Genomic DNA, 72,089 nt, shown 5'->3' with positions numbered 1-72,089 from the left:
TGGTAGTTGGTGCTTTTGGAGGAATTTGTCACTTTCATCTAAGTAGTAAAATTTCTGTGTGTACAGTTTCAATATTTCTCTTATTATTTTGATGTCTGCAGGTTTTGAAACTCTGTCTCCTGTTTCACTCTTGATAAATGTCTTCTTTTTGTTTTGTCATTCTTGCTAGAGGTTTGTCAATATTATCAAACTTTTCAAAGAACCAGCTATTTGTTTGATTTTCTCTATTGTTTTTGTTTTCAACTTAAATAATTACTTGTCTTATTCTTATATTTCCTTCATGACATAAAAAGAGAACCCAAGGAACTCACCATGATGTCATTCCTTGGGTCCTGAGGTCTTAGTCAGTCTCTCTTCTCCTTTCCACCTTTCAGACTCTTCTTAAGTTTGTATTGTATATAATGTCCTTAATTTTTAGTTGAATTTAGGGAGAGGAATAAAGAACAGTACTTGTACTCCATCTCTCCAGAGGCAGAAGTTTGTATGATATTTTAATTTGCACACTTGGGACATTTTGTTGGTAGAAGTCAATGAGATGAGTAAACCAGCACTTCTCTGTCAATATACTGTTCCTCAATTTGTCTGTGGACTTAGAGGTCTTCTTCTTTATGGATTGAGTTACTTTTCTATCACAGTGAATGGGTATTTTTATTTCCATCAAGTTATCATTATTTCTAACTGCACGAATGATGTGAATTATTTTGTAGGAAAACTATGAAATACAGGAAAGGAAAACAAAATCTACCTGAATCCTACCAACATTGCTATCATGTTTGTATATATGTGAATTCAAAGCAGAAAATAGGAAGGGCCAAGCTAGTCACACACTCCTGTCCGATACTGAGATTGTGTGAAGGGACAGAGGAGGTGTGAAAAGGCCCATCAAAAAGTAAAGCCAGAATGCTTATTCTTAACTCATGTGTTTTTAAGCAATTTACTCTAGTAATTTTTTGTCTACTTATAAGCTGCATAGACATTTTATTTAAAAATTTTATTGAAATACAGTTGATTTACAATATTATATTAGTTTCAGGTGTAAAACATAGTGATTCCATATTTTTATAGATTATACTCCATTTAACGCTATTATAAAATATTGTCTATATTCCCTGTACTGTACGTTACAAACTTGTATCTTATTTATTATATACCTAGTAGTTTTTACCTCTTAATTCCCTTCACTTATCTTTCCACTTCCCTCACTCTTCTCCCCACTGGTAACCACTAGTTTGTTCTCAGTATCTGTGAGTCTGTTACTGTTGTGTTATATTCACTCATTGGTTTTGTTTTTTAGATTCCATATGTAAATGACAGCAGAGTATCTGTCTTTCTCTGTCTGACTTATTTCACTAAGCATAATACCTTCAAGGTACATCTATGTTGTTGCAAGTGGCAGAATTTCATTCCTTGTGTGACTGAGTAATATTCCATTGTGTATATATATATATATATATATATATATATATATATATATATATGCATACCACATCTTCTTTATCTATTCCTCTGTCGATGGACATTCCTTGTCTTGGCTATTGTAAACAGTGCTGCTATGAACATTGGGGTGCATGTATCTTTTCAAATTCGAGTTTTCTCTGAATATATGCCCAGGAGTGGGATTGCTGGATCATATGGCAGCTCTATTTTTAGTTTTTTAAGGAACATCCATACTGTTTTCCATAGTGGCTGCACCAATTTACATTCCCACCAACAGTGTAGGAGGGTTCCCTTTTCTCCACACCTTCTCCAGCATTTGTTATTTGTAGAGTTTTTAATTATGGCCATTCTGACTGATGTGAGGTGATATCTCATTGTAGTTTTGATTTACATTTCTCTAATAATTTTAACTTTTTATAATAGATATTTGTATATGTATGGTAGTTAATATAAAATAGTATCTACATATATTTTATGCATTCATGACATACCAAACTTTTTCTTAATTTATTTATTGATATTTCTAGGATACACAATTCATCTTCTAGTGCTTTCAAATTGTCACAAATCTCCTAAATATTTTCCAATGTATTTATTGAAAAACAACTGCATATAGGTGGGCCTGTGTTGTTCAAGAGTCAACTGTACTTTGGGCCATAAAAATTAGAAGGTGCTTTTGTGGAATCTGCTTTTATGTGCTGTTATGCTTGGGCTATGCAGGTGGATCCTGGCAAGCCCCTTCCATCTAGAAGTAAAGGCCATGCTCCTGAGACTTTGATATTGCTGAGGAGAGGAACAGTTGGGGTTCAGAGAAGCCAGCTGTAATCAGGGCAGGTGGGATTGAGATCACAGACATGGTGTCTAGAAGACATGGAGTGTTGAGCTCTAGTTTTGGACAGAAGCTGTCACCCTCTTCTCTTCTGTGCTCTCTTCTGGGCATAGCAAGTCTTCTGGGTGTGCCCCTGGCAAAGGTGGGATCCATATCTTGGCACCTTCCAGATTAAGACAAGGATGGAGGTTTAGGTCTAAAATGTCAAGTAAATGTCATTCAAGTGCCAGCTTCAATTGTTGGCAGCAACTGCCTTTGACACTGTATTTCAAATAATTCAAGATTTTATCTGGAAACGATGGGCAACAGTGCTGGGATCAATTAGCAATGCCTGCCTTGGGTATAGAAGATGAGAGAATAGTGCATATTCCTAATATTTGCTGAGACTGGGTCTGTCTTTCCCAAGTCTTATTCCAAAGAGAGGGGAAGTCAAGTGGCCACCCCAACAAGTGCAAATAGATTTATTTCCATCTGAGGCTAAATGAAATATTAGCTAAGCAAATAGTACTCTTTATGAAGGGTCTGTTCTCCTAAGCCTCTTCTCTTAGTCTGAATTATCAACAATGGGTATTTACTGCTTATTTAATTCCATCCATCAAAAACAGGCATGACACTATTGATGGTATAAGGCAGATTCCCAGGTATCAGTTATTCTTGAACACCTTCACATAATCATACACCAGTACCACATAATCATACACCATCAGTTGTATTGCTTTGCTAATATTTTCCATAAATTGCTTCACTTTATAGAACTTTTTCCTGAGTATATTATATACACAGAAAGGTACATACATCTTAAGTGTGCAGCTTAAATAATTTTCATAAAATGAACACACTGTGTAACCAGCATCCACTTAAAGAAACAACATTCCCAGCCGCCTCTCACCTGCCACCCCCAGGTGTCTGGAGGTGATGCTGGAACTTCTCCTCTTTCTTGTTTCCAGACTGCAGGTGGAGTCAACACTTAAGACAGCAGATCAAAGAAGTGGACAAAATCTGGGCCTTTGATTATATCACTGACCTAATGACTCAACCAACCCAGAAGCCCACTGTACTTCTGGCCTTCCTTGTATAGGAAGGAGGTATATGGGAGGCATTTGGGAGTTTTTACCCTGGGGTATAATGAATAATACTCTGTAGACATTCTTTAAAGAAAAAGTAAAGCCAGAAAATATAGACTTGAAAATGGCCAGAACTTTGAATGTGTTCCTCTACTCACACATAGATACAATGACGGGGGTCAGAAACCTTACTGGCTTGAGATATTTGAGCACAAACTGTATCCAATCTTGTTTGACCATTAAGCTACAGAGACCAGGGGCTACTCCTACATAGCTCACCTTATAAATAGAAACAAATGTGTGTATACACACACACAAACACACACACGTACAAATACACAATTGAACAAAGACATCAGTTGCCAAATATCACAGCTGAGACAGTTTTAGCCTGGGCTTGTTACTAAACAATGAAAATAACAACTACTAGAGTTGAAAATATATTATCGAAAATTTCCAGTTTTCAACAAAATATTACAAGACATGCAAAGAAACAAGAATTTGTGACACATTTTCATGGGAAAAAAAGCCAAAAGAAACTGTCTTTGAGGGTCCCCAGATATTGGATTTAGCAGATAAACACTTCAAAGCAGTGATTAAAAATATGTTCAAAGAGCTAAAGAAAGCACTTAAAAATAATTATACAAAAGTGTGGCAACAATCAATCAACAAATAGAGATCCCCAATAAAGAGAAAGAAATAAAATAACCAAATTTCCATTTGGTTCTTTGAAGTTGTAAAGTATAATAAATGAAATGAAATTTCACTAGAAGCTCAATAGCATATTTGAAATGGCAAAAACAATAATCATAACACCAAAAAGGGGTGACATCATGAGAAATTATCCACTCCAAAGAACAGAGAGAAAAAGAATGATAAAAAATTAATAGTTTCAGAGAACTGAAGAACATCATGAAGTTTAACAAGCAATAGGAGTTGCAATAGGGGAGAGCGGGGGGGAGAAACATATTTGAAGTAATAATGCCTGAAAACTTCCCAAATTTTGATGACAAACATTACAGTAACAAGAGGCTCAACCAACCCCAAGTAGAATAATTACTAAAAGATCTACAATGAGACACATCATAGTTAAACTATTGAAAACCAATGACAGAGAAAACTTTGAAAACAGCAAAAGAAAAATAACTCAGCACATACAGAGGATCAACAATATGATTAGTACTCAACTTCTTATTGGAAGTAATGTGGTCAGAGGCAATGGTGGTAGAAAAAAATCCTGTCAACCAAGATTTCTATATCCAGCAAAATTATCCTTTAAAAGCTAAGGTTAAATAAAGACATTTTCAGAAAAAGATGAGAGAATTTGCTGTGCATACCTATATTACAAGAAATGCTACAGGAAGTCCTATAGGCTGAAAGGAAATGACACAAGACTGTAGCTTGAATCCTCAGGAAGAAATGAATAGCAACAGAAATGGTAACTATATGGGCTAATTTAAGAGAACTTATCAATGTATTGTCTCATTTATTCTCTTAAATTCTTTAAAAGGCATAAGATGCTACAAAGCAATAATTATAACTCTGTATTGTTGAATTTATAACATATATAGATGTAACATATATGACAATAATAGTATAACAGGGAAAGACTCTGACACCATAATGTATCTATCTCTTCTGCTGCTTTAACCTCTGAGTCATAATCCTCTGCTTAGCCCTGCACATAGACATATTAGTCACTAAAGGAATTTTGCCCAAAGCTTCGGGTGTACATGATAGCCTCATTTCAAAGAAACTCTACCTCCCGCGTGGTGATAAGGAAACAGGAGCAAGAAAAACTAACATTTGTCTATCTAGTTCTGCAGGAACATCAGACCAGGTTAATGTCAATCAGAGTCAACTGACCAAGAAAAAAGAAGTTTTGTAACCTCCCTCAGACCACCACCAGTGCCCAGCTGCTTGAGGCTATTCCTCACCACCTGACCTTACCTCCTCCTGCTTCTCCCTTCACTAGCATAAAAGAAGCATGAATTATACCCCAAATTAATATGGTTCTTTAGGCCATGAGTCCGCCACCTTCTTGGTCTGCTGGCTTTCCAAATAAAGTCAAGATTCCTTGTCTCAACACCTTGTCTCACAATTTTTGGCCTGTTGTGCAGTAAGTAGTATGAACTTGGACTTGGTAACAATAGCACAGAGGAGGGAGGGATGGAATGCACTTTCATTTGAGCAAATTATTTTTATTAGTTTCGAATTGAATTAGTATTACTCTGCAATAGATTATGATAAATTAAGATGCATGTTGTAATCCCTAGAGCAACCTCTAACAAAAAAAAAATCTCAAAAACTATTGTAAAAACATAAAACCAACAAAAGAATTTAAATGGATACCAAAAATAATTTTAACCTAAAGAAAGGAATCCAGTAAGAATAGATGAACAGAAATGGTAAGAGACATATAGAAAACAAATACAAAAATGAGAAATGAAAATCTAAGCACATCAATAATTACATTAATCAAAAGGAAACAAATGACAAACTCAATAACAAAGCAAGACTCAACTATATGCTGTCTTAAAGAGACACACCTTAGATTCAAAGACACAAATGGTTTGAAAGTAAAAGATTCTTAAAAGATATGTCTTGCAAACAGTGACTACAAGAGTATTGGAATGAATTCATTAATATTAGAAAAAATAGACTTTAAAATAAGAAATATCATTAGGATATTAGGAAATATTTCATAATGATAAAAGGGCCGATATCTCAGGAACATAAAACAATTATAAATGTATGTGTACTAAAAGCTGAGCCCCAAAATACGTGAAACAAAAACTGACAATTGAAAGAAGGAATAGTTGGAAACTTCAAAACTCTATCGTAATTGGTAGAGCAACTAGATAGAAAATTAACAAGGATATAGAAGACTTGAACAGAATTATCAACAAGTATTACAGGTGTGCATGTGCCTGTATATATAAAATGCTTCACTCCACATAGGCAGAATACACAATCTTTTCAAATGGAGATGGAACATTCTCTAAGGTCGACAATACACTAAGCAGTAAGACAAGTCTCAATAACTTTAAAATGATGAAAATCATGCCATATATTTTCTCTAACCACAAGAGAATTAATTTAAGTATCAAGAGAGAAACAAATTTTTGAAATCCCAAAACATTCAGAAATTAACACACTTCTTAGTAACACATGGGTGAAAGCAAAAAAGGAAGTTAGAAAATATTTTGAAATGAATGCTCAATCATAGCATATCAAAGTTTTGGAATACAACTAAGCCAATGCTCCGAGATAAATTTATACCTTCAAACACCTATATCAGAAAAGAAGAGTCTCAAACCAATAACCTAAACTTCCATCTTAAAAAACTATATACAAGAAGAGCAAACTAAGCCCAATGCAGCACAAAAAAGAATAGAGCAGAAATCAATGAAATGGACATTAGAAAAAGAATAGAAAAAAATCAATAAAATCAAAAGTTGGTATTTTGAAAATGTATGCCAAAGTGCCAAACTATTAGCTAGACTGACCATGGAAAAAATGGCAAAAGTAAGTAATGAAAGGGGCACATCACTACCAACTCCACAGAAAGTAAAACGATTTTAAAGGAATACTATGAACAACTTTATGCCAACAAATTTGATAACCTAGGTGAAATGGACAAATTCCTAGAAAAGACATAAATTATTAAAACTAGCTCAATAAGAAATAGATCTGTATAGACCAACAACAGGTAGTGAAAATTAATTAGTAATTACAAATACTCCAACAAAAGAAAGTCCAGGCCTAGATGGCTTCACCAGAGAACTCCACCAATATTTAAAGAAAAAAAAATCCTTAACAAACTGTTTTGGAAAATGATAGCAGTATTATCTTGATATAAAAGCTGAACCAAGGTGGCGAAAGAAAATTAATCTACAAACTAATATCCCACATGAACAAAGACATTAAATTTCTTAATAAAATATTAGCAAATTGAATCCAGCAACATATCCCAGGAAGGCAAGATTTGATTAACATCTAAAAATTAATTGATATAATACATTTTATTAATACAATAAAAGAAGAAACACATGATCATCTCAACAGATGCAGAAAAAGCATTTGACAACAACCAACAACCTTACATGGTAAAAAAAATTCTCAGAAAACTAGGAATAGAGGTGAACTTCCCAAACATGATTTAAAAAAAGGCATTTGTTGTAGGTGCAACCTGGTGGAGAGTTTCTTAACATTGCTTCCTTACCTTAGGGCCTACCATACTCCAGCATGGCTCCATCTTGATTTAACTAATTACATCTGCAATGACCCTATTTCCAAACAAGTTCACATTCTGAGGTATGTTGTCATTAGGGTTTCAACATATCATTTTGGGGTACACAATTCAACCCTTAACAATCCCCTTGGACACTCAGGTACTTTGGCCTCAATACTCTAGTTTTCCCTTTAAAAATCTCTATTATAACGCAAGCTTTCCAAATGTTCCAAACTGTGCTAACACCTCCAGTTACATTTTGTCAGATCCACTCCCTACGCATTAAAATGCTTCTGTTCCAAGGTCAAAGGACTCAGGGAAGCCCAGGACTCATCCCCTGCATTTTCACTAATCCCTACCTTCAGTAAGTTGGAAATGAGATTAATTAAGAGGCAAAAGAAAGGGGCATTATGGGCCCACCTGATAAGCCACTGAAGCTCTGCAAAAATAATCCAAAGTGATAGAGCTAACTATCTATGAGGGAACATGTGCAGATAACATAATTGAAATCCAGAAACAGTCCATCACATCCCAGGGGAAATCCTGTGTAGAGATTCTACTGAACACAGTTAAATAAATCAGGTAGTGTGGAGAGCAGTAAAATGTACATTTAAATGTGTCAAGCCCATGTGTCTACAACAGCACAGTTGCCCAAGCATAAGCGAGGGGTGTTTTGTCAACAAATGCATCTCTGTTTAGGGAGGTGGTTGGTCAGAGCTTAATTCTGCAGAAATGATCAAATGGGAAGCAAAGCCATGAAGGGGCAGAGGGAGCAGAGGGAAATGTAGTTGTCAGCACACTCTCATAGACACACACACACACACGCACACACACACACACACACACACACACACACACTCACACTCACATACTCATCAGGCTCTCTTATAACAATGCTAGAATTTGCCCAAGATAGTTTGCTGAGGTTAAAGAGGACAAGTTCAGCCCTCCAGTGCAAATAGTTACCTGAAAGTGGCTTGAATTTTAGCCTTTACCAGTGTACAGACAGTGAAAACATGCCATCCACATAAAGCTGATAACAGGTAATATCAGAAACATTCTGAATTCCAAATAACATGAAGTTGTGAGAATTGATTATGCCACATCAAGGTAAGGATTAAAAGTGAGTTATAATGGAAACAAATGATGAGAGATGATTAACTGTCTATTAGATTAGCAATGATTCAAAGTATCACCAACATGCGAAAAATAAGCACTGTAATACCTAATTGTAAAGGATATAAATTAGTAATAGAATTTTGAATGTAACGTGTTTTTTTCATTTTTTATTAGTTATCTATTTTATACATATTAGTGTATATATGTCAATCCCAATCTCCCAATTCATCCCACCAATGCCCCCCTGTAACGTGTTAATATAAAAGTTTTCAAATTGTATAGTTTTGGAAGAAAAACTTCAGGAACTTACAAAGAAATGCGTACAAAGATATCTGCATATGTATGAGCAAGAGTGTAAAGTATACTATTGTCAGAATAGAAAATATGCTAAGGGAAATAAACTTTCATCACTAGGATACAGATGAAATAAATTTTGGAGCATCCATATGATGAAATGCCTGGTCAATGTAAAAAAAACCTGAAATTATGTTGTAAAATAACTTAAAATATTATGATATAAAAATATTTGCATGGAAAGATGGTCATAATAAGTGCAAACATGGCTCACAAAGATCATTAATGGAATCGTAAACTTCAACCATCTGGGGAAGGCAAAAATCCCATCCACCGCAACTATCAGTTCGAAAGTAAAGTTGTACCGCATAATATCAGGATGTTATTTAAGAGTGCTCTTAAAAGAACACATGGTGTGTGGCTAACAGGGTCTTGGTGCCCTGGCTGGGTGTCAGGCCTATGCCTCTGAAGTGGGAGAGCCTAGTTCAGGACACTGGTCCACCAGAGACCTCACAGCTTCACATAATATCAAACGGCAAAAGGTCTCCCAGAGATCTCCATCTCAACACTAAGACCCAGCTCCACTCAATGACCAGCAAGCTACAGTGCTGGACACGCTATGCCAAACAAATAGTAAGACAGGAACACAACCACATCCATTAGCAGAGAGGCTGCCTAAAATCATAATAAGGTCACAGACACCCCAAAACACACCACCGGGCGTGGGCCCACCCACCAGAAAGGCAAGATCCAGACTCATCCACCAGAACACTGGCACTAGTCCCCTCCACCAGGAAGCCTACACAACCCACTGAACCAACATAAGTCACTGGGGGCAGACACCAAGAAAAATGCAAACTATGAACCTGGAGCCTGTAAAAAGGAGACCCCAAACACAGTAAGTTAAGCACAATGAAAGAACAGAGAAACACACAGCAGATGAAGGAGCAAGGCAAAAACCCACCAGACCTGAAAAATAAAGAGGAAATAGGCAGTCTACCTGAAAAGGCACTCAGAATAATGATAGTAAAGAAGATCTAAAATCCTGGAAATAGAATGAAGAAAATACAAGAAATGTTGAACAAGGACCTAAAGAACTAAAGAGCAAAGAAACAGAGATGAACAATACAATAAATGAAATTTTAAAATTTCTAGAAGGGACCAATACCAGAAAAACTGAGGCAGAAGAACAGATAAGTGACCTGGAAGATAAAATAGTGGAAATAACTACTGCAGAGCACAATAAAGAATAAAGAATGAAAAGAACTGAGGACAGTCTCAGAGACCTCTGGGACAACATTAAACCCACCAACATTCGAATTATAGGAGTCCCAGAAGAAGAAGAGAAGAAGAAAGGGACTGAGAAAATATTTGAAGAGATTATAGTTGAAAACTTCCCTCATATGGGAAAGGAAATAGTTAATCAAGTCCAGGAGCACAGAGAGTCCCATACAGTATAAATCCAAGGAGAAACACACCAAGACACATCTTAATCAAACTGTCATAAATTAAACACAAAGAACAAAAATTAAAAGCAGCAAGGGAAAAAACAAGTAACATATAAGGGAATCCCCATAAGGTTAACAGCTGATCTTTCAGCAGAAACTCTGCAAGCCAGAAGCGGGTGGCAGGACATATTTAAAGTGATGAAAGAGAAAAACCTACAAACAAGATTACTCTACCCAGCAAGGATCTCATTCAGATTTGACGGAGAAATTAAAAGCTTTACAGAGAAGCAAATGCTACGAGAATTCAGCACCACCAAACCACAAATGCTAAAGGAACTTCTCTAGGCAGGAAACACAAGAGAAGGAAACGACCTACAATAATAAACCCAAAACAATTAAGAAAATGGTAATAGGAACATACATATTGATAATTACCTTAAATGTAAATAGATTAAATGCTCCAACCAAAAGACATAGACTGGCTGAATGGATACAAAAACAAGACCCGTATATATGCTGTCTACAAGAGACCCACTTCAGACCTAGGGACACATACAGACTGAAAGTGAGGGGATGGAAAAAGATATTCCATGCAAATGGAAATCAAAAGAAAGCTGGAGTAGCAATTCTCATATCAGAAAAAAATAGACTATAAAACAAAGACAATTACAAGAGACAAAGAAGGACAGTACATAATGATCATGGGATCAATCCCAGAAGAAGATATAACAATTGTAAATATTTATGCATCCAATATAGGAGCACCTCAATACATAAGGCAAATACTAACAGCCATAAAAGGGGAAATTAACAGTAACACAATCATAGTAGGGGACTTTAACACCCTACTTTCAACAATGGACAGATCATCCTAAATGAAAATAAATAATGAAACACAAGCTTTAAATGATATATTAAACAAGATGGACTTCATTGATATTTATAGGACATGCCATCCAAAAACAACAGAATACACATTCTTGTCAAGTGCTCATGGAACATTCTTCAGGATAGATCATATCCTGGATCACAAATCAAGCCTTGGTAAATTTAAGAAAATTGAAATCATATCAAGTATCTTTTCCGACCAGAATGCTATGAGACTAGATATCAATTACACGAAAAAATCTGTAAGAAATACAAACACATGGAGGCTAAACAACACACTACTTAATAACCAAGAGATCACTGAAGAAATCAAAGAGGAAATCAAAAAATACCTAGAAACAAATGACAATAAAAACACAACGACCCAAAACCTATGGGATGCAGCAAAAGCACTTCTAAGAGGGTAGTTTATAGCTATACAAGCCTACCTTAAGAAACAAGAACCATCTCAAATAAACACCCTAACCTTACACATAAAGCAATTAGAGAAAGAAGAACATAAAAAGCCCAAAGTTAGCAGAAGGAAAGAAATCATAAGGTTAGTTCAGAAATAAATGAAAGAAATGCTAGCAAAGATCAATAAAACTAAAAGCTGGTTCTTTGATAAGATAAAGAAAATTGATAAACCATTAGCCAGACTTATCAAGAAAAAAAGAGAGAAGACTCAAATCAATAGAAGTAGAAATGAAAAAGGAGAAGTAACAACTGACATTGCAGAAATACAAAGGATCATGAGAGATTACTACAAGCAACTATATGCCAATAAAATGGACAACCTGGGAGAAATGGAAAAATTCTTAGAAATGCACAGCCTTCTGAGACTGAACCAGGAAGAAATAGAAAATATGAACAGACCAATCACAAGCACTGAAAATGAAACTGTGATTAAATATCTTCCAACAAACAAAAGCCCAGGAACAGATGGCTTCACAGGCGAATTCTGTCATTTAGAGAAGAGCTAACACCTATCCTTCTCAAACTCTTCCAAAATACAGCATAGGGAGGAACACTTCCAAACTCATTCTACGAGGCCACCATCACTCTGATACCAAAACCAGACAAAGATGTCACAGGAAAGAAAACAACAGGCCAATATCACTGATGAACATAGATGCAAAAATCTTCAAAAAATACTAGCAAACAGAATTCAACAGCACATTAAAAGGATCATACACTATGATCAAGTTCCTGGTTCAACCCAGGAATGCAAGGATTCTTCAATATATGCAAATCAATCAACATGATACACCGTATTAACAAATTGAAGGAGGAAAACCATATGATCATCTCAAGAGATGCTGAGAAAGCTTTTGAGAAAATTCAGCACACATTTATGATAAATACCCTACAGAAAGTAGGAATAGAGGGAACTTTCCTCAACATAATAAAGGCCATATATGACAAACACACAGTCAACATCGTCCTCAATGGTGAAAAACTGAAACCATTTCCACTAAGATCAGGAATAAGACAAGGTTGCCCACTCTCACAGCTACTACTCAACATAGCTTTGGAAGTTTTAGCCACAGCAATCAGAGAAGAAAAAGAAATAAAAGGAATCCAAGTTGGAAAAGAAGAAGTAAAGCTATCACTGTTTGCATATGACATGATACTATACATAGAGAATCCTAAAGATGCTACCAGAAAACGATGAGAGCTAATCAATGAATTTGGTAACATACTAGGATAGAAAATTAATGCACAGAAATCTCTTGCATTCCTATACACTAATGATGAAAAATCTGAAAATGAAATTAAGAAAACACTCCCAGTTACCATTGCAACAAAAAGAATAAAATATCTAGGAATAAACCTACCTAAGGAGACAAAAGACCTGTATGCAGAAAATTATAACACACTGATGAAAGAAATTAAAGATGACACAAATAGATGGAGACATATACCATGTTCTTGGATTGGAAGAATCAACATTGTGAAAATGAGGCTACTACCTAAAGCAATCGACAGATTCAATGCAATCCCTATCAAAGTACCACTGGCATTTTTCACAGAACTAGAACAAAAAATTTCACAATTTGTATGGAAACCCAAAAGACCCCAAATAGCCAAAGCAATCTTGAGACAGAAAAATGGAGCTGGAGGAATCAGGCTCCCTGAGTGCAGACTATATTACAAAGCTACAGTAATCAAGACAGTATGGTACTGGCACAAAAACAGAAATATAGATCAAAGGAACAGGATAGAAAGCCCAGAGATAAACCCACGCACATATGGTCACCTTATCTTTGATAAAGGTGTCCAGGATATGCAGTGGAGAAAAGACAGCCTCTTCAATAAGTGGTGCTGGGAAAACTGGATAGCTACATGTCAAAGAATGAAATTAGAATGTTCCCTAACACCATACACAAAAATAAACTCAAAATGGATTAAAGACCTAAATGTAAGGCCAGACACCATTAAACTCTTAGAGGAAAACATAGGCAGAACACTGTATGACATAAATCACGGCAAGATCCTTTTTGACCCACCTCCTAGAGAAATGGGAATAAAAACAAAAATAAACAAATGGGACCTAATGAAACTTAAAAGCTTTTGCACAGCAAAGGAAACCATAAACACGATGAAAAGACAACTCTCAGAATGGGAGAAAATATTTGCAAATGAATCATCAGACAAAGGATTAATCTCCAAAATATATAAACAGCTCATGCAGCTCAATATTTAAAAGACAAACAACCCAATCCAAAAATGGGCAGAAGACCTAAATAGACATTTCTCCATAGAAGACATACAGATGACCAAGAAGCACATGAAAAGCTGCTCAACATCACTAATCATTAGAGAAATGCAAATCAAAACTACAATGAGGTATCACCTCACACCAGTTAGAATGGGCATCATCATAAAATCTACAAACAACCAATGCCGGAGAGAGTGTCGAGAAAAGGGACCCCCCCCTTGCACTGTTGGTGGGAATGTAAATTGATACAGCCACTATGGAGAACAGTATGGAGTTTCCTTAAAGAACTAAAAATAGAATTACCATATGACCCAGCAATCACACTACTGGGCATATACCCAGAGAAAACCATAATTCAAAAATAGTCATGTCCCACAATGTTCACTACAGCTCTATTTACTATAGCCAGGACATGGAAGCAACTTAAGTTTCCATCGACAGATGAATGGATAAAGAAGATGTGGCACATGTATACAATGGAATATTACTCAGCCATAAAAAGAAACGAAATTGAATTATTTGTTGTGAGTTGGATGGACCTAGAGTCTGTCTTACTCTGACTCTAGTAAGTCAGAAAGAGAACAACAAATGCCGTATGGTAACACATATATATGGAACGTGAAAATAAAAATGGAATAAAGATGCAGACGTAGAGAATGGACTTGAGGACACGGGGAGGGGGAAGGGTAAGCTGGGATGAATTGCGAGAGTGATATGGAGATATATACACTATCAAATGTAAAATAGATAGCTAGTGGGAAGCAGCCACATAACACAGGGAGATGAGCTCGGTGCTTTATGTCCACCTAGAGGGGTGGGATAGGGGGAGTGTGGGAGGGAGATGCAAGAGGGAGGGGCTATGGGGATATATGTATACGTATACCTGATTCACTGTGTTATACAGCAGAAACTAACACAACATTGTAAAGCAATTATACTCCAATAAAGATGTTGAAAGAAAAAGATCATTAATGACATGGATGCTTTGTTGCTTATATACAGGTCTCTAGCTATTTGGCCTTAGGTCTCAAAGGATAAAAATAAAAATCTTTTTGTTCTCACATAGAGCTTTCTCTTCAGCATGGTAAGAGGCTGAATTTTCTGTCTGGTGCCTGTCAGTATCCTTGTACACTAGCAATGCCTCCCTTTCCCCCCAGACTTTCAGAAATTTGTCCGGTGAGTTTTGGCCACCCTTCCCTCCCACCTTCCAGTTCCGGAAAGCTCAAGCTGCAGTTCAGGTTTGTGTCACGAGGTGGCACCAACGTACCGCTACCGTCAAACTTCTCTACAAAGACATTTATTCAAGGAGCAAAAGAATACAGTACTCTCCCTTAAACGCCAGCCTTTGAACCTATGCACCGAATAATTCTAATATTGTCTGAAAAAAAACTCATCGTAAAAGAAGACTGTAAAGATGTATATTCCAGGGACTGCACACGATGAAACACCAGGTGGCAATAGCTCCTTGGCAGTGGGCGGCAGGCGCGTGGAAGGCACCGCAGGCAGAGGTGACTGAGAGAGGATGGGGCATAGGAGCGATGTCTGGGTAGCTGTGTCCAGGGTCATGGACAAGAGATACCCGATAGGGGGTGGGGGAAGGTCTGGGAAGCCTGTACAGGGGTGGGGTAATGGAGAGTGAAATGCCGTGTTCTCTGGGAGGGACCTTCTGCAGCCTATACACTTCAGCCTACACTGACGGAAGAGATACATCAATGAACGCGATGTAGATTTGTGGTCAAAAGCAGGTGGAACTGTTTTAATATAGATATGAATTTTCCAAAAAGAATTGGTATCATAGTAAACAAATCATATATCGTTTGTTACTTTTGGAAAAGGTACTTCTTTCCCTTAAAACAGAAAAAAAAAGGGGGAGGGGATAGATGCCATCTGGTGGCCAGACCCAGGATTGCAATCTCTGAGAGTATCAGACCAGGGGACTGGTCAGCAAAAGGAACGAAGGGATAGAGGTTGTGATCTTGTCTTAGTGATTGCAGCCAGTATTTTCTGGAAACTTGCGCTTACTGTGAGCAATCCCTCTGTGTCCATCATTTTCTGAGATCTCTAAACCTGAGATAGGGTGTCCAGCCCTGCCCCGAACTAAAGAGAAAGCTTCACTTGTAAGCATGTGTTTGGGGTGATAGAGCTAGAGGAGACCTAGAAACACACACACACACAGTCAATTCCATTTTAAAATCTACTTCATTTCCCCAGGAAACTGAATACAATGAATGCTTTTCCAAAGTAATAAATACATGTTCACATTACCTTTGTCAGTCTGTTCACAGTACTTTGTTTTCAATTTTTTATGAAAATGCTTTTTTCCTGAATACATTCCAAACAATACATGAAAGTACATTTTCTCACCTCTCTTACAGGCCTGACTCCCGCCCCTTGACCCAAAAGGATCTGTTGTCATAGAACAGTGCCTCCCCTCCAGACGTGTCCCTGTAGGTGAGGGTACATGATCATAGACAACTGCACACATACAGGTGTCTCTTCCTAAAGAGGAATCACATTATTCATCTTTTGCATCTTGTCTTTTCCACTTAATATTCTTCTTAGGATTTATATTTTCATCTCATTAATTGTAGTTGTGATGGTTAATTTTATGTGTTAACTCAGCTGGCTATGGGATGCCCAGATTAAACATGATTCTGGTTGTGTTTGAGGGTGTTTCTGGATGAGATTAGTATTTGAACTGGTGGACTCAGTAGACTGTCCTCCCCGCTGTGGGTGGGACTCATCCAATCTGTTCAAAGCCTGAATTGAACAAAAGGCAGAGGGAGGAGGAACTCCCCCACTTCTGCTTCCTGCTGCACTGCCTGACATCTCATCTCACCTTCTCTGGCCCTCACTCCGGGATTTAAGCCATCAGCTTCCGGGGTTCTCAGGCCTTTGGACTCAGACTGAACTACGCCACCAGCTTTCCTGGGTCTCCAGCTTGCAAAGGACAGACTGTGGGACCTCTCAGCCTCCATAACTGCACAAGCCAATTCCTTTTGATGAATCTCCTTTTATATATAAATACATATCCTGCTGTTTCCATTTCTCTGTAGAACCCTGAATAACACACTAGTGGTTTAGGCATATTTTAACATGTTTACTATTCATATATATATATTTATTTGAGTTCTTTGTTGAAATTAGTTGCCAATCATTTGTTAATGAGTGTGCTTCACAAATCATGGATATTAACCCACTATGAGGCGTAGTTTACAAATGTTTTCTCCCCTCTTTTAACATAACTCTTTTTTTTAATTTAGAAAGTTTTCAATTTCAATAATTAGACTTAAAAACAATGCAAGTGTTATTAAAAAAGGAAAGAAAATGTGAGGAGCATGTACCGCCAGCCTCCAGGCAGGTTAGAGCATTCAGAGTCCTGGAGGCATCAAGAGAAAATGCAAAAAAACTTTAAAGTATTTCCACAGTTGGCTGTTGACCTGGAGAAAACAAAGGTGTCTTCCTGATTTACATAAACTCCCCTAAAGTCAGTACCCTGGTATGATGTTGGCCAAAATGATGGGTAACTTGAATAGCTGTTAGGATTAAAGAAGACAAAATATAAAGCACAATTTCTTAAAGCACTTCCTTACATATCACTTTCCTTCCCTCCAGATCACCTGTCTCAAGGGCAACACCTGAGCCTCTGTCTGAGCCCTACTCCCCACTTCAGGAATCAGCCAATGGATGTGGCCCAGACACCCAGGTCTCTTGGAATAAGGGGCAGAATTTCATCTCCTCTGTAATCTTCCTCACTCTGAGGGGCTGGTGAGTGAATACCCGCGGGGCCACAATAGCAGGGAGTGTGACTGACCATTTTTCCAGCCCTGGAAGCCCATTGTCTAAAAGGGAGGCCGCTCTGTGTCCTCTATGGAGGGCGAGGGATAGAACCTCATCCCATCCTGCCACTTACTGGAGAGCTGACCTAGGCTCTGTCAGCCTGAGCTTGGGCATCTGTGATGTGGGACTCACGATACCTATGTCACAGAGCTGTCCTGAGGGGTGAATGACAAATACTGCCCAGAGTATATGGCACGTGGTGGGACTTCAAAGGCTTTTTAAAAGTCGAGACTCAGTAGCAGGGGCTGGCTGAGACTTAGGGCTAAGGCAGGCATTATGGAAAGGTGTTTTTCATTGTTTCTCCTAATGAGAATACACATATCTTTATGATGGAAGCAAATCTCTCTCTGGTGTGCGTTGAGTTCAAAGTTTAAAAGACAGAAGGATCTCTAGTTTCCTGGGAGACTCAGAAGCTCCTAAGAGCTGCCCAACATCGTGCCTCTGCGCCGACCCTAATCCAGTTCCCCACACTGGGAAGGCAGGCTTGCCTTTGACTCACCTGGTGAGCTCAGTGAGAGATGGCACCAGGGCAGCAAGCCGTAGTGTTTGCCTAACTGCTGCTCCTGGACTGCTACGCATGTTAATACGTTTATAGGAAAATTCTAGACCTGTCTCCCATTCAACAGTGTAGGGGTCCTCAGATCACGCGTCATCCAGTGACGTCACACCACAATTTCAACCATCCACTGCCTCACTGAGAAGCAAAATTCCACAAATTACTTCCATTTCTTTGACACACAAGTATCCATCTTACCATTCACTAATAACTGAATATATATTGTTAAATCCCATACTGTTCCATTGGAGGCATCTCATTAACTCTATATTGGAAATAGGAGGGTAAGAGGGGAAATGAATTATGGGCAAATTCAAAGGTTAAATCTGAGATGACATGGCTCCTTCACATTAACTTTTTTTTTTAAATTAAGACTACATTTTTTAGACAGTTGTACAATCACAGCAAAATTGACTGGGAGGTACAGAGATTTCCCATATACCCCCCGTCCCCATACATGCATAGCCTCCCTCATTAACATCCCCCATCAGAGTGGTACATTTGTTACAATTGATGAAACTACATGGACACATCATAATCACGCAAAGTCCACAGTTTACCTTAGGGTTCATTCTTGGTGTTGTACATTCTATAGGTTTGGACAAATGTATAATGACATGTACCTATCATTATGATACCACACAGAGTAGTTTCATTGCCCTAAAAATGCTCTGTGCTCTGCTTATTCATCCTCTTCCTTTCTCCTTGAAAATCCTAGCAATCACTGATAATTTTACTGTTTCATAGTTTGCTGTTTCCAGAATGTCATATAGTTGGAATCATACAATATGTAGCTTTTACTTTTTTTTTTTTTTTTTTTGGCGGTACGCAGGCCTCTTACTGTTGTGGCCTCACCCGTTGTGGAGCACAGGCTCCGGACACGCAGGCTCAGCGGCCACGGCTCACGGGCCTAGCCGCTCCGCGGCATGTGGGATCTTCCCGGACCGGGGCACGAACCCGTGTCCCTTGCATCGGCAGGCGGACTCTCAACCACTGCACCACCCAGGAAGCCCTTAAGTTATTTTTAAAATAAATTTATTTATTTATTTGTATTTATTTTTGCCTGTGTTGGGTCTTCGTTGCTGTGCGTGGGCTTTCTCTAGTTGTGACGAGTGGGGGCTACTCTATGTTGCAGTGGGCAGGCTTCTCATTGCAGTGGCTTCTCTTGTGGCAGAGTATGTGCTCTAGGCATGTGGACTTCAGTAATTGTGGCACATGGGCTCAGTAGTTGTGGCTCACGGGCTCCAGAGCACAGGCTCAGTAGTTGTGGTGCACGGGCCTATTTGCTCCGCAGCATGTTGGATCTTCCCAGACCAAAGCTCGAAACTGTGTCCCCTGCATTGGCAGGCAGATTCTTAACCACTGTGCCACCAGGGAAGTCCCTTCTTATTTTTTATTGAGGTAACATTGGTTTATAACATTATATGTTTCATGTGTACAACATTATATTTCTAATGCTGTGTACACTACAGGGTACTCACTGCCAAAAGCTGTTTCCAGCTGTCACCATATAGTTTATCCCCTTTACACATTTTACCTTCTCCCTCTCTGCCTTTGTTTGGCTTGTTCATTTATTTTGTTTGTTTTATTCCACATATGGATGAAATCATATGGTATTTGTCTCATTTCATATGACTTATTTCACTTAGCATAATATCCTCAAGGTCCATATTGTTGTAAATGGCAAGATTTCATCTTTTTATGGCTGTGTAGTATTCCAGTGAGTGTGTGTGTGTGTGTGTGTGTGTGTGGTGTGTATGTGTATAACATCTTCTTTATCCATTCATCCATTGATGGGTACTTGGCTATTGTAAATAATTCTGCAATGAACACTATTAGAATGGCTATTATCAAAAAGGCAAGAAATAAGTGTTGGCAAAGATGTGGAGAAAAGGGAACCTATATATAGGTTGTATGTTGGAATGTAAATTGGTAAAATCAGTATGGAAAACGGTATGGAGATGCCTCAATAAATTACAAATAGAACTACCATATGATCCAGCTATCCCACCTCTAGGTATTTATCCAAATATGAAAACACTACTTCAAAAAAGATACGTAGTCTTCTTCTGATTGGCTTCTTTCACTTAGTAATATGCACTTAAAGTTTGTTCATGTCTTTTCGAGGCTTAATAGATCATTTCTTTTTAATGCTGAATAATAATATCCCACTGTATAAATGTACCACAGTTTATTTATCCATTCACCTAATTAAGGACATCTTAGTTGCTTCCAAGTTTTGGCAATTACAAATAAAGCTGCTATAAACATCTGTGTGCAGGTTTCTGTGTGGACATAAGTTTTGAACTCCTTTGGGTAAACACCTAGGAGTGTGATTACTGGATTGTGTGGTAAGAGTATGTTTAGTTTGGTAAGAAACTACCAAACTGTCTTCCAAAGTGCTGTAACCATTTTGCATTCCCATCAGCAATAGATGAGAGATCCTGTTGTTCCAATTCCTCTCCAACTCCAGTTGCCAGTGTTCTGAATTTTGGCCATTCTAATAAATGTGTAGTGGTATCTCATTGTTGTTTTAATTTGCACTTCTCTGATGATATATGATGTGGAGTATCTTTACTTACGTTTATTTGCCATCTGTATACCTTCTTTGATGAGTTGTCTGTTAAGGTCTTTGTCCCACATGAAAATTAGGTTGTTCATTTTCTTATTGCTGAGTTTTAAGAATTCTTTGTATATTTGGGATGACTGTCATTTATCAGATATGTCTTTTGCAAATATTTTCTTCCATTCTTTGACTTGTCTTCTCTTTCTCTTGACACTGTCCTTTGCAGAGCGAAAGTTTCTAATTTTCATGAATTCCAGCTTATCAATTATTTATTTCACAGATTGTGCCTTTGGTATTATATCTAAAATGACATTGCCATAAAAAAGGGTAACTAGGTTTTTTCCTAAATCTTCTAGCCATTTTATAGTTTTATGTTTTAAATTTAGGGCTGTGATCTATTTTGAGTTATTTTTGTGAATGGTGTAAGGTCTGTGTCTAGATTCATTTTTTCCCATGTGCATGTCTGGTTCTTTCAGCACCATTAGTAAAAACTATCTTTACTCCATTCTTTTGCCTTTGCTCCTTCGTTGAAGATCAGTTGACTATATTTATGTGGGTCTATTTACAGGCTCTTTATTGTTCCATTGATCTATTTGCTCTTTTGCCAATACCACAGTGTTGTGAACTTTATAAAAAGCCTTGAAGTTGGGTAGCATCAGCCCTCCAACTTTGTTCTTCTCCTTCAGTATCATGTTGGCTATTCTGGGTCTTTTATCTCTCCATATAAACATTAGAATCAGTTTTTCAATATCCACAAAATAACTGGCTGGGATTTGGGGGGGGGGTTATTGCATTGAACCTACAGATCCAGTCGGGAAGAACTGACACCTTAACAATACTGAGTCTTCTTGTTCATGAACATGGAACATCTCTATTTATTTAGTTCTTTGATTTCATTCATCAGAGTTTTGTAGTTTTCCTCATATAGATCTTGTACATATTTTGTTAGATTTATACATAAGTACTTCATTTTGGAAGGTTATAATGTAAATGGATTGTATTTTCAATTTCAAATCCTACTTGTTCTTTGCTGGTATATAGGAAAATGGCTGACTTTTGTATTTTAACCTTGTATACCACAACCTTGCCATAATTGCTTATTTGTTCTAGAGGGGTATTTTTGTTGTTGATTCTTTTGGATTTTCTACATAGATGATAATGTCATTTGTGAACAAAGACAATTATATTTCTTCCTTCCCAAACTGTATACCTTCTATTTCCTTTACTTACCTTTTTGCATTAGCTAGAACTTCCAGTATTGATACTGAAAAGGAGTTGTGAAAGTGAACATCCTTGCTTTGTACCTGATTTTATTGGGAAAACTTTAAGTTTCTCACCATTAATATGATGTTAGCTGTAGGTTTTTTGTAGATATTCATTATCAATATGAGGAATTTCTCCTCTATTCCTAGTTTATTGAGAAGTTTTTTTTTTTTTCAATCATGAATGAGTGTCGCATTTTCTCAAATGCTTCTGTCAAATGCACTGATGTGATCATGCGATCAATCTATTATACTTCCCTTTGCAATTCTATTAGTTTTTGCCTCACATATTTTTATACTTTGTTGTTAAGCACATAAATGTTAAAGACTGTTATGTCTTGGAGAACTGACTTCTTTAATCATTATAGAATGCCTTTCTTTATCCCTGATAACTCCCCTTGATTTGAAGTCTGCTCTGTCTGAAATGAATATAGCTACTTCTGCTTTCTCTTGGTTAGTGTTAGCATATTCCCCACGCATTTACTTTTAATCTATATGAATCTTTGTATTTAAAGTGAGTTTCTTGTAGACAACATATGGGTAGGTCTTGTTTTCTGAAAAATATTATATTCAACTATTTAATGTGCCTACTCACAAGTAGTAGACTTCTAAAGGGTTTCTAATTTTTCTTTTTTACCTTTCCTGCATTTCCCATTTTTATCTACAACAAAAGCACTTGCGTTCTGAAGCAAAAAGAATAAAGAGAAAAAATAAGTATCCCTAGCCATTCCACAGTGGGTCAGTGTCAGATAAAGAACATTCCTAAACCAAGGGAATTAGGTAATGAGGTGGCCACAAAACTAATTTATGAATCTATCCACATGACAGTCCCATTTTGGTAGCTTCAGGAAAAATATAATTGCCTAGGGGAAGGGCAAGCATATCTCTCAGATAAACCTTACATTTGACAGTCAGATGACATCTCCACTTCCCTGGATTTTAGATAAAAGTAGTTTCACAACACTCTTTATGTACTCTCCCAAATAAAGCTCCTTGAATTAAAAGAAGGCTCATCCGCTTAACCTCCCAATAATCTAAACAATGAATGCCACAAGGGAGTAAAAGGGTGACAGTCTGCATGGGATCACTCAGAGTTCAGCTCCACAGCATCCAGAGGGGGAAAAACCTTAAACAGTGGGATTCAGGGTTAAAGTTTAGTCACAGGCTTATTCAGGAGCAATCAACACATACATATTAAAACACCACTGAATCACCTTCCTTGTGCAACTAAGAATAATAAAAGGAAAGGAAAATATACACATGCCCAGAACTTGTAATACAAAATCAGATCAAGTTCAAAATGGGATGCATCCTCAAGCCAATCAAGGGATATGGGTAGTAGTCTGGAAACAGAAAAACTAAATTTCACCAGGATACTACAGATTAGATTCTAGGTACACAGGCCTACATGAGTAACTGAATGAAAGCCAGTAAATTAGGCCTGCACTTTGAGCTAGATGGCACTTGGGAAACTAAGCCTTTGAAGACCTCAGGGAAAAAAGGGTTGAAAATAGTATCTGCAGAATGTGCTAGTGCTCCCTACTGCACATAAGCTAAAAATAATGGTTGTGTCCATTTTAGTAGCTCTGCAAGAGAATATACATGGCAAGGAGGGCATATATGGCAGGTCACAATGTTGAGATGTGCATGTGTATTTGCTCTCCTTATGTTTCTTCCTTCCTTTCCATCAGGTAGCCAGCATCTATAGATACAACCATGCAAGAAAACAATACCATATTTCACTTAGGGATATATACATACGTAATAAAATTAATATATATATATATATATACACACACACATAGGTAATAAACTATAAAGAAAAGTATTAAGTATGAAAAACCCAAAATCTTGATAAAAATTACCTCTGGGGAAGAAGGAGACTAATATAATCAGAGAAGATTCAAAGTGAGTTTCAACTGCATATGTGATATTTTATTTCTCAATTTGAATATACAGAAGTCTGTTATATTATTTTCTATAAATCTATGACTGAAAATTTCAAAACAATCGTTCTTTCTATAAGCTTTAATTCTGCTCTGAAAAATGATCCATTACTAACTTAGAAATTGTGGAAAATATTGTCAAGTCCAGAAATAAATAAATAAATAACCAGAAACCTACCATTCAGTGATTTAAAAATAATGTATGATGTTTGTGCATTTACTCTAATCATATTCTCCAGGTATGTACATATAATGCTTATATATTACATATGGGTCTCATATCTCTGGAGGCTCAATATTAGCTATAAAGATCATGAAATCAGTAATTAAATTTGCCCAGCTCACATCTAATTTTATCTAACACCAAAGCCCATGTTGCTAACCATTGGGATATACAAACTTTTTTGTTTAGGATGAGGCCAACACAAGGGAAATGACTATGCTTGGTCCTATAAAAAATAAATCTGTATTTAGGACATAGGTATCCTGATTTCAGTGTGTTATAAGGCAGACCCTTCTTAATACTCTGTTATTTTGTACTTTCTTCTTTCTGGCACTCAATGGGTTAATGCTATTCCAATGTGAAAATGGAAGATAAAAGGGGAAGAGAAGAAAATACATTAAAAACTAATAAGAGAAGTGATGTCAGCAAAATGGCAGGCTAAGAAGCTCCAGGCCCTCATTCACCCACAAAAACATTATAAAAAAATAACTAGAGACTTGATAAAATAACTTTATAAGAGATCTGAGAATAGTCAAAGGTCTACAGCAACTAAGGAACACCCAGTCAGGAAAAGACCTAATTAAAAATGGTAGGGAAAGTTTTGAGTCATTACTTACCCTTTCCTTACCACCTGCCCAGTGTGGCAGCAGTTTTGATTTGGAGGAGGTGGCAACCCAGTTCCCAGTCCATCCTTCAAACCAGAGGAAGTAGAGTAGACCTTATTTCCAATATTCTAACTTGTCTGAGTGCTGCCTGAAGGACTCCTCTTTGTTTTTCCTAACTTTGCAGACAGGCGGGAAAGGCAACAGTGCCTGTGAAAGGGGCAAGGAGACTATAGGTCTACAGAAAGCTGAGACAAGAGATTATAGGTGGAGGCATACAATAGACTATCTAAGGTGCCAAGAAGAATCTGGGGTGAGACTCTTTGGGAAATTAATACATTTAAAAGTAGCCACCTATAAAGGGGAACTGAGATATTCAGACACAGGCCCACACAACATGCATGTTCAGAAAAGGCCTGAGAAGATCTTAAGCTTTCACTTCAGGCTAATTCCTATGATCAGAGCAAGTCCAGCTCATTGGTAAAGGATCACCCTTGTAGAGAGCAAGTCTGCAAAGACTGGTAGAGGTAGTTGTTATTTGAGATGTTCATACTGCAACCAAAAATGACAAAGCATACAAAGAAACAGGAAAATATAGCCCATTCAAAGGCACAGAAAAATTGATAGAACCATCTCCACCCAAAGAAGCCCTGACATAGGACTTACTAGACAAAGATTTTAAAGCAACTGTCTTATATATGCTCAAGAGACAAAGGAAAACAGACAAAGAACTAAAGGCAATCAGGAAAAAGAAGTATGAATAAAATGAGAATATCAGCAGAGACAGAAATTTTTAAAAGGAACAAAACAAATTCTGGAGCTGAATAATATTATAATGTAATTGAAAAATTCATTAGAATGGTTCAATTGTAGATTTGATCAGGCAGAAGAAAGAATCAGCGAACTCAAAGATAGGACATTTGTAAGTATTGAGTCTGAGGAGCAGAAAGAAAAAATAATGAAGAAAAGTGAACAGAGCCTAAGGGTCTTATGGGATACCATCAAGAGGACCAAAATACACATCATGTGAGTCCCAGAAGGATAAGAGAGCCAGAAAGTGGCAGAAAGATTACATGAAAAAAATAATGGCCAAAAACTTCCCAGCTTTGACATAATATGTAAATGTACAAGTAAAAGAGGCTCAACAAACTGCAGCTATGACAAACACAAACAGTCCCACACCAACAAATATTAAAATCGAACTGTCAATAGGAAAAGACAGAGAGAATCTTGCAAGTAGCAAGAGAAAATCACCTTATCACATACAAGGGATCCTCAATAATATTATCAGCTGATTTGTCAGCTGAAACTTTAGAGGCCAGATGTGGTAGGATAATATATTTAAAGTACTTAAAGAAAGAATCTATCAAATGAGAATTCTATATCTGTCAAAACTATCCTTCAAAAATGAGGGTGAAATCAAGGCATTCCCAGATAAACAGAAGCTGAGGAAGTTCATTAGCACTAGACCTGCCCTACAAGAAAGACTAATGGGAGTCCTTCAAGTTGAAAGGAAAGGACACTAAACAATAACTTGTGGCTATATAAAACTATAAAGATCTCTGGTAAGGTAAATATACGGACAAATATAAAAATCAGTATTTAAAAATTTTTGGTTTCTAAATCCACTTTTAATTTTGTACAGGATTTAAAAGACAAATACATCAAAAAATAATAAATCTATTTTAATAGTTACACAACGTATAAAAACGTAATTGGTGATATCAATAACAAAAAGTGGGTGGGAGGAGGACAACACTATAAACCAACTGGCCTTAACAGACATATACAGAACACTCCAACAAACAACAGCAACATATACATTGTTCTCAACTGCACATGGAATATTGTCCAGAATAGGCCATGTTAGTTACAAAACTAGTCTTAATAAATTTTGAAAGATTGAAATCATACAAATTATCTTTTTAAATCACAATAGAATGAAACTAGAAATCAGTAACAGAAGGAAAACTGAAAAATTCACAACTGTGTGGAAATTAAACAACATACTCTTAAACAACCAATGGGGCAAAGAAAAAAACACAAGGGAACTTAGAAAATACCATGAGACAAATATAAGTGAAAATGCAACAACCAAAACTTATGGTACAGCGAAGCAGTGCTGAGATGGAAATTTATAACTGTCAATGCTTACATGAAAGAGATGATCTCAAATTAACAATCTAACTTTACAGCTTAAGGAACTAGGAAAAGAAGAACAAACTAAACCCAAACCTAGCAAAAGGAAGGAAATAATATGTGTGGTTTAAAGTGGAGATAAATAAAAACAGAAAGCAGAAAAACAAAAGAAAAAAATCAATGAAACCAAAATGGTTCTTAGAAAATATCAACAAAATTGACAAATCTTTAGCTACACTGACTAAATAAAAAGAGATTACACAAATACTAACATCAGAAATGAAAGTGGGGACATTACTACTGATTTTACAGAAATGAAAAGGATTATAAGAGAATACAATGGACAATTATACACCAACAAAATGAATAACCTGGATGAAATGAACAAATTCCTAGAAACACACAGCCTACCAATTGAATCATGAATAAACAGAAAATCTTTCATTCATTGCTGGTGGAAGTGCAAGATGGTATGGCCACCTTGGAAGACAGTTTGGCAGTCTCTTAGGAAGCTAAACATACTCTTACCTCATGATCTAGCAATTGCACTCCTTAGGATTTACCCAAATATGTTGAAAACTTATGTCCAAACAGAAACCTGCACAAGGATGTTTATAGCAGTTTTATCCATAATTGCCTAAACCTGTTAGCAATCAAGATGTCCTTCAGTAGGTGAATGGATAAATAAACTGTGGTACATTTATACAATGGAATATTATTCATTGCTAAAAAGAAATGACCCATCAAGCCTTGAAAAGACGTGGATGAACTTTAAATGCATATTACTAAATTAAAGAAGTCAATCAGAAAAGGCTACACATTGTATGGTTCCAACTATATGGCATTCTGGCAACGGCATGAATATGGAGACAGTAAAAAGATCAGTGATCGCCAGTGGTTGGGGGAAGAGAGGGATTAATAGGTTGGGCATAGAACAATTTTAGGGCAGTGAAATTTTTCTGTATGATATTACAATTGTGGACATATCTCAGCATATATTTGCCTAAACCCACAGACTGTACAACACCAAGAGTGAACCGTAATGTAAGCTATGGACTTTGGGTGATAATGATGTGTCAATGTGGGTTCATCGATGTGCCACAATGGTGTGGAATTTTGATAGTGAGGGAGGCTGTGTGCTGGAGAAGGGGTCATATGGGAACTCTTTAATTTTCTGTCCATTTTTCTGGGAACCTAAAACTGCTATAAGAAAATGGTCTATTTTCAAATATTCTCAAAGTATTGAAGAAGAGGGAACACTTCTTAACTCATTTTGTAAGACCGATATTATTCTGATACCAAAACCAGACATATACACTACAAGAAAAGAATACTTGGCCAATATCCCTTATATTGATACAGATATCCTAAAAAATGTTAGCAAACCAAATTCAGAAGCATATAGAAGGATTATACACAATGACAAAGTGGGATTTATTCATGGAATACAAGTGTGGTGCCCCATTCAAAAACTAAACAATGTAATATACCACATTAACAGAATGAAGGTAAAAACACACAATAAATTCATGTTTAAAAAGCATTTGATAAAATTCAGTACCCTTTCATGATAAAAACAGTCAACAAACTAGGAATAGAAGGAAACCACCTTAACATAATAAATGCCATATATGAAAACCCACAACTAACATCATACTCAATGGTGAAAACAAAAGTTTTTTCCACTAAGATCAGGAATAGGAGAAGGATGCCCATTTTCACCACTACTGTGCAACATAGTTTTGGAAGCTCTAGCCAGAGCAATTAGGCAAGCAAAAGAAATAATAAGTATCCAAATTGGAAAGGAAGAAGTTCAACTATCTCTGTTCAGAGATGATATGATCTGACGTGTAGAAAACCCTAAGGATTCCACACACAAAAAAATTATTAGAACTAATAAGTTAATTCAGAAAAATTGGATACAATATCAACCTGCAAAAATAAATTATATTTCCATACATTAAAAATAAGTAATCCAAAAAGGAATTTATGAAAAATTACACTTACACTAAGAAGAATAAAATACTCTAGGAATAATCTTAACCAAGGAGGCAAAAGACTTGCAAACTGAAAACTACAAAACATTGTTGAAGGAAATTAAAGAGAACATAAATAAATTGAAAGATATCCTGTGTTCATGGATTAGAAGATTTAGTATTGTTAAATTGTCAAAACTACCCAAAGTGATCTACAGATTCAGTGTAATCTCTATCAAAATCTCAATTGTGTTGTTGGAGAAATTTTAAAAACGTATCCTAAAATTAATATAGAATCTCAAGGGATGCAGAATAGCCAAAACAATCTTGAAAAAGAAGAACAAATTTGGAGGACACAAATTCCTCATATCAAATTTATTTCAAAAATATAATAATCAAAACAGTGTGCTATTATCATACAGACAGACACATAGATCAATGGAATATAAGAGACAACCCAGAAATATACACTCACCCCTATGGTCAAATGATTTTCAACAAGGGTGCAAGACCATTCAATGGGGAAAGGCCAGTGTTTTCAATAAACGGTACTGAGAAAACTGATATCCACATGCAAAAGAATGAAGTTGGGCATTTATCTTACACCATATACAAAATTAACTCAAAATAAATCAAAGACCTAAATGTAAGAACTAAAACTATAAAACTCAGAAGAAAACATAGGGGAGAAGCTTCATAATGTTGGATTTGGCAACAACTTCTCAGAAATGATACCAAAAGCACAGGAAACGAAAGATAAAATAAATAACTTGAACTTCATCAATAACTTTCATGCCTCAAAGGACACCATCAACAGAGTGAAAAGGCAACACAAAGAATGGGAGAAAATATTTGCAAATAATATATCTGATAAGGGATTAACATCCAGAACATAAAAGGAATTTCTATAACTACAACAAAATGAACAATTTGATTAAAAACTGGGCAAAGAACTTGAATAGACATTTCTCCAAAGAATATGTACAAATAGCCAATGAGTACTTGAAAAGATGCTCAACATTACTAATCATTAGGAAAATGCAAATCCAAACCACAATGAGAACAACTTTACACCCATTAGGATGGCTATTAATAAAAAAAATAAACAGAATAGACATTTTTGCAAAGAAGACATACAGATGGCTAACAGGAGCATGAAAAGATGCTCAATGTCACTAATCATGAGAGAAATGCAACTCAAAACCACAATTAGGTATCACCTCACACCTATCAGAATGGCTATCATCAAAAAGTCTACAAATAACAAATGTTAGCATAGATTTGGAGAAAAGGGAACCCTTGTACACTGTTGGTGTGAATGTAAATTGGTGCGTCCACCTTGGAAAACAGTATGGAGGTTCCTAAAAAACTAAAAATAGAACTACTGTATGATCCAGCAATTCTTTTTTTTTTTATATATCTGAAGAAAATGAAAACACTAATCTGAAAAGATACATGCACCCCAATGTTCATAGCAGCATTATATACAATAGCCAAGATATGAAAACAACCTAAGTGGCCATCAACAGATAAATGGACAAAGAATATTTGGGGGAAATATATATATATATATATATATATATATATATATATATATATTACACAGCCATAAAAAAGAATGAAATTCTGCCATTTGCAACAACGTGATGGACCTAGAGAGTATTATACTTGGTGAAATAAGTCAGACCGAGAAAGACAACCTATGTTATCACTTATATGTGGAATCTAAAAAGTAAAACAAATGTATATAACAAAAAAGACTCACAGAGAACAAACTGGTGGTTACCAGTATGGGGAGAGGGCAGAGAGGAGGAGCAAGAGAGAGATATGGGATTAAGTGATACAAACTGCTATGTTATAAAAGAGATAAGCAACAAGGATATAAATATTCTACAGCACAGGGAATATAGCCATTGTTTTGTAGTAAATTTAAATGGAGTATAATCTATAAAAATATTGAATCACTATGTTGTACACCTGAAACTAAAATATCCTAAATCAACTACACTTCAATTAAAAATTAATAACAAAAAACAGAAATTAGCAAGTGTTGGTGAGTATGTCGAGAAATCATTACTTTGTGCCTTGCTGGTGGGAATATAAAATGGTGCAGCTGCTGTAGAAAACAGGATGATGGCTCCCCCCAAAAATTAAACAAAGAATTTTCATATGATCCAGCAATTACACTTCTGTGTATATACCCCAAAGAATTAAAAGCAACACTCAAACAGATATTTGCACAACAAAGCTCTCAGCAGACTATTCACAATAGTCAGAAGGCAGAAACAACTCAAATGTTCATTGACAGATGAATGGAGAAACAACTTGTGGTATATGCATACGATGGAATATTATTCAGCCTTAAAATGGAATGAAATTCTGATACATGCTACAACATGAGTGAACTTTGAAGACGTTATGCTAAGTGAAATATTCCATACACTAAAGGACAGATATTGTTATTATTTCATTTATATGAAATATATATAATAGTCAAAGTCATAGAGACAGAAAGTAGAATAGTGGTTACCAGGGCTTGGGGGAGCAGATAACAGGGAGTTATTTTTTAATGGGTACAGAGTTTCAGTTTGGGATGATAAAAAAGTTCTGGAAATGGGAAGTGGCAATGGTTGTACAACAATGTGAATGCACTAAATGCCACTGAACTGTACATTTAAGTATGGTTAAAATGATAAATTTGTTATGTATATTTTGCCACAAATAACAAAAGAGGGGGGTGGGAAAGAGAAGCATGCTGACACTCTTTTTCTGTCTCTGAATGTTGTTAATTGGGTGTGAAGCTTGGAACTATGGCAGCCATCTTGAGATCACGAGAGCCAGACAAACCAACACACACTGAAGATGGAAAGAACCTGAGTCCTTGATGACACTGTTGGAACAGCTAAATTAAACCAATCATGGAATTGGCTTTCGGCCAGATTTCTTGTTAAATGAGAAAACTCCCCTTATTGTTTAAAAATAAGTATTGAAAGGATGATTACTTCCTCTTCCTCAACATCCTCAAGTATCTCATCCTATAAGAATGTCAGCAAAGCTTACCCATCATATAAATATGCATATACTTCATTTCCTTCTGCTTCAAATTCAACTGATCTCTATGAGATATTCATGTTAAAGTCTCTTATATGGGAAGAAGAACTTTCCTAACTACGACTCAAAATTCAAGCACATTAAGGAAAAATGATTAGTAAATTTGACTACATAAAAAAAACAATAACAATTTGGCATGGCATAAAACATGCTAGACAATTAAAAAGACACAAGAAAAATATGTGTAACTAATATCTAACAAACTGTTGATATTCCTTCTATATAGAAGCTTATCAGAGTCATTAAAATATAGTCATTAATAAACAACAACCCTATCAGAGACATGGAAGAAATAAACAATTAATGGAAAAAATGCAAATTGTCTTTAAACATATGTAAAAGATGCTCAAACTTGCTTTTAGTAAGGGAGATGCAATTAAAACTACAGTAAGATATACCATTTCTAAACTATTAGATTGGCAAATCCAAAAGATTATCAACACACTCATTTGATGAGGATGTAAAAAAAAACATGTCCTTTCACATACTGCTCATGGCGATGCAAAAGGTTATGATTACTGTAGTAGGTTTAATATTTGTTTCCAAAGATATCAGATCCTAATCTCTGGAACCTATAAATCTTACTGTATTTGGAAAAGGCATCTTTGCAAATGTGATGAAGTTAAGGATTTTGAAATGGAGAGATTATCCAGGCTCTAGAGGCAATCGTAAGTGTCCTTACAACAGAGAGGCAGAGGGAGAATTGACACAGACACAAAAGGAGAAGGCAATGTGACCAGGGATGCAAAGGCTGGAGTGACGCAGGCACAAGCCAAGGAATGTCAGCAGCCAAGAGAAGCTTGAAGAGGCAAGGAACAGATTCTCCTCTAGAGCCTCCAGAAGGAGCGTCATGCTGCTGACACCTTGAGTTTGTCCCAGTGAAACTAATTTTGGACTTCTGACCTCTAAACCAGTGAGTGAATTAATTTCTGTTTTTTATAGATACCAGGTTTGTAGTTATTTATTATGGTAGCTATAGGAAAGTAATGCAACCACTATAAAAGGGAATTTGATTATACCTAGCAAAATTATATGTTCTTATGCTTTGACTAAGAAATCCCATTTCCAGAAACATTATATCTATATACTAAAGATATATGGGTAATGACACAAAAAGATGACAGATATAAATACAGACATTCATTGAGGCACTATTTGTATAAGAAAAAATGGAAGCAACTTAAATATCCATCAATTCTGTGCTGGATGAACTATCACACAACCCACAGTATATACTAAGTAAGCTCAAAGAAGAATTATGAATAGCTCCACATAAAGCTACGGTGGGACCTCCAGGATATACTGCTAAGAGAAAAAGTCCATGTACACAAAGGTATATAGCATGGTATTTTTTTAATCTAAGAATTGGGGGAATTCAAATACAGTTGACCTTTGAACAACACAGGGACTAGGGGCACTGACCCTCCACACAGTTGAAAACCTGCACATAACGCATAGTTGGCCCTCCATATACTCAGTTCCTCCATATCCATGGGTCCTCTGTATCTGTGGTTCCGTATCTGTGGTTCAACCAACTTTGGATCAAATAGTATTGCAGTATTTACTACTGAAAAAAAAATCCATGTATAAGTGGACAAATCTGTATTGTTCAAGGGTCAACCGTATATACACTTTTACTTATATTAAAAAATAAAAGGAAAGGACTTTTGTTTGGGGGACAAGATTTAATAGACATACTTCTCCCTATTACTTTGGCTAGGTACGCTAAAAATCCTGGATATTACAGGTAAAACAAATATAAGACGCCTCTGAAAAGTGGAAAGAAAAAAGGCAGACTGGCTGGGGACTTTGAGATCCAAGTAATAAGGCAGTGAATTCCCTTGGCTTTATTTTTACCTCATACACACCAGATGGGGTGCTGGAGAAGCAGGAGACCCTAAAACACCAAAAGGAAAAGACAAAAAGAGCTCTAAGAAAAGCCTTCTGTATTTAGACACAGGACCAGAAAAAGGGGGAACGTAGCAAGAAACAAAGCTTTTAGACAACAACTGCCCTAACATCACAGAGTGAAACACAGCTGCACCCTCACCATGGCAGCAAAGACTGAGTGGGAAATGTGGATTCCATGCTCACTTGATTATAAACAAATACCCCTCCCCACTCTTTGGGGTGGTATCAGAGAAGACCTCATGGGGAAAAAGGGCTTTCATCCCCACCTGGTGGAAATGAGCACACACCCCACCCATGGTGTCAGTGGAGACCATGCAAGGAGTCTGACTTCCACCCACATCCAGTGAAAATTAGGCTCCGCTTCCCTCCTCTCTCATAGAAGGGAAGGCACCCTTCCCCTCTCTGGGCTGGTGCCACCCGAAGCCAAGTGAAACAGTGGAACTTTCACGACCATCCAGTGATGAGGAGCCCTCCTCCCTTCCACAGTGTCAGGGCATGCCACAAGGAAGGCAGGCAAGAAGTGCCTTCCCACTCCTACCTGGGTGGTGTCGGTGGAGACCTGGTGGGGAGTGAAATCCTTCTTCCACCAAGCAGTAGTAACAGGGCTCCACTTCCCTTCCATCCCCATGCCTGGCCCATCCCCCATGTTAGTAGAGCCTGAGTGGGGAACCTGGACTTTTATCCCCACCTGGCAGTAATGAACACCCCCTCCCCCTGGGATGGTGTCAGTGGAGGCCACATAGGGAACAGTAAGGAGGTGTGCTCCCTCTCCCAGCCAGGGTAGTGTAGGTGGAGGCCTGGTGGGGAGCCTGAAATTCCACCTCTACCAAGCACTAATGAGGCAGGCACCACTTCCTCTCCCTCTCTACCCTCCAACTCCTGAGTCAGAGAAGACTGAGTGGTGAACCTAGACTTTCATCCTCACCTGGTTGCTATGAGACTGTGATCCCTTTCCCCCACTGGCATGGTGTCACTGAAGTCTTGCTAAAACAGATGACTTAAATAAGACACAGTCTCATAACATAATACCCAAAATGTCCTGGATATAATCAAAACTCTTCTATCCAAAAAATCTTAATTGAGTGAAAAAATATGATCAACAAACACCACCACCACGACAAACAACACCACCAAGATAATAATAGATATTGGAATTTTCTAACGTAAATTTTAAAGTAGTCATCATAAAAATGTTTCAAAAAATATTGCAATGAGAAAATACAAACATGCTTGAAATAAATGAAAAAAGTAGAAAGTCTCAGCAAAGAAATGGAAGATACACAGAAGAACCAAATGGAAATTTTATTTTATTTAATTAATTAATTTATTTTTTACCATCTTTATTGGAGTATAATTGTTCTACAATGGTGTGTTAGTTTCTGCTTTATAACAAAGTGAATCAGTTATACATATACATATACATATATCCCCATATCTCTTCCCTCTTGCATCTCCCTCCCTCCCACCCTCCCTATCCCACCCCTCTAGGTGGTCACAAAGCATGGAAATTTTAGAACTGAAACATACTGAAACAGAAATTCAATGGATGGATGTAACTGAAGAATGGAGAGGAAAGAGGAAAGTTAAAGTGAAGGCAGAACAACAGCAACAACCCAACTTTAACGACCGAGAAAAATGGACTAAAAAAATATAGAACAATGCCTCGGGGACCTACCTATGGGACCATAAACAAAAGATGTGATATTCATGTCATTTTTTCTTGGAAGGAGAGGAGAAAAAGTGTTTGAAGAAATTATGGCTAACAAATTTCAAGTTGAGCAAAAGACATAAACCTAGAGGTTCAAGAAGCTGAGCAAACCCCAAGAAGAATTGTTCCAAAGAAATCCATGAAACACACATCATGATCAAACTTAGGAAAATATTAAAGACAAACTCCCAAAAAAAAATCGGAAAAAAATTTGAAAGCAGGGAGAGAGAAATGATGTGTTATCTATAGGAAAAAAACAATTCAAATAACAGCATTTTTCTCATCAGAAACCATGGAGTATAGAAGGAAGTGGCACAACCTTTTTCAAGTGCTGAAAGAAAACTGTTAACCTAAAATTCTATATCTGGTGGTTATGTTATCCTTCGGGAAAGGTGGGGTATGCAAAGACATTGTCGGATGAAGGAAAATGAAGAGAATTTATCACCAGCAGAACGTAAAGTAAAAGAATCACTAAAGGAAGTTCTTAAGACAGAAAGTAATTGATAATAGAGGTGCTCTTAGAATGTCAGTTAGGAAGAAAGAAAATTGGAAAGAGCAAAAATATAAACATAGTAGCTTTTCCTTTTCCTCTTGAAATTTCTAAAATTCTGTTGAATGGTTGAATCAAAAAGTATTACACTATGTTACGTGGTTCTCAATGAATGTACAGAAAATACTGAAGACTATTCTACTACAAAATGTGGATAATAATGGAACTTTATTGATCACACAATGGAGAGTTGGGCATGCAGATACTCACCACTGTTTGAGCTACCTATTTGATAATTAAAATCTCTACATCATCTCCATGAACACTCACTTTGGTATCATTCTCTTTCCTCTGCCCTTAGAAAATATCTCTATCAGAATGCAGTGCTTTTCAGATGTTTCAAATCTGTTCTAACACCACCAACTGCATTCTGTAATATCCACTCCCTGGTTATTAAATGCTTCTATTCCAACGTCAAGGGACTCAGGGCAGCCCAAGAATTGTACCCTGCATCTTCATTAATCCCTACCTTCAGTAAGTTGGCAGAGAGATGAATTTAGAGACAAGGAAAGAGGCATTGTGGGCCCACATGGTAAACTACTGAAGCCCTCCAAAAAAGATCCAGTGATAGGGCCAACTGTCTATGAAAGAACGTGTGCAGATGACATAGGTGAAATCCAGAAACAAACCATTATATCCCAGGAGAAATCCTGTGCAAAGACTCTACTGAACAGAGTTGAAAAAGGTCAGGAAGTATGGATAATAACACGTTTAAGTTAAGTATACTGAGCCCATGCATCTACAACAGCACAGAGTTACCCAAGCAGAAGGGAGGAGGGGTTTTGTCAAAAAAGATCTGTTTGGGGCAAGGGTCAGATCTTAACTCTGCAAAAATGATAAGTGCACAAGAAAATATGTTTTTTTAAAAAAGCCTAAACTTGTCAGAACAGTGCTGTGTTGTGATGCACCTCACTGAGAGGATGAAAGGAGAAAAGCAACAAAGGAGGAGAAAAGCCTGAGTGACTTCAGGGATGACGCAGAGATGAAACAAAGGAGGGTGTGGGGAGAGACAACAGGTGGACCGAGTGTTCTGGTTAAGAATGTGACTCCAGGAGGCAGGTAGAACCTCGCTGGCAGATGGAGTCCATGGGACCTGGGATCAGAGAGAAACTAAAGAGGGTGTATGGTTTCCAGATAGTGTGGGGGATCCATTAGTCGTGAATCCTTCCCCTTGATGTCTGCTTCCTACTTTAATGGAGGTTTAGGGAACTGAGCATCAACTCAGCTTCCCTACTGTCTGTGCTCCCAGTTCTTCTCTGCCCCCATGGACCAGCGACACACCAGCAGGGCACTTTCCTCCTTACCATCGTTGTCCCATTTCAGTGTAAAGGGGCTATGTAGTGTCCCATGGAAGCGAATGTGTTCCTTCCCCAATCAGTCCTACACCCGGACAGCCTCAGACCCCTGGAGTGTCCCATCAGTTACCTCCGAGCTCTGTCTGCTCACCCGGGAGCCCCCACTCTTCACTCCAGTCAGGGTGGACTTCCCCCCTACTTTCTCCCATACAGCCCCCACAAGTCCAGCCCACTGTCCCAGGCCCAGCTCCTCTTTGAGGAGTCTCTGAAAACTTCCTCCTCTTTATAAATTAAGAGGGTTCTACAGAGGTGACCATAACACCACAAGGAACAAGAATGTGTGAAATCATAAACATGACCTCTGTAGCCCCTGAGTCAGTAAAGGTATGAATAGTGACACATGCTTCATAACACACAGCAGGGAAAGGAACTCACCCTGGGTGGCTCAGGCTCTGGGACCCAGAAAGAGATCCTGATTCTTGTTCCAGTGTCCCTCCCTGCCAACCCCCAGTCACCTCTTCCTAGAACTCCAAGTAGGTCCCGAACCCTCAGGTCACCAACAGAGGATGGGAAAAGCACTATTATTCACTGGAAAGAATGAGGATTTTTCCCCAGCCCAACTCCATTACACTGCATACCACAGAGATGGCACTGAAATTCCTACGTAATATAGTTAGGTGTGTGGTTCCCTTCCTTTTCTTACATCCCCAAATGCTCACTCAAATATAGTAATGTTATTGAGGTTAATAAACAACAACCCTGTTAAAGATTGGAAATTAGGATAGGAAGGAAGCAAACACTGGTGTTGTGGACGATGTGCCAAATACTGTGCTGGGATCTTGACGAAATTTTACCCTTGAACTCCTCATGTCACTCCTTTGAGTGTAAGGACCAGGAGATAGACATATAAACACATATACACACATATAAATATATATATACACATATACATATGTGTGTATATGTGAGTGTGTGTGTGCACACGTTATATATTAAATAAATTAGCAAGCTAGAGGATAAGAACACTTACTCTGTGTGTGTGTGTATAGTGCCAACATGCAGAAAAATATTATAATTTGTTTAGGAAAGTTCTCATATGGAATAAAAGGATATAGTGATGCATGGGAATAATCATCCCTTTCTGGAGAGTAATTATCTCTAGGGGAGAGGAAGGGGATACAATCAGGGAGGAGTAAAGTTTTCTCTTAAGCTGGATTGATTTTATAGCTCTATGCTCTTCATCTGAAATCCTTCATAAGTAGTAGCACTTTTAGGGGATTCAGGTTTTTTTAATATCATAAATGTAATACATACTCCATTTAGCAAATGTTTAATATTTTGAGTAAAATGCAGTGTTAAAAAATATCAATACCCAGCAATCCCATCATCATTGAAATTTACACTATGCTATTCCGTTCCATTATTTTCCTCTGCATGTAAATATGTAAACGTAATATACATGTATTACATACACATTTCCTATAACTATTATCTTACTCTATATACAATTCAGTATCCTTTTTTCTTGTTGTTATTTTGGTTTTGCTTTTATCTTAATTCTTGCCTTGAGTACTAGCGTGTAGAGAAAGTTTTCTGATTAAATGACAAGGTATAAGATGAGATGTAACTATGATTTGTAATGAAGCCTTTACCAGTTAACCCAGCCCCAACTCCTGAACAAGATATATGATTGGAAATGCCATACCTGTAACATATTAAATAATGTTACATGTCTGGGTCTGCTCATGAGCTGTCTATAGACCTCCTTTTATCTGTGTGTCAATCACTCTATTCAACAGTTATAAAATCATAGTTCGGTGGAACACTGTAATGCCAGGCAGTATAATCTTCACTCCTATCATTCACCCTTTGGATGGGTGGTAGGAATAATAATAATAATAACAACAATAATAAGCAATAATAATAATAATAAGCAATAATAAAAGATACCAATGATCATAGAGCACATAATAGATAAACTGCTTGCTGAAGATCATGCAACCAGCAAGTAATGAGTCCCAATGTCAAATCCCAGTCCATCTGACTCCAAAGCCCATGCCCCTAACCACTGTTTCTATATTTAGTGCCCTTCTATATTAGGCCCGAGGCTAGCACGAGGGAAGAGACTCACCCAAGGTCCTGTGCTCTGTTGATAGGTCTGGCTACTGGGACACATGTTTGATGATTCTCATCTTCTGTCTAGCTGACCCATTATTATTCCTTCTCTTCTGCACTATTTCTTCTTCCTGGGGCTCAATAAGAAATTGCTTCACTCATATCAAACTAGAAGGAAAATAAGGAGACAGGAAAGCATGTGGAAAAAAAAGAAATGATGAGATGGGACCAAAGTTCACTTCTTGCTGATACAATTCCAGATGCTGGTTCAAATCTTCTATCTTATGGGACAGAGGAGGCAGGATGGGCCAGGAGTAATATGTCTCAAAATCCCGCTACATGCCAGACATTCTTTGAGGTTTTTTTTCCTTTTCTTCTTACAAGTCTGGAAATATGCACCCTTAGTCCCATTTTACAGATGGCCAACCTCAGATTCAGAGGTATGTAAATTTTCCAGGGTCAAATGTCTACACTTTGCCCACTACACAGATCAAGCAGCAGCCTCCTGTTTTAGATGACAGAATTCCAGGGCTTAAAAGACTTATAGTGGAAACCTCGCCTGATGTAGAATCTGGGCTGTGTCATGCTCCCCATTGGACATGAAGATGATGGTAGGGATGAAATCCTACTCTGTGGGCCAAGAGGACTGGGTGTGGGGGCCACAATGACTAGCTGATTCTTGAGGTGCTGAACTGGACCCAGAAAGCAGCACAAGCTGTTGCCCTTTGGAAAGAGAACCTGAATGGTAGGATATTAACATGTACACAACTACTATATGAAAGGGGTTTTACATTTTATCTCATTTAATGCTAACTCTATTTAAGACAAATAATTATCCCTATTACTCAGATAAGGGAACAGAAGTAAAAAGTTAAGCAACTTGACCTAGGGAAACAACCGTATAAATTACTGCTCCAGGACTCAAAACCCAAAATGACAAAAAGACTAAGTTTTTCCCCCCCCCGTCCTGTGAGCTAACATTCGGATTACCTCAAAGCATTACTATTCAGTTATACTTTTTCAAACAATGGAGTGAAGCACTCTTTAAATAATGAAAATCACTATAAAATATAAACTACCATGTGAATAACAAAAATTAAAAATCAAAATGTGTGTGAAAAGTTGGGAAAATTATTTACCACTTATATTCAGACATAAGGTTTATAACCTTGACGTGCAAAATACTCAAACAATAAAGATAGGTCAATGATATCAAGTGATAATGTGCATAAAAAGCAATAAATTCCCAATAAATACTTGGAAACATTCCATGTCAAATAAACAAATGAAATGAAAATGAATTTTATTAAATGAAATAAGGAAGTCATAAAGTATGCAGAATATGATCCTATTTCTGCAAAAGAATACACATCAATGTGTGTATGTGTGTGTCATTAAATATAAGTTAGTGCATTACATACAGAGAAAAATCTGGAGAGTAGGCACCAATAAATTAAAAGATACCTGTATTATGATGAGCAGAAGATGGAGGCAGAGGGAGAGATAGAATGATTTCAGTTTCTTAATATACATTTCAATATTGTTTAAAGCTTGTTAAAAAACAAAAAGTATTAACTGGTAATTTGAAAAAGTTATTGAGATAAAGTTTTGTAAAATAGGAAAACCTTCAAGGCAAGCCACAAAACGACAATGCAAAGATCCATTTATTGATTTAGAAACATGTTCATATACTGTTGTGTGAAAATAACACATTAAAAAGATTTCTTTGATAATAATTCAATGTGTGTGGGTTGATGGGAGAGAGAGGATATTTTCATTTTATAAATTTGCATTTCTGTAGTGTTTTAAATGTGGAGCATTTATTGTATAAAATGTTAAAAACTTATAATAATTATGATCTGGTTATAAATATCATGCTCATATATTCATTGCTTTGGAAACATGTTCATAGCATACTGTTTTATGAGTAAAAGAAGCAGATCATAATGATTTATTATACACTGTTTCTCTGTATGTGTGTATTTCTATGTCTCAAACTTCATACCAATTACTCATATACCAACTCATGCAGCTTTCCATTTAGCTCACATGGGATGGGACTTCTAGCTTTAGGGCTTGAAAATCCCAGGATGGGCACAAATATAGAGGGATCACCACCAGTATGTGGAAAGTTCCAGAAAGCTTTGGCCTATACGATGGAATTCATTCACCCCCCCCAATCCCCCTTCCATTACCTAACCCTTTGCCAAGCCCCTTAGGGGGCTGGTGATTCTGATGCATATCGCCAGGTGGCATCTTTCTCCATTTTCTATGGATTATTTTTTCCCCCCAAAAGGCATAATTTTTAGAAATAGAAACAAAATAGTTTCTGAAAAGTAGATAACTAAATAAGTACAGGAACTTTCCTGGTAGTCCAGTGGTTAAGAATCTGCCTTCCAATGCGAGGGACGCGGGTTCAATCCCTGGTCGGGGGAACTAAGATCCCACATGCCACAGAGCAACTAAACCCACACGCTGCTGCTAGAGAGAAGCCTGCAACAAAGAGCCCATGCACCACAATGAAGACCCAGCGCAGCCAAAATTAAAAAAAAAAAAGTACAGCGTAGTTCCAACCCTCTTTGTAAAATTCATATGTATTTAAAAGACTGAGAGGATGTATACTTAGTTTTGTTTCCTATATCTACAACTGCATTTACATCTCTTTTATTTATTAATGTGTATAGTCTACTGTGTACTAGGCACTGTCAGTCCAATTCCACATTTGCATCCCACGCCTTCCCTCTCTTGATCTCTAGACCTGCATAACTGGAAATGCTCACAGGGAGCAAAATGGATGTTAGTGCCTACCCAAAACAGACTCCATTCCAAGCAAGTGTAGTTCAAGCTTCACTCCGAGTCCTGGAAAACCAACATCTAAACAGGAAATGATGCCGTTGAGTGGGGAAAGTTTGCCACCTTGGGAAACTGAGGCATTTTATAATCCTCATGTCTGTTCTTTTGCATACTACTAAGGGGCTACTACCTTCTGACAGGATCTCACTCTCAGATACAGAGTAAAGGATGCAGTGACCCTTATGTGATTTCAGTGTTGATTCTCCTCATGGGTTTTACTTTCTCTTTACTCCTTGTCTAGGTCTGGTGGTAGATTTCAGAACTGGTTTTGTGTCTGTCTTATCCCTAGGGGATGGTCCCTTCCATTTAGTCATCTGAGAGGTTCATGTGAGGTGACATGGAGTTTCTGCTTCAAGTAAGATCTCTACCAGTAAGCAGGCCTGGCCCAAGTTCCACAGGAGACAGAAAAGAGTAGAGACCAAGCTCTCAAATACAAGCACTGGACTGGGACGCTGGTCTAAGCATCTAATTCTCCTGATTTAGTGGAACAGTTTTTGTAGACTTCTCACATGATGGACACCTCCCCTCAGCATTCCTCTTATACCCAACACCCCAATATGATCCAAATTCTCTTCTCTATCTCCTGCCTATTAAACTACACTGTCAGAGAAATTCTCCTATGACCTGGTAGTGGAGAAAACTTGTTTAACTATGACATACATTCCAGAAGTAATAAGGGGAAAGAGTGATATGTATAATTTGTTTTTTCATTAAAAATTGAATGGTTAAAGAAAAACATAAGTAAAGTAAAACAAAAAATTAAAAATTGGGAAAAATACTTACAATTTAGGTAACAGTTATATCCCTAATATGTAGAAGTCTTATGAAAAAGTGGATGCAAAAAACAACATAAGACAAAAAAAGGGGCAGGTATTTCACCAAAAAATGTAGATGCAAGAGTAAAAAAAAAAGTCTTTAAACACAAGAAAAATGCTCAACCTAACTCATGATAAGCAATGCAAAGAAAAATAACTATAATGATATACCTCTTCTTACCAATTAGATAGTCTGTGAAGAAATAGACATTCTCATATATTGCTGGTGGTAATGTAAAATAATACTGCCCTATAGAGGGGATTTGATACTATCTAGTAAAATTACATAGGTATTCAGTCTTGGAACCAGTAATCTCTCTTTAGAGAATTTATCCCCCCAAAACAATGCAAAAATACAAAAAGTCATAATAAGCACAAGGCCATTCCTCGCAGAACAGTCCTTAACAACAGAAGATTATCAACAAGACAAATGTCCACCAACAGGGGGCTGGTTGAGTAATCTAAAGTACATCTATATCAGAGAGTACTCTGCAGCCATAAAAAGCAATGAGGATTCCCTCTCTAGACTGTTAAGGAGTGATCACCAGGATATAATGTTACATGAAGAAAGCAAGGTGCAGAAAAAAATGTATAGAGCTGCTGCTGTCTAATATGGTAGCCACTAGCCACAAACAGCTATATAAATTTAATTTTAAAAAAATAAATGAAACTAAGAATTCAGTGATTGTACTGGCCACATTTTAGGTGCTCAGCCACCACTTGTTGCTAGTGGCTATAGTGTTAGTGCAGATAAAGGACATTTTCACTTCTGCAGAAATTTCTATTGGACAGTGCTGGTGAAGAATGTGCCACCTTTTAAATCTGGATGGGGAAGGAAACTAATATACATATTTCATTTGCTTGCATATTTAAAATATGGAAAGTTAAAACAAAAACGGACAAAATTACCTACAAGCAGATGGAGGAGCAGCCCATGATGCAAGGCAATGATGTGTTTTCTCTTGCTTCATGCGTTGAAAAGTTCAAGAAACAATGACCAACCCAGAAGCAATGCTCAATTCTAGTCCCCAGGTAGAGTCGTCTGAAAACATGTCCCACTAAAAGGAATCAGGCTTCCTTTTAGGTCTGGGCAGGGACTGTACCAGGTGAGTCTAGACCAAACTCTCATACCAGAAAGCATATCAAAAGGACTCAAGCCAACATGAAGGGCACCCCCCCAGACAAAGAGAACAATTTGAACATCAGAAAGATTAATGACTACAATGGGTTAAACCACCTCAAATATGTAAGCATCTGTGAGCTCACTACGGCACTTAAAACAAACAAACAAACAAACTCACTGCTCACCTTTGGTGGATCCCAGAGAAAGAACTCATTATTCTGAAAAGTGGAAATAATGCAAAAGAATTACACATACGTTCCTCCTACCATCCTGTGTGTACCACACCTCAGTGTAACCTCATAGTTACTTTATAGAAGAATTCCAGCTAATAAATGCAGAAGAAAGTATAGAATTAAAACATCACCTTTCTGCAACCTTTAAAAGCATATCTAGGCAATTATCTTCAGAGGCTGCAAAAAATGTGTGATGAAAAGCAGATGCAAAATTTGAAAATGGATGGATCAGGCTGACAACACCTAAGACCCAGTGATCAATCTCAACAACACAGAAGGAGAGAAAACCACACAAGATGAGCCCCCAGGTATAACACCACCGCATCTGAGGTACTCTTGCCAAAAACCTGAATCTGATCAAGCCTCTAGATCTACTTACCAATTTAAAGGAAATAGGAGGGGGCCAGTAGAACGTAATAAATACATAAAAAACACAACAGGGATACAATCATCAAAATCCAGAAAGCAAACTCCACAGGACAAAAGTTATAGTTTCTTAAGCAAATCAACTGGAAGGTTAGAAAAAAAAGAGGGTAGACATTCTTTAGATAAAAAGAGATTTCAGAGAAATTAAAATTAAAGTCACATGAGCTACTATCACATGAGCTACTACCGCACACACAGTAGAAGAACAAGAATGAAAAAGGTGGAAAATACCAAGTGTTGGCAAGGATGTGGAGCAAATGGAACTCTTATATCCTGCTGTGGGGGAATATAGATTGGAACAACTACTTTGAAAAACTCATTGGAAGTATTGACTGAACCGAACATACACATACCCTTTGACTCAGAAATGCTACTCTTAGGTACATACCCAAGAAATGAAAAAAAAAAAGCCTATTCAAGAAAGTGTATAGCCTCATTATTCAATAAGACAAAAAAGTGGAAAATATCCAAATCTCCATAACAAAGATATTGTGAAATATCCACACAATGCATTTGTTTTCATAATTATTCCCTTTCTGTTTTTCTTAAAACTCTAGTATATGACAAAATGACTCCTGAAGCATAATTTCCACACAAAGAGATACGACCCCGCCTAACCTTAACCACTGTGGGCTGAGATAGTTCAAAAAAGGTCTTTTTTTTTCTTCCTAAGTGCACTGGTTCAGTGTGGGTTCTAGAAACAGAGTCCTGCCCCTAGTTCTGCCACTTACAAACTGTGTGAGTTTGAATAATTTTATTTCACCCTACAGTCACTCAATTGTCTCATCTGCAAAACCAGGATTATACGGTACAGTAAGTCCCCTACATACAAACCTTCAAGTTGCGAACTTTCAAAAATGCAAATGTGCATTCGCATGTCCAGTCACGTAAGTTAGTTCTCGTGTCTGGCGTACATTGTCACGTGTGTGCATCCTCTACAAGTGGTTGTGCTTTTGTGTACTTTACTGTACAGTACTGTTGCTGTGCAAAATGAGGAGCTTACTAATGATGACCTGATGGAATTGGAGGCCCAGAGAAAGGACAAGGAGAGACAAGAGGAGGAAGAAGTAACTGAAGAACTAAAGAGATTCAAGACACAAGAAATGGCAAGAGGATTTTTTTTATTTGAGGAGGCACTGCTAGTTTTTGAGGAACAGGACCCAAATGTAGAATAGTACACGAAGGTTGCAACAGCCATTCAGAATGCAATACTGTACTACAATGTCATCTATGACGAGAAAAAAGAGCTACTACCCAGCTATCACTGGATCATTTTTTCAAGAGGGTAGATAGAATTGAATCCAGCAAGGAACCAAAACCTGTGCCATCAACGTCAGGCATGAGTAAATTGCAGCTTGCCCTCCATCTCCCAGTGAGGACAATCCTTCAGGTCTACCATTTCCCACCTCCTCTCCCTCCTCCAGTCAGTAACTCTTCTTGCCTGTTCACTCGATGCCAGCCCCTGTATGCCAGCTGTTGTACTGTACTACTGTACTTTTCAAGGTACTGTACGATTAAAATTTTTTTTAAAATCTTGTGCTTGTTTTTTATGTATTATTTGTGTGAAAAGTATTATAAACCTATTACAGTACAGTACTATATAGTCAATTGTGTTAGCTGGGTACCTAGGCTAACTCTGTTGGACTTAACAAACAAATTGGACTTATGAACATGCTCTAGGAATGGAACTCATTCGTATGTAGGGGACTTACTGTACTGATCATAGAAGAAAAAAGTTTTTAAAAATATTGCCTTGTGTTTTGGTTTTTACAAGGATAAATGATCAAGAATCACATTATTTTAAAAAATCAACTGCAGAGACATTGGAATACTGTACTCTCTGTGATCTTGGGAGAGTGAAAGTATCTCAGTGTCTCTGTTTCCTTTTCTGTAAAATGGCAAAAACAATCATCTGTACCTCAGGGGTTGTTGTTTTGAGACTTAATACATGAAAACTCTTAGAACAGTACTAGACATACAATAACAACTCAATAAATGCTAGATGATTTTTAGAAATACAAGTTTTTTATCATTTTGATAGTCTGAGTTTCCATGTGTCTTTAATAAAGCTTAATGATCTAACAACTGAATCCTATTCATCAATTGATGCATATTTAAATCACTAAATTTCACTATAACCACTGTTGAATGACTTAGTTCTTTGGAGAACGTCTCAAAAGCACTTGGAACAACTAATCTCAGGAAGCACACCACCATTTCTGCACATGGCCAAACATAAAGCTGAGGTCCCATGCAGGATCCTGCCTTATCCTCACATACCCCCCATGCACCCACACTGCAGGTCCCTCCTGCCCTACCTCCAACAGGCCCTGTCCAGGCCACCCATCCTCTGCACACCACTGCAGCTCAGGGCTGATCCACCCTCGTCTCTCCCCTGGACCCTGCAAATTCTCCTAATGGTTATCCCCATAGCTATCCTGTCCCTGTCCAGTCCATTCCCCACACAGCAGCAAGAGTCACCTTGTGAGCACATGAATCAGAGCATGTCACTCCCACCCTCTAACCCTCAGAATAAACTCCAAACTCCTTACACAGCCCACACCATGTGGCTCCTGTCTGCCCTTGACCTCATCTCCTACCATCTGCACTTTGTCTGCCAAGTAACTGCCACTTGAGCTTGTCCTTTGCTCCTGGAACAACTGGTGTGACTCACACCACAGGGTGAATGACCCAAAGGCCTGCCTTGGTTTCCTCTTGTCATTCATGATTCAACTCAAATGTCACTTCCTGATAAAGAGATTCACTGACAACTATTGGATAATAATCTATTGTATAATAATCCCTGTCCCAATCATTTTCTATTCTATTTATGTGTTTATTTTCTTCAAAGTGCAAATCCCCATATGAAATTGCCCCGTTTATTGATTTACCTCCTTATTGCCAGTTTTCCCAAACTAGAATGAAAGTTCCAGGGATCCTGCATGTCTTGTTCTCTGTGCTGTGTCCCCAGTGCCTCTCATACACATTTTTGAATAAATATTCCTTAAATCAAGGAATTGTTAACCTATTTAACACAAAGGAGCAGGCACAGATTTAAAGCTGAGTGTCAGGAACAAATGACAACAAAATTAGACATCAAAGGATTCAAAATTTTAAGAAGATATTGTTGCAAATCTATAGCAGTATTTTTCAAACTTGGGTGAGTACCATAATGAACTGAAGAAATTATTCAAAAGTAGATACCTACCACCCCACCTCCCTGGTTTGGGCTCAGCAACCTAGGGTGAGCCCAGGTATCTGCAATTTTAACAAGCACCACCTGACAATTTTGATGAGGTGGTCCATGGACCACACTTGGAAAAATCCTGAGCTAAACAGCTGACATTTGTGTAGCATTAATCTGATGCCTACCATGCATCTGGAACCATGCACCAGAGTTCTATGATACCTGTGGTGTGTCTGTTAATATTATTACTTGAAAGTTCACTGGTCCTTCCCTCCCACCTACAATCACAGATTTCTTTCCCACATGGGCTCATACCTAAACTCCACAATACTCCTGGGAGGTCGGAAGCATTGGGTACTGTTATCCTGTTGTATACAAGACAATGGAGGGAAGGGTGGTGACTTACCTAAAATGTCCCAGTGATGGGGCCTGATCTCTTCACTCTTGCTCCAGGAACCTGTCTAGCAGATTCAACATCACACTTAGTTCTTCTCTACTGGATCCTGTTTCTGTGGCTCAGAGTCCATACCTTCTCTGATGTTCCACCGTAGGAAGAGTAAGAAGATAAGACAGCACATGGAATAGAGAGGAATGTGAAAGGATGGAAAAACACGTGAAATGCAGGGGAAGGGGTTGAGGATGTGCTTGTCTGTCCCCACTCAGTTCACTGCAAGTTGTGCAATGATACTTTTCCTCTTCCCCAGCTCCATCACACAGCCCCCTCCACACACAGCAGTGACACTGAGGCTCTCACATCATGGACATGTGCGCTTATTCCTGCTTGTTTAACATGTCCAACTATTCTCTCTGGAGGTCATGCTATTATGGTAATGTCAGAGGCATCAAATTGATAGAATGAAGGAGGTAATGTTGGAATGGAGAAATACAATTTGGTGAGGGCCTACTAGATGCCATACATTGTTGGTTGTAATTTTTGGACTTTTGCTCTTCAAAAATGAAGTGGGTATCATTATTTCCTTTCTACAGACAGGGAGATCGTCAGGCTCTGAGAGCAAAGTACATGATCAAAAAGTTCTAGGGAGGTGTCAACGGACATAGAAGCCAACCTGAAGGGGCTAACACTGGCCAATTCTGTGACAATTTGAGCATCAAAATATATAATGATAGTAACAAATGTAAAAAAGGTAACCACTTGAGCAAAGTAGGAATCTGTGAGTTATACAGATATAAATACATGAATAAATACATAAATAAGGGGGAGGGAAAAGCTCTACCATGCACTCAAGTGCCAACTAATAAATCTGGAAGGAATGAGGGAATCAGAAAAGCAACACTTGACAACTATCATAGTAACAGATGACTCAGCCAAGAATCAAAAATGGATGTTCTGTCTGCACTAAATCCCACAGCAGTCACTGAGCCACCATGGTAACCAAGCTGGCCAAGGAAAGCTGCCAAAAAGAAACAATAACCCAATTTGGTTCCTAATATGTGCTAGGAACTGAATAGGACAGACACACGCGCACACACATCCATACACACACGCATGTGCTCTCTCCCTCTCTCTCACTACCCAAGACCTTGCCTTATCCTCCCTCGCCCCTGTTTTTAAAAGGCAAATAGCTCCAGGACACCCCTGGAGCAAGACACCACACTCACTGGGGCCGGGAGGCACCCCAAGGGCACATCTCTCTGCCCCATCAGACAGCCGGGACACCGATTCCCAAAGCAAGAAAGACACGACTTGGATCCCTTTGTCTCCCCACACCCCAAGGCTGCTCAGCCCTCACCGCCAGGACCCACGCCCTCAGCGGAGTCTCAATCACCTGAAGGCGGGACCTGCTTTTCTCGTCAGGCCACGTCTGTCTCTGTAGAAAAGTCGTCACGGTCGCCATATTGACGTCAGGTTTCTATGGCAACTGAGATACGCTGGCTAGTCCCCCACACCGGAAATGCCACTGCACACTCCTCCACCCCCAGGCTTCTCGCTTGAAAGCAAAACACCTTCGCTCTGCTCTTTAGGCTGCCACGTGAGAAAGCGTAATAATTAGAAGAATTAGATTGGGATACAGACAATTGGCGGAACTCTGCCTAGTTTGGTGGAACAGAGCATGTCCCTGCTGTCAGGAAGTTTGTTTGCTCTAAAGAGACAGTAGGGGAGTATTATCAGTACACAGAGACCCAGGGAGGTATCCTAGGGTTCTTGGAGATGAGCTAGCCCGCAGAGGGTGAACATGTAAAATCACAGGCCATGCTAAGCAGAGAGTTAATGTGGCAGAAAACTAACAGACTGTCTATAATTATGTGACTGGATGATGTAGGAACACCAAAAGATGGTTTGATGATCTTCCCTTACCACAAATACATCCTGCAAAACAGAAGTGGTCCCAAAACTTCATTATACATATTCTACACATTTTACTTCTTGATGCTACATTTCCAGGTGGTCTTTATGGCAGTTATACTGTTTGGTTTAGGTAAAAGTCATTTTTTCTCTGGGAGAGAGGAGAAAGGTGGGCCAAGATTAACATTTGTTGAAGTCCTACTGCATGTTATACACTCTGTACAGGGTTTTTCATTTGCACCTCACAATTCTGTAAGAAAGACATCATGGGTCTCCTTTACAGATGACCAAAGGCAGGCTTACAGAGGCTAAGCAAGTATTCCAGCATCACACATGAAGTTAGGGGCAAAAATGGGGGTTCAACTTTTCCCCACATCACAATATACTTTTCATTCATAACAGAAGCAGCATCACCTCAAAGGAACTGAAAATTGATTCTTAGGGGTGAAGAGATCTTAGATAGTACTATGTTGTGTTGCCCCCAGAAAGATCAAGGTACATAAACAGATATACACCACATCTCTGGTATTAAAAATTTCACATTCTGTGGATGGGGCAATGATTAGGGAAAAAAGTGTCTAAAAAACCTCCATAAAGTGGATGATAATGAAAAAAGGTTGAGAAACACTCATATATTCAATGATATAGCATGTAGATGATGGGCCACCAGGGCTTAAGGACTGGTCATTTTACACTCCCTCATCGATGCTCACTCTTCAACAGCGAATATTGGTGGTGGTGGTGGTGGTGGTGGTGGTGGTGGTGGTGGTGGTGGTGATGATGATGATGATGATAATGAAGAAAATGAAATCCTGTTCCTGGGGTCAAAAGACCTGGATATGGAGACTGTGTGAACTGACTGGTTTTTAAGATGGCAGACAGGGGCTCAGTCAGAAGAGTAGGTGTTTCTTCTGGCAAAGATGATCTGGAGAGTAGGATATTAATGTTTTTAAAACTAACGTAAACAAGTGGAACTGTAAGTTGTGTCTTCTTTAATTTTAACATTTATTCAAGTTACAGGTTATTAAATCCATAATTCGGATCAGACCATAGTAAGTTTGGAGATGGTTAAGTAAATCAGGGAAATTTCATTGCAAATGCCTGCTCAGTAGTTAAAGCTGGAATTATTCTAAAGCTTTTCTCATTGTATCTGGGCAATTGATGCTATCCAATATACTGCTATTTTTTTATAGTGAATTGTATTATATTTTAAATTAAAATAGTATTGCAATTAAAAACATTTTGTATGGCAAAAAAATCAGCAAAGCTTGTCTGAAACGGCTAGAGTAAATATTTTCAAATTATATGAGGGTAATTCTTTTTTAAATTTATTTTTATTGAAGTATAGTTGAATTACAATGTTGTGATAATAGGCTAATTCTTGTGATATATAACAGATGGGCAAATGAAGTGGTAGGCAGCCTCCAAGAAGACACTCAATGATCCACACCTCTGTATTCATGCTCTTTTGTAATCACTTTTCCTTGAATGTGGGCTGAGGTTAGTTGCTTCTAAGGAATAGAATATTTGTGAAGTGATGGGATGTTACTTCTGAGATTAGTTACAAAGAGGCTGTGGCTTCATTTGAAGTACGCTGTTATGCTCACCCTGAGGAATGCCAACCACCATGCTGTGTGTTGCCCACATGTCAAGGAACCGATGTCTCTGGCCAGCAACCAGTGAGGCCCTGAGGCCTGCCAAAAGACAAAAGTGTGAGCTTAGAAGTGGGTCCTCACCCAATTGACCCTTAAGTGACTGTAACCCCAGCCTATACTTTAATTGAATCCTTGTGAGAGACTCTGGGCCAGAAGCATCCAGCTAAGCCACATCCAGATTCCTGACCCCCCAAAATGGTGAATTAATACATGTTTGTTACTTCAAACTGCTTTTATTTTGGAGTATGTTATTATGCATTAATAGATAACTAATACATATATAATCACAGAATACATGTAAAGAGCAATATACATGTTCAACAAACATTTGAAAACAGTTTATCTAATGAAGTACAAATGAAAACTAGAGATATACTATTTTAGATGAAAAAAGGCATGTTGCAGAACAATAGGGATAATGTGATTCTAATATTGTAGAAAAGGTATGTGTATTCTGTGTGTCTGTGACTATATGATAATAATTCACCTACAAAGAAACACAGCTGGTGAACACGCAACAACCTATTGATATTGAACACCTTTGGCTCAGAGTGGAGAGTTAGGCAAGAGTGAGATTCAGGGTGATTTCATTTTATGAATATAAAAAATATATTTATGCATATAAATATGCAAATTTATACATAATATGTAAACAAATATATACATTTAATATTTAGGATATAATTCTATATTGCTTGAAATACTATAAACAGGACATAGTATGAAGATAAAAATTTAAAAACAAGCGACATTTAAAGAGATTAAGAGATAATTTACTAATGATTTTATTGTTTTGGAAATATATGGTATGTTTGAGTGTACATCAGCGTGTTTCTATTCCTGAAACTTGATACTATCTGTGTGAGTATATGTCTCAAACTCTATCACCCTAAATATTCATGGGCTGTAGCCATTATGATTTGGGTCAAATTCACAATGTGTCACTTTCTAAGTGTGCAAGCTTAGGAAAAGTACGTAACCTCCCTGTCTCTCAGTTTCTTCATCTGTAAAATGAGGTTGAACAACCTCACAGTATAGATGTGAGAATTAAATGTCGTTACTTGATCCAAAGCAAATGTTAGCTAATTTTAATACTTTCATTTTTTTTGAGCACCAATCTTTTTGAAAGCACTAAAACCTATAATGTAAATGGCAGATTACTGACATTGAACGACATTCAGTATATATTAGTAGTGAATAAAGGCAGGTTACAATATTACAGGAAGGAAAACATCTTAGATTTTAAAAATATCATGACTGTATTTGCAGAGGCAAAACAACAGAAATGGTAAATATCTGGGTAAATATAATAGACTATTCATCTCCTCTTGAGTTCATTAAAATTTTTAATCGTTGAAAGCAAAAAATATAATAACATTTTCTGATGACATGTCAGTGAATGTAAGTAAAATACATTAGAGAACCATAACCTTAAGAGCGGAGGGCAAAGGGATCTACAACATGGTAAGGTTACTACATGTCATTTGAAGTGGTAAATTAATGATTTTAAACAGACTTTGAAAAGTTGAATAGGGAGTTTTATAGCAACCACTACCAATGGCTATACAAAACCAAAAATGTTATACAAAGAGACATTGTCAAAATCAAAATAGAAAAATTAAAATGAAGTATCAAGTAATGTTCACATAACCCAAAAGAAAGCAAATAATGCAAAGAAGAGGAAGCAGAGGAATGAAAACCAGAGGGAACAGACTGAAAAGGAATAATAAAATGGTAGACTGAAATTCAAATATTTTAACAATTACTGTACATGGTCTAAACACACTAATTAAATGACAGAGATTGTCTAGATGTTGTATCAATTTTAGAGGAAGGATTTTTGAAGTCTGAATAAATTGTGGATTTTTTTTACTTCAGTCCTATCTGAAACGTAGTTATATGTTTATATGTCTATAATTTGCAGCTCTGCTGTTCAATGAATACACATTTACGATTGCTATATCTTGTTGGTGGATTGATCCCTTTACCATTATGTAATATCCCTCTCTGTGTCTGGTAATTTTCTTTGCTCTGAAGTCTACCTTATCTGATGCAAATATATCCACTCTTGCTTTCTATCAATAAAATTTTCCTGTTGTTACCGTTTTACATCCTTTCACTTTCAAACAACCTATATCATTGTATTTGAAGTGAGTTTCTTATAGGCAGCATTGAGTTGGGTCACATTCTTTCCTTTAATCCACTTTGCCAATATCTGTCTTGTAATTGGTATATTTAAATGATTTACATTTAATGTAATTATGGATATGTAATGGATTGTCTGTAATTTTATTTTATTATTTTTGTTCCCTCTCTTTTTTGTTTCTGTTTTCTTTTCCCTGCTTTCCTATAGGTTACTTGAACAAATTTTAGAATTCCAATTTTATTTATTTATTGTTTTTTTGAGTATATCTCTCTGTATAGAATTTTTTGCTGGAGATATATTATCACTGTCTGTTGTTGTTAACACTTCACTACTTCTACTGGGTGTTAATGCTTTCAAATACCTTTTGAAAGCATCTATAGACATGGGCATTTTTCTCCTTGACTCTATTATTACACTAGATTATATTAATGGATTTCCTGAGATTGAAACAGCCTTCTGTTCTTAGAATAAGCTCCACATGTTATGATCTACTTTTTAATGTGCTGTTGGATTGTGTTTGCTAATATTTTACTTAAGAATATTCCTTCATATTCATGTAGGAAACTGTTCTATAATTCTCACTTGTGATGCAATCTTTATTAGGTTTGGAATGAATTATATACTTGCTTCATCATAAGAATTTAGAAGTGTTTCTTCTTTTCCATACCCCCAGAATAGTGTGAGTAGCATTGGGATTATCTTACTTTTAAATGTTTGGTAGAAAACAAACCAAAAAAAGAAATAAACAAACAAAAAGGTTTGGTAGAATTCTCCCACTGAAGCATCTGAGCCTGCTACATTTTCAGGGGAGAAATTTAACCAATTTCTCTATTTCATCAATGTAATTGGTCTGTTTGAACTTTTTGTCTCTACTGGGGTAAATTTTTATGAGTTGCATTTTTCTAGAAACATCTATTTCATCTGTGTTTTCAAATGTATTTAAATAGAGTTGTGTAAATTATTCACTTGAGAATCTTGAAATTTTTCTTTGATTAGATGACTATTTCTGAAGAATTCCCTGACAGTCCAGTGGTTAGGACTTGGTGCTTTCACTGCCGTGGACCCGGGTTCACTCCCTGGTCTGAGAACTAAGATCCTGCAAGCCACTTGGCATGGCCAAAATAATAAATAAATTAAATAAATTAAATAAAAATAGATAAAACTGAATGACTATTTCTCCTTTGACATTTTAGATGTTGTATATGTTCATTTCCCTCTATTTTCTTGATTAATTTACCTAAGGATTTGTTCATTTTGTTGACCTAAGTTCTGCTGTAGTTTTTTCTAACTCATTCATTTCTAGTTTTACCTTTAATGATTCTTTCCTTCTGCATTTTTAAACTTATATTGTGGTTCTTTATCAGGCTTTTGAAATGAATATTAATTTATTTTAATTTTTATTGTTATAGTTATTTAATACTATAAAAATTCCCGCTGGCAACTGCTCTAGCTGTATATTCTGATATGTGGTATTTTCATTATAATTTTGGAATCAAATTGTGCAAAATTAATCTATTTCCACTTTGTCCCAAATTCGTCTAGGAGCCTCAGATAGAGTCAATTTGCATAAATATTCCATGTTTATCTGAATTGTAGTTTTGTTCTCTATTAGCAGGCATCAGAGTTCAATACATAAGATCTACCCTTTGGATTATGTTCTTTAGAGCTTCTATATACTTAACTGAAATTTTTTGTCTACTTGAATATTCTTGGATTGAGGCAAGTTATAGTAGAAGTATATATTTTGGTGTTTTTTTCTATTTCTCCTTACACCTCCTGTGGTGTTTATTTTATGAATATTTTGTTATGTGTCTGTGGACATAAATATTAATAAAACATCTTCCTTGTGAATTTTAGTGTTTACAGTTATCAAGTGTGTTTTTAAAAACCTCTTTTAATCCACTTTGATCTCAATTTTAAGTCCTTAACCACCAAGATTATAACCTTTTCTTTCTTTTTATTTATAACTGCCTGGTATATATTTGCTTATTTTAGAATTTTAACCTCTCTGACTGTCTTTGTTTTAGGTATATGACTTGAAAAAGCATTGTGTTGGATTTTGCTTCCATAGGCAATATGACAAACTTTTTAATAGATGAGTTAAACTCATTTACAGGTATTTGATATGAACAATGTGTTTGGTCATTTGGGCTCAGTTCTGTCAAATGGATTATACATACATAGAAATGACATATATTTGTGTATATATACACAATGAATAGAGAGATTGGCAAATGATATCAGCAGATAATTCACATAAAAAAGCAATATACAGACTGATAAAACTTTCTAAAATATATCAAATTACAACAACTAAAGAAATTCAAGTTAATATCCTAAAAGGCAAGAAAACCCCCACGTACCTGGTTAGGGAAAAAGCAAAAAGAATAAACAGAGACAAAAGGATAGGGACGGGACTGCACCAGTGGGAGGGAGCTGTGAAGGAGGAAAGGTTTACACACACTAGGAAGCCCCTTCGCGGGCGGAGACTGCGGGTGGCGGAGGGGAATGCTTCGGAGCCTCGGAAGAGAGCGCAGCAACAGGGGGGCGGGGGGCAAAGCAGAGAGATTCCCGCACAGAGGATCGGTGCCGACCGGCACTCACCAGCCCGAGAGGCTTGTCCGCTCCCCCGCCGGGGTGGGCGGGGGCTAGGAGCTGAGGCTCGGTCTTCGGTCGGAGCGCAGGGAGAGGACTGGGGTTGGCTGTGTGAACATAGCCTGCAGGGGGTTAGTGCACCACGGCTAGCCAGGAGGGAGTTCGGGGAAAAGTCTGGACCTGCTGAAGAGGCAAGAGACTTTTTCTTCCCTCTTTGTTTCCTGGTGCGCAAGGAGAGGGGATTAAGAGCGCTGCTTAAAGGAGCTCCAGAGATGGGCGCAAGGCGCGGCTAAAAGCGTGGACCCCAGAGACAGGCATGAGACACTAAGGCTGCTGCTGCCGCCACCAAGGGGCCAGTGTGCGAGCACAGGTCACTATCCACACACCCCTTCCGGGGAGCCTGTGCAGCCCGCCACTGCCAGGGTCCCATGAGCCAGGGACAACTCCCCTGGGAGAACGCACGCAAGGTGCGCCTCAGGCTGGTGCAACGTCACGCCGGCCTCTGCCACTGCAGGCTCGCCCCGCACTCCATGCCCCTCCCTACACCCGGCCTGAGGGAGCCAGAGCCCCCGAATCAGCGGCTCCTTTAACCCCGTCCTGTCTGAGTAGATGCCCTCCAGCGACCTACACACAGAGGCAGGGCCGAATCCAAAGCTGAGCCCCAGAAGCTGTGCGAACAAAGAAGAGAAAGGGAAATCTCTCCCAGCAGCCTCAGAAGCAGCGGATTAAAGCTCCACAATCAACTTGATGTACCCTGCATCTGTGGAATACATGAATAGACAACGAATCATCCCAAATTAAGGAGGTGGACATTGAGAGCAAGATTTATGATTTTTTCCCCTTTTCCACTTTTTCTGAGTGTGTATGTGTATGCTTCTGTGTGAGATTTTGTCTGTACAGCTTTGCTTCCACTCTTTGTCCGAGGGCTCTATCCGTCCGTTTTTTTTTTAAATTTTTTTCTTAATAATTACTTTTTAATTTAATAGCTTTATTTTATTTTCCTTTATCTTCTTTCTTTCTTTCCTCCCTTCCGTCCTTTAGACAACGAATCATACCAAATTGAGGAGGTGGACTTTGAGAGCAAGATTTATGGTTTTTTCCCCTTTTCCTCTTTGTGTGAGTGTGTATGTGTATGCTTCTGTGTGAGATTTTGTCTGTATAGCTTTGCTTCCACCATTTCTCCCAGGGTTCTATCCGTCCTTTTTTTGTTTGTTTGTTTTTTGTTTCTTGTTTTCTTTTTTCTCTTAATAATTTTTTTATTTTAATAACTTTATTATATTTTACCTTACTTTATTTTATTTTACTTTATCTTCTTTCTTTCTTTTTTTCATTCCTTCCCTCCTTCCTTCCTTCTTTCCTTCCTCCCTCCCTACCTCCCTCCTTTCTTTCTTTCTTCCTTTCTTCCTTTCTTTCTTTCTTTCTTCCTTTCTTTTTTTCTTTCCACTTCTACTAATTCTTTCTCTCTACTTTTTCTCCCTCTTCTTCTGAGCCGTGTGGATGAAAGGCTCTTGGTGCTGCAGCCAGGAGTTAGTGCTGTGCCTCTGAGGTGGGAGAGCCAACATCAAGACACTGGTCAACAAGAGACCTCCCAGCTCCACATAATATCAAATGGCGAAAATCTCCCAGAGATCTCCATCTCAACACCAGCACCCAGCTTCACTCAACGACCAGCAAGCTACAGTGCTGGACATCCTATGCCAAACAGCTAGCAAGACAGGAACACAAACCCACCCATTAGCAGAGAGGCTGCCCAAAATCATAATAAGTCCACAGAAACCCCAAAACACACCACCAGACGTGGACCTGCCCACCAGAAATACAAGATCAAGCCTCATCCACCAGAACACAGGCAATAGTCCCCTCCACCAGGAAGCCTACACAACCCACTGAACCAACCTTAGCCACTAGGGACTGACACCAAAAATAATGGGAACTACGAACCTGCAGCCTGCAAATAGGAGACCCCAAACACAGGAAGATAAGCAAAATGGGAAGACAGAAAAACACACAGCAGACAAAGGAGCAAGATAAAAATGCACCAGACCTAACAAATGAAGAGGAAATAGGCAGTCTACCTGAAAAAGAATTCAGAAAATGATAGTAAAGATGATGCAAAATCTTGGAAATAGAATAGACAAAATGCAAGAAACATTTAACAAGGACCTAGAAGAACTAAAAATGAAACAAACAATGATGAACAACACAATAAATAAATTTAAAAATACTCTAGAAGGGATCAATAGCAGAATAACTGATGCAGAAGAACGGATAATTGACCTGGAAGATAAAATAGTGGAAATAACTACTGCAGAGCAGAATAAAGAAAAAAGAATGAAAAGAACTGAGGACTGTCTCAGAGACCTCTGGGACAACATTAAACGCACCAACATTCGAATTATAGAGGTTCCAGAAGAAGAAGAGAAAAAGAAAGGGACTGAGAAAATATTTGAAGAGATTATAGTTGAAAACTTTCCTAATATGGGAAAGGAAATAGTTAATCAAGTCCAGGAAGCACAGAGAGTCCCATACAGGATAAATCCAAGGAGAAATATGCCAAGACACATATTAATCAAACTGTCAAAAATTAAATACAAAGAAAACATATTAAAAGCAGCAAGGGAAAAACAACAAATAACACACAAGGGAATCTCCATAAGGTTAACAGCTGATCTTTCAGAAGAAACTTTGGAAGCCAGAAGGAACTGGCAGGACATATTTAAAGTGATGAAGGAGAAAAACCTGCAACCAAGATTACACTACCCAGCAAGGATCTCATTCAGATTTGATGGAGAAATTAAAACCTTTACAGACAAGCAAAAGCTGAGAGTTCAGCACCACCAAACCAGCTCTACAACAAATGCTAAAGGAACTTCTCTAGGCAAGAAACAAAAGAAGGCAAAGACCTACAATAACGAACCCAAAACAATTAAGAAAATGGGAAGAGGAACATACATATCGATAATTACTTTAAATGTAAATGAACTAAATGCTCCCAGCAAAAGACACAGATTGGCTAAATGGATACAAAAACAAGACCCATATATTTGCTGTCTACGAGAGACCCACTTCAGACCTAGAGACACATACAGACTGAAAGTAAGGGGATGGAAAAAGATATTTCATGCAAATGGAAACCAAAAGAAAGCTGGAGTAGCAATTCTCATATCAGACAAAATAGACTTTAAAATAAAGACTATTAGAAGAGACAAAGAAGGACACTACATAATGATCAAGGGATTGATCCAAGAAGAAGATATAACAATTGGAAATATTTATGCACCCAACATAGGAGCACCACAATACATAAGGCAAATACTAAGAGCCATAAAAGGGGAAATTGACAGTAACACATTCATAGTAGGGGACTTTAACACACCACTTTCACCAACGGACAGATCATCCAAAATGAAAATAAATAAGGAAACACAAGCTTTAAATGATACATTAAACAAGATGGACTTAATTGATATTTATAGGACATTCCATCCAAAAAAACCAGAATACACATTTTTCTATAGTGCTCAAGGAACATTCTCCAGGATACATCATATCTTGGGTAACAAATCAAGCCTTGGTAAATTTAACAAAATTGAAATTGTATCAAGTATCTTTTCCGACAACAACGCCAAGAGACTAGATATCAATTAAAGAAAAAGGTCTGTAAAACATACAAACACATGGAAGCTAAACAGTACACTACTTAATAACGAAGTGATCACTGAAGAAATCAAAGAGGAAAGAAAAACATACCTAGAAACAAATGACAATGGAGACACAATGACCCAAAACCTATGGGATGAAGCAAAAGCAGTTCTAAGAGGGAAGTTTATAGCAAAACAAGCCCACCTTAAGAAGCAGGAAACATCTCGAATAAAGAACCTAACCTTGCACCTAAAGCAATTGGAGAAAGAAGAACAAAAAAACCCAAAGTTAACAGAAGGAAAGAAATCATAAAAATCAGATCAGAAATAAATGAAAAAGAAATGAAGGAAATAATAGCAAAGATCAATAAAACTAAAAGCTGATTCTTTGAGAAGATAAACAAAATAGATAAATCATTAGCCAGACTCACCAAGAAAAAAAGGCAGAAGACTCAAATCCATAGAATTAGAAATGAAACAGGACAAGTAACAACTGACACTGCAGAAATACAAAAGATCATGAGCGATTACTACAAGCAACTGTATGCCAGTAAAATGGACAACCTGGAAGAAATGGACAAATACTTAGAAATGCACAACCTGCCAAGACTGAATCAGGAAGAAATAGAATATATGAACAGACCAATCACAAGCACTGAAATTGAAACTGTAATTAAAAATCTTCCAAACAAAAGCCCAGGACCAGATGGCTTCACAGGCGAATTCTATCAAACATTTAGAGAATAGCTAACACCTATCCTTCTCAAACTCTTCCAAAATATAGCACAGGGAGGAACACTCCCAAAGTCCTTCTATGAGGCCACCATCACCTTGATACCAAAACGAGACAAAGATGTCAAAAAGAAAGAAAACTACAGGCCAATATCACTGATGAACATAGATGCAAAAATCCTCAACAAAATACTAGCAAACAGAATCCAACAGCACAATAAAAGGATCATACACCATGATCAAGTGGGATTTATTCCAGGAATGCAAGGATTCTTCAATATATGCAAATCTATTAATGTGATAAACCATATTAACAAATTGAAGGAGAAGAACCATATGATCCTCTCAATAGATGCAGAGAAACCGTTTGACAAAATTCAACGCCCAATTATGATAAAAACCCTCCAGAAATTAGGCATAGAGGGAACTTTCCTCAACATAATAAAGGTCATATATGACAAGCCGACAGCCAACATCATCCTCAATGGTGAAACACTGAAAGCATTTCCACTAAGATCAGGAACAAGACAAAGTTGCCCACTCTCACCACTCTTATTCAACATAGTTTTGGAAGTTTAGCCACAGCAATCAGAGAAGAAAAGGAAATAAAAGGAATCCAAATCGGAAAAGAAGAAGTAAAGCTGTCACTGTTTGCAGATGACATGATCCTATACATAGAGAATCCTAAAGATGCTACCAGAAAGCTAATAGAGCTAATCAATGAATTTGGTAAAGTAGCATGATACAAAGTTAATGCACAGAAATCTCTGGCATTCCTATACCCTAATGCTGAAAAATCTGAAAGTGAAATCAAGAAAACACTCCCATTTACCACTGCAACAAAAAGAATAAAATATCTAGGAATAAACCTACCTAAGGAGACAAAAGACCTGTATGCAGAAAATTATAAGACATTGATGAAAGAAATTAAAGATGATACAAATAGATGGAGAGATATATCATGTTCTTGGATTGGAAGAATCAACATTGTGAAAATGACTCTATTACCCAAAGCAATCTATAGATTCAATGCAATCCCTATCAAAGTACTACTTGCATTTATCACACTACTAGAACAAAAAATTTCACAATTTGTATGGAAACACAACAGACCCAGAATAGCCAAAGCAATCTTGAGAACAAAAAACGGAGCTGCAGGAATCAGGCTCCCTGACTTCAGACTACACTACAGAGGTACAGTAATCAAGACAGTATGGTACTGGCACAAACACAGAAATATAGATCAATGGAACAGTATAGAAAGCCCAGAGATACACCTACACACATATGGTCACCTTTTCTTTGATAAAGGAGGCAGGAATGTACAGTGGAGAAAGGACAGCCTCTTCAATAAGTGGTGCTGGGAAAACTGGACGGGTACATGTAAAAGTAAGAGATTAGAACACTCCCTAAAACCATACAAAAATATAAGCTCAAAATGGATTAAAGACCTAAATGTAAGGGCCAAAACTATTAAACTCTTAGAAGAAAACATAGGCAGAACACTCAATGACATAAATCACAGGAAGATCCTTTTTGACCCACCTCCTAGAGAAATGAAAGTAAAAACAAAAATAAACAAATGGGACCTAATGAAACTTCAAAGCTTTTCCACAAAAAAGGAAACCATAAACAAGACCGAAAGAGAAACCTCAGAATGGGATAAAATATTTGCAGATGAAGCAACTGACAAAGGATTAATTTCCAAAATTTACAAGCAGCTCATGCAGCTCAATTAAAAAAAACAAACAACCCAATCCAAAAATGGGCAGAAGACCTAAATAGTCATTTGGCCAAAGAAGATATACAGACAGCCAACAAACACATGAAAGAATGCTCAACATCATTAATCATTAGAGAAATGCAAATCAAAACTACAATGAGATATCACCTAACACCAGTCAGAATGGCCATCATCAAGAAATCTAGAAACAATAAATTGTGGAGAGGGTGTGGAGAAAAGGGAACATTCTTGCACTGCTGGTGGGAATGTGAATTGGTTCAGCCACCATGGAGAACAGTATGGAGGTTCCTTAAAAAATTACAAATAGAACTACCATATAACCCAGCAATCCCACTACTGGTCATATACCCCGAGAAAACCAAAATTCAAAAAGAGTCATGTACCAAAATGTTCATTGCAGCTTTATTTATAATAACCCGGAGATGGAAACAACCTAAGTGTCCATCATCGGATGAATGGATAAAGAAGATGTGGCACATATATACAATGGAATATTACTCAGCCATAAAAAGAAGCGAAATTGAACTATTTGTAATGGGGTGGATACACCTAGAGTCTGTCATACAGAGTGAAGTAAGTCAGAAAGAGAAAGACAAATACCGTATGCTAACACATATATGGAATTTAAGGGGAAAAAATGTCATGAAGAACCCAGGGATAAAACAGGAATAACGACACAGACCTACTGGAGAATGGACTTGAGGATATGGGGAGGGGGGAGGGGGAAGTGTGAGCTGTGACAGGGCGAGAGAGAGGCATGGACATGTATACGCTAACAAACGTAAGGTAGGTAGCCAGCGGGAATCAGCCGCATGGCAGAGGGATATCGGCTCGGTGCTTTGTGACCGCCTGGAGTGGTGTGATAGGGAGGGTGAGAGGGAGGGAGACGTAAGAGAGAAATGATATGGGAACGTATGTATATGTATAACTGTTTCACTTTGTTATAAAGCAGAAACTAATGCACCATTGTAAAGCAATTATACCCCAATAAAGATGTTAAAAAAAATCTTCCAACAAACAAAAGCCCAGGACCAGATGGCTTCACAGGCGAATTCTATCAAACATTTAGAAAAGAGTTAACACCTATCCTTCTCAAAATCTTCCAAAAGATAGCAAAGGGAGGAACACTCCCAAACTCATTCTACGAGGCCACCATCACCCTGTTACCAAAACCAGACAAGGATGTCACAAAGAAAAGAAACTACAGGCCAATATCCCTGATGAACATAGATGCAAAAATCCTCAACAAAATACTATCAAACAGAATCCAACAGCATATTAAAGGGATCATACACCATGATCAAGTGGGGTTTATTCCAGGAATGCAAGGATTCTTCAATATACACAAATCAATCAACGTGATACACCATATTAACAAATTGAAGGAGAAAAACCATATGATCATCTCAATAGATGCAGAGAAGGCTTTCGACAAAATTCAACACCCATTTATGATAAAAACCCTGTAGAAAGTAGGCATAGAGAGAACTTTCCTCAACAAAATAAAGGCCATATATGACAAACCCACAGCAAACATCATCCTCAGTGGTGAAAAACTGAAAGCATTTCCACTAAGATCAGGAACAAGACAAGGGTGCCCACTCTCACCACTCTTATTCAACATAGTTTTGGAAGTTTTAGCCACAGCAATCAGAGAAGAAAAGGAAATAAAAGGAATCCAAATTGGAAAAGAAGAAGTAAAGCTGTCACTGTTTGCAGATGACATGATCCTATACATAGAGAATCCTAAAGATGCTACCAGAAAACTACTAGAGCTAATCAATGAATTTGGAAAAGTGGCAGGATACAAAATTAGTGCACAGAAATCTCTGGCATTCCTATACCCTAATGCTGAAAAATCTGAAAGTGAAATCAAGAAAACACTCCCATTTACCACTGCAACAAAAAGAATAAAATATCTAGGAATAAACCTACCTAAGGAGACAAAAGACCTGTATGCAGAAAATTATAAGACATTGATGAAAGAAGTTAATGATGATACAAATAGATGGAGAGATATACCATGTTCTTGGACTGGAAGTATCAACATTGTGAAAATGACTCTACTACCCAAAGCAATCTACAGATTCAATGCAATCCCTATCAAACTACCACTGGCATTTTTCACAGAACTAGAAGAAAAAAATTCACAATTTGTCTGGAAACACAAAAGACCCCGAATAGCCAAAGGAATCTTGAGAACGAAAAACAGAGCAGGAGGAATCAGGCTCCCTGGCTTCAGACTATATTACAAAGCTACAGTAATGAAGACAGTATGTTTCTGGCACAAAAACAGAAAGATAGATCAATGGAACAAGATAGAAAGCCCAGAGATAAACCCACGCACATATGGCCACTTTATCTTTGATAAAGGAGGCAGGAATGTACAGTGGAGAAAGGACAGCCTCTTCAATAAGTGGTGCTGTGAAAACGGGACAGGTACATGTAAAAGTATGAGATTAGATCACTCCCTAACACCATACACAAAAATAAGCTCAAAATGGATTAAAGACCTAAATGTAAGGCCAGAACCTATCAAACTCTTAGAGGAAAACATAGGCATGACACTCAATGACATAAATCACAGCAAGATCCTTTTTGACCCACCTCCTAGAGAAATGGAAATAAAACAAAAATAAACAAATGGGACCTAATGAAACTTCAAAGCTTTTGCACAGCAAAGGAAACCATAAACAAGACCAAAAGACAACCCTCAGAAAGGGAGAAAATATTTGCAAATGAAGCAAGTGACAAAGGATTAACCTCCAAACTTTATAAGCAGCTAATGCAGCTTAATAACAAAAAAACAAACAACCCAATCCAAAAATGGGCAGAAGACCTAAATAGACATTTCTCCAAAGAATATATACAGACAGCCAACAAACACATGAAAGAATGCTCAACATCACTAATCATTAGAGAAATGCAAATCAAAACTACAGTGATATATCATCTCACACCAGTCAGAATGGCCATCATCAAAAAATCTAGAAACAATAAATGCTTGAGAGGGTGTGGAGGAAAGTTAACCCTCTTGCATGGTTGGTGGGAACGTAAATTGATACAGCCACTGTGGAGAACAGTATGGAAGTTCCTTAAAAAACTACAAATAGAACTATCATATGACTGAGCAATCCCACTACTGGGCATATACCCTGAGAAAACCATAATTCAGAAAGAGTCGTGTACAAAAATGTTCATTGCAGCTCTATTTACAATAGCCCAGAGATGGAAACAACCTAAGTGTCCATCATGGGATGAATGGATAAAGAAGATGTGGTACATATATACAATGGAATATTACTCAGCCATAAAAAGAAACGAAATGGAGCTATTTGTAATGAGGTGGATAGACCTAGAGTCTGTCATACAGAGTGAAGTAAGTCAGAAAGAGAGAGAAAAATACTGTATGCTAACACATATATATGGAATTTAAGAAAAAAAATGTCATGAAGAACCTAGGGGTAAAATAGGAATAAAGACACAGACCTACTGGAGAATGGACTAGAGGATATAGGGAGGGGGAAGGGTAAGCTGTGACAAAGCGAGAGAGAGGCATGAACATGTATACACTACCAAGCGTACTGTAGATAGCTAGTGGGAAGCAGCCGAACAGCACAGGGAGATCAGCTCGGTGCTTTGTGACCACCTGGAGGGGTGGGATAGGGAGGGTGGGAGGGAGGGAGACACAAGAAGGAAGAGATATGGGAACATATGTATATATATAGCTGATTCATTTTGTTGTAAAGCAGAAACTAACACACCATTATAAAGCAATTATACTCCAATAAAGATGTTAAAAAAAAAGAACGCAAAAGGCATGATGCTGAAAATTATGTATGTGATCTTAATCTTGCAAATGATGTATGTATATTCATTGTTATATGCATGCATAAACACAATAATGAGAGAAAATGGCAGACAATATACATTTTTTAAAAATTAATGAGTGGTAGTGTTACTGATTAGTTACATATTTATCTCTGTTCTTTACTGTGTTTTCCACTTTTTCTAAATTTGTATGGATCATTTTTAAAATCAAAATTAAAGCTCATAGAAACATTACTTGTTATTAAATATTTCAGATATTCAAAAAGTTACAGAAAAGAATAATACAGGCTTCTGTGTACTCAACTTAAGAAATAAAACATTACATATGCAGTTGAAACTCACTTTGAATTTTTTTATGATTACATTAGTCTCCTTCTTCCTCAGAGGTAAGTACTATAAAGAACTTTAGTTTTCATTCTTAGGAACTTATAGTTTTATTACATATGCATATATTCCTAAGTGAAATATGGTACTGTTTTGTTGCGTGTGTTTATCTGTAGATGCCTGGATGAATGATAGAAAGGAGGAAGAACAAAAAAAGGAGAACAAATACACATAACAGCTTGGCAGTATGACCTGTATACGTGCCTTCCTTGCAATGTGTATTCTCTTTCAGAACTTCTAAAGTGGACACACCCATTATTTTTTCAGTTTAATATGCTGAAGGAGGCACTAACAGAATCTGCACATACAATTTGCAAACACTATTTTCCTGATGTGTTCAAAGTCTAAGAGTTTCCCTGGTACCAGCTATTCTAAAACAATGTTCAGTGTATTCTGAACATGAAACATCTTCAGATCTGTCTAGGCCTAATTTTCTGTCTTTTATTCATGCTGTTACTCCTTTAGGCCTGTATATCCAGAACTTAATCTGGGCCATCCTGGTGAAAAAAGACAGTGATCAAAAAAGGATTAGTTTTCTGGTGTCCTGACTAACACCCATAACTTAGGTTGGTATAAACATGCATTCCATTTTGAACTTGAGCTTATTTTGTATTACTAGTGCTGGTCATGTGTACATAGTTGCCTCTTTGTTTCCACAGGTTTCACATCTGCAGATTCAACCAACTATGGGTGGAAAATAATTGAAAAAAATATTCCAGAAAGTTCCAAAAAGCAAAGCTTGAATTTGCCACAAACTGACAACTATTTACATAGCATTTACATTGAGTTAGATATTATAAGCAATCTAGATTTGATTTAAAGTATACAAGAGGTGAATAGCCATATCAATCTTGAGAAAGAAAATGGAGCTGGAGGAATCAGGCTCCCTGACTTCAGACTATACTACAAAGCTAGAGTAAACAAGAAAGTATGGTACTGGCACAGAAAAAGAAATATAGACCAATGGAACAGGATCGAAAGCCCAGAGAAAAACTCACACACATATGGTCACCTTATTTTTGGTAAAGTAGGCAAGAATATACAGTGGAGAAAAGAAAGCCTCTTCAATAAGTGATGCTGGGAAAACTGGGCAGCTACATGTAAAAGAATGAAATTAGAGCACTCCCTAACACCATACACAAAAAATAAACTCAAAATGGATTAAAGACCTAAATGTAAGGCCAGACACAATAAAACTCTTAGAGGAAAACATAGGCAGAACAGTCTTTGACATAAATTGCAGCAGGATCTTTTTTGACCCACCTCCTAGAGTGACGAAAATAAAAACAAAAATAAATAAATGGGACCTGATTAAAAGCTTTTGCACAGCAAAGGAAATCATAAACAAGATGAAAAGATAACCCTCGGAATCGGAGAAATTATTTGTAAACGAAGCAACTGACAAAGGATTAATCTCAAAATTATACAAACATCTCATGAAGCTCAATACCAAAAAAAGCAAACAACCTAATCAAAAAATGGGTGGAAGAACTAAATAGACATTTCTCCAAAGAAGATGTACAGATCTCCAACAAACACATGAAAAGATGCTCAGCATCACTAATTATGAGAGAAATGCAAATCAAAACTACAGTGAGATACTGCCTCACATCAGTCAGTATGGCCATCAAAAAATATACAAACAATAAATGCTGGAGAGGGTGTGGAGGAAAGGGAACCCTCAAGCATTGTTAGTAGGAATGTAAATTGATACAGCCACTATGGAGAACAGTATGGAAATTCGTTAAAAAGCTAAAATAGAACTACCGTATGACCCAGCAATCTCACTACTGGGCATATACCCACAGAAAACCATAATTCAAAAAGGCACATGCACCCCAATGTTCATTGCAGCACTATTTACAATAGCCAGGACACAGAAGCAACCTAAATGTCCATTAAGAGAGGAATAGATAAAGAAGATGTGGTACATATATACAGCCATAAAAATGAATGAAATTGGGTCATACGTAGAGACATGGATGGGCCTAGAGATTGTCATACAGAGTGAAGTAAGTAAGAAAGAGAAAAACAAATATTGTATATTAACACATATATGTGGAATCTGAAAAAATTGCCATAGACAATCTTATTTACAAAGCAGAAATAGAGACACATAGAACAAATGTATGGATACCAAGAAAAAGGGGGGGTAGGATGAACTGGGAGATTGGGATTGACATATATACACTATTGATACTATGTATAGAATAGATAACTAATGAGAACCTACTGTATAGCACAGGGAACTCTACTCAGTGCTCTGTGATGACCTAAGTGAGAAGGAAATCAAAAAAGAGGGGATATATGTATACATACAGATGATTCACTTTGCTGCACAGTATAAACTAACACAATATTGTAAAGCAGCTATACTCCAATAAATTTTTATTTTAAATCTACAAACAATAAATGCTGGAGAGGGTGTGGAAAAAAGGGAACCCTCTTGTACTGTTGGTGGTACTGTAAATTGATACAGCCACTATAGAGAATAGTATAGTGGTTCCCTTAAAAACTAGAAATAGAACTACCATATGAACCAGGAATCCCACTACTGGGCATATGCCCAGAGAAAAACATAATTCAAAAAGACACATGAGCTAATCAATGAATTTGGTAAAGTAGCAGGATACAAAATTAATGCACAGAAATCTCTGGCATTCCTATACACTAATGATGAAAAATCTGAAAGTGAAATCAAGAAAACACTCCCATTTACCACTGCAACAAAAAGAATAAAATATCTAGGAATAAACCTACCTAAGGAGACAAAAGACCTATATGCAGAAAATTATAAGACACTGATGAAAGAAATTAAAGATGATACAAATAGATGGAGAGATATACCATGTTCTTGGATTGGAAGAATCAACATTGTGAAAATGACTCTACTACCCAAAGCAATCTACAGATTCAATGCAATCCCTATCAAACTACCACTGACATTTTTCACAGAACTAGAACAAAAAATTTCACAATGTCTATGGAAACTCAAAAGACCCCGAATAGCCAGAACAATCTTGAGAACGAAAAACGGAGCTGGAGGAATCAGGCTCCCTGACTTCAGACTATACTACAGAGGTACAGTAATCAAGACAGTATGGTACTGGCACAAACACAGAAATATAGATCAATGGAACAGTATAGAAAGCCCAGAGATACACCCACACACATATGGTCACCTTATCTTTGATAAAGGAGGCAGGAATGTACAGTGGAGAAAGGACAGCCTCTTCAATAAGTGGTGCTGGGAAAACTGGACAGGTACATGTAAAAGTATGAGATTAGATCACTCCCTAACACCATACAAAAAAATAAGCTCAAAATGGATTAAAGACCTAAATGTAAGGCCAGAACCTATCAAACTCTTAGAGGAAACCATAGGCATGACACTCTATGACATAAATCACAGCAAGATCCTTTTTGACCCACCTCCTAGAGAAATGAAAGTAAAAACAAAAATAAACAAATGGGACCTAATGAAACTTCAAAGCTTTTGCACAGCAAAGGAAACCATAAACAAAACCAAAAGACAACCCTCAGAATGGGAGAAAATATTTGCAAATGAAGCAACTGACAAAGGATTAATCTCCAAAATTTACAAGCAGCTCATGCAGCTCAATTAAAAAAAACAAACAACCCAATCCAAAAATGGGCAGAAGACCTAAATAGAAATTTCTCCAAAGAAGATATACAGACTGCCAACAAACACATGGCAGAATGCTTAACGTCATTAATCATTAGAGAAATGCAAATCAAAACTACAATGAGATATCATCTCACACCAGTCAGAATGGCCATCATCAAAAAATCTAGAAACCATAAATGCTGGAGAGGGTGTGGAGAAAAGGGAACTCTCTTGCACTGCCGGTCGGAATGTGAATTGGTACAACCACTATGGAGAACAGTATGGAGGTTCCTTAAAAAACTACAAATAGAACTACCATATGACCCAGCAATCCCACTACTGGGCATATACCCTGAGAAAACCAAAATTCAAAAAGAGTCATGTACCAAAATGTTCATTGCAGCTCTATTTACAATAGCCCGGAGATGGAAACAACCTAAGTGCCCATCATCGGATGAATGGATAAAGAAGATGTGGCACATATATACAATGGAATATTACTCAGCCATAAAAAGAAACGAAATGGAGCTATTTGTAATGAGGTGGATAGACCTAGAGTCTGTCATACAGAGTGTAGTAAGTCAGAAAGAAAAAGACAAATACCGTATGCTAACACATATATATGGAATTTAAGAAGAAAAAAACTGTCATGAAGAACCTAGGGTTAAGATAGGAATAAAGACACAGACCTACTGGAGAACAGGCTTGAGGATATGGGGAGGGGGAAAGGTGATCTGTGACAAGGTGAGAGAGAGTCATGGATATGTACACACTAACAAACGTAAGGTAGATAGCTAGTGGGAAGCAGCTGCATGGCACAGGGATATCAGCTCGGTGCTTTGTGACCGCCTGGAGGGGTGGGATAGGGAGGGTGTGAGGGAGGGAGACACAAGAGGGAAGAGTTATGGGAACACATGTATATGTATAACTGATTCACTTTGTTATAAAGCAGAAACTAACACACCATTGTAAAGCAA

General features: G+C 37.5%; 1 long non-coding RNA gene across 1 annotated transcript; it reads right to left on the bottom strand.

Moving 5' to 3' along the window:
* Positions 1 to 21,132: 21,132 nt before the first annotated feature.
* On the bottom strand, positions 21,133 to 50,332 carry LOC113616493 (uncharacterized). Its single transcript, XR_003431310.1, has 4 exons — positions 50,239 to 50,332; positions 48,858 to 48,985; positions 39,831 to 39,982; positions 21,133 to 23,940 (listed from the first exon to the last, which is right to left on the bottom strand). It is a non-coding gene; the product is annotated as an uncharacterized LOC113616493 (long non-coding RNA).
* Positions 50,333 to 72,089: the final 21,757 nt, after the last annotated feature.

The sequence above is a fragment of the Aethalodelphis obliquidens genome, unplaced genomic scaffold, assembly GCF_003676395.1.
Source record: "Aethalodelphis obliquidens isolate GAN/ISIS:26980383/991018 unplaced genomic scaffold, ASM367639v1 scaffold145, whole genome shotgun sequence".
In the NCBI taxonomy this organism is placed as follows: Eukaryota; Metazoa; Chordata; class Mammalia; order Artiodactyla; family Delphinidae; genus Aethalodelphis; species Aethalodelphis obliquidens.
Note: the sequence above shows the minus strand (reverse complement) of the source record. Positions and strands in the feature narration are given on the sequence as shown.